The sequence below is a fragment of the Lotus japonicus genome, chromosome 4, assembly GCF_012489685.1.
Source record: "Lotus japonicus ecotype B-129 chromosome 4, LjGifu_v1.2".
Lineage (NCBI taxonomy): Eukaryota > Viridiplantae > Streptophyta > Magnoliopsida > Fabales > Fabaceae > Lotus > Lotus japonicus.
In genome coordinates, this window is record NC_080044.1 from 34,980,582 (window position 1) to 35,031,404 (window position 50,823).

At 41.2% G+C, this 50,823-nt stretch overlaps 1 protein-coding gene and 1 long non-coding RNA gene across 4 annotated transcripts; one reads left to right on the forward strand and one right to left on the reverse strand.

Annotated features, from left to right (window-relative positions):
- Window positions 1–19,550: 19,550 nt before the first annotated feature.
- LOC130715107 (peptidyl-prolyl cis-trans isomerase FKBP62-like) lies at window positions 19,551–27,594 on the forward strand. 3 transcript variants are annotated; one of them, XM_057565154.1, is made up of 6 exons: window positions 19,551–19,751; window positions 19,974–20,048; window positions 20,359–20,416; window positions 20,511–20,597; window positions 20,949–21,055; window positions 21,323–21,712. In XM_057565154.1, exons 3-5 carry the CDS (start codon window positions 20,371–20,373, stop codon window positions 21,053–21,055), a joined length of 240 nt encoding a protein of 79 aa, XP_057421137.1. In that variant the 5' UTR covers window positions 19,551–19,751; window positions 19,974–20,048; window positions 20,359–20,370; the 3' UTR covers window positions 21,323–21,712. The 3 variants fall into 3 exon arrangements, with proteins under 3 accessions (XP_057421137.1, XP_057421136.1, XP_057421133.1); XM_057565153.1 differs by lacking the exons at window positions 19,551–19,751; window positions 19,974–20,048; window positions 20,359–20,416; window positions 20,511–20,597; window positions 20,949–21,055 and adding exons at window positions 21,062–21,205; window positions 25,024–25,095; window positions 26,419–27,594 and having other exon boundaries at window positions 21,323–21,593; XM_057565150.1 differs by lacking the exons at window positions 19,551–19,751; window positions 19,974–20,048; window positions 20,359–20,416; window positions 20,511–20,597; window positions 20,949–21,055 and adding exons at window positions 21,062–21,205; window positions 26,419–27,594 and having other exon boundaries at window positions 21,323–21,593.
- Window positions 27,595–27,727: 133 nt separating this feature from the next.
- On the reverse strand, window positions 27,728–28,914 carry LOC130715108 (uncharacterized). Its single transcript, XR_009011553.1, has 2 exons — window positions 28,745–28,914; window positions 27,728–28,191 (listed from the first exon to the last, which is right to left on the reverse strand). It is a non-coding gene; the product is annotated as an uncharacterized LOC130715108 (long non-coding RNA).
- Window positions 28,915–50,823: the final 21,909 nt, after the last annotated feature.

A 50,823-nucleotide genomic window follows, 5' to 3' on the forward strand; every position in this document is an offset into this window, starting at 1 on the left:
CGTGGACTTGGACACCGAGATGATTACGGTGGATTCCGACTCTGACTGCGAGAGCAGTGGGGACAGCTACTCGCCGAACAGCGATGAGGAGGAGGAGCTATGAGCTGGACTGGGAGGGTAGGTTAGGCTAGCGTCATTTTTTTGTGTAGAGCTCTGATCGTCTTACTTTTTGGGACAGGGTAGGTTCCCGATGTGTGGCTTTTTGTGTGGTTCTTTTGAGGAGGATCACAGAGAGTCTGTCGGAGTATAGGGGTCTTTTGTTCAGGCCATTTTTGGGTGCCGACTTTCTCTTGGATGACTGTATATTTGATACTTTTACTTACAGTTCTGGTTCTGTATATATTTGCCTGCGGGCACACTACTTTGGAGTCACTGCGAGTGCGCGTGACGGGAGAGTGCAGCTGAGGCTGCACATGTGTATATATTTGTATATTGGTTAGTTAGTATTGGGTTATGTCTTTATTTCTATCGTTTTATATAAAGGAATTAAACGGAAAAAAAAATTACCTGTTTTCCGCGTAAAGTTTATTTTTGGTTACTAAAGTGACACCCGGAAATCGGGGTGTTACATTCACCAAATGATGCAATGGTGAACCATTCCCGTTATTCACCATATGATGCATGATGCAATATGGTTAGCCAAACATCGAATCGTCCTCACAACACAAGTGTTTAGCTCAAAACCCAATATCAAAAACCCAAGAGTTAGTGTCGGACAATACAACACAACTCGAACAACAAAACCCAAGAGTTAGTGTCGGTCAATACAACACAACTCGAACAACAAAACCCAAGAGTTAGTGTCGGTCAATACAACACAACTCGAATAACAAGAGTACTAGAGTACTCGGTGACTTTCTATCATCACCGTAGCTCACCTTAGTGGCTTTCCCCAATTCCAAAACCCACAACAAAAGTCGACTTTTCCCCGTCTTTCGCAATTATTTTCCCCTTTAGGTTCCCTATATTTATTCGTTTAGTAAAAACGTTTTGAGTTGGATTAGTCAAGTTATGAGTTTATTTCCCAAAGTCTAAGTCTCCCAAAATCTCTAGTTTTCGAAATTCTAATCATTCTAATTTTCCAAAAACCCTCCAAAAGAAGTTTCCCGGGGAAAGTCTAAGTATTCAAACGAATACCAACGAATGGCTAAGTCTCAAACCCCACGCATAAGTCGAATTTATCGACGCCTATCATGCAGTCATAGCTAATAGTAAGTTGCCCTAACCTCAAGCTGCTCCAGTCTCGTGGTTAAAACTTCCTTCACACGAATGCTCTGCAAAACCCAAAGTTCCTTCAACTGAACCTCGGAGAAAAACAAAGCAGAATCCAAACAAAATCGATTAGCTCGATCACAATACAACACATTAACGATATACAAAGCATTAAAGCTTCAGAATACAACAATCGGATACGAAAAAGACAAGTTTTCGAAAACGAAAAACTCCCCCCCCATTGATATAGCTCTCGGCCATAAGGGAAAAAGGGCTCCGGCTCTTTTTCTTCGATCAAACCTGTTTACAAGGTAGTTTTAGGGTAAAACTAAGGCAAAGAAATTGTCGGAAAAATTTTCGGACGATCGGATCGAAATACGGCTATTCTGGGGCGTTTTGGTCCAAAATAAAAGCTCAAAACCTCAAAGTTAACAGTTCGGAAAACAAATTTGACAGCAATGATCCTAACGACATCCGTGACAACTAATCCTAAAGGCACGAAGTCAGATTACGAATTTTCGACAGTAAAGTTTCGAAATGTGCGACAAAAAGGGTTTTGAAACAGTTTTTCAGATCCTTGACAACTCGATCCATATCAGCGAATACCGACGAAGGTTTTAGGCTCTTGGGCACGTAGAGAACATACCCCAACAGAGAAATCAAGAAAAACGGACAGTTTTACAAAAAGCTCGAAACTTTGAGCACAGAAACGGCTAAAGAAAAGCAGTAGAAACGATGATCAGAGGTAAGAATCAAGCTAGTTACCTCGGTACCTTGAAGTAAGAACGAACTGCGCGAAGATCGGTCGAGTTTCGGCGAAAAAATCTTCTCCCTCTCTCCCCTTGAAACTCGCGGCCTTGGATGGAAAGAAAATGAGATATTTTTGAATTTTTGAGCTATTTATAGGCAGGTGAAATCGCGGGAAAATGAAAATTTCGCGATTCCGATTTTTGCAGCACGTTCACCGATGAATTCTAAGAGAGATTCTGGCGACAGAATTCCAGAACTCAAAACAAATCTCTGACATTTGGGAAAAAACGATATCTAAAATCCCAAAAGCGGTGTAAGTTAATCTGTCCCGAAAAACTACTTTTTGCTGTGATGGTCAGACGACAAAACTTTGTTCTGGAGATAGATTGGAAACGTCAAAACAAATCTGGCATCGCGGACGGAAACTTCGTTAGAAGTCCCGAATAGAAAAAGTCTTCATCCAGCGCTTGAATCTAGGGTTTCGAAGCAAAGAAATTAGCGTCGTCGGACTTCCGAAAAGTGAATACTATCGTGCGTACAGTCCAGGGTTCCGAAATGAAATGCTGGTCGAAGGAAAAATAAAGAGAACATTTAAATTTTCCAAGGATTCGAAATCTCACTTAAACGTTGCTCTAAAAGCGAAATTAGCCTATTCTGGACACGCTCGCCATAAGGCAGGTGTGTAGACGACTCGTACTAATTCCTAAAACGACTACGCAACATTCCTCAAGCAATTCCTGAACTTTCTTCTTCATTAATCTTTCTCAAACATTAAACTCCTGTCACGCTTACACTGATTCTACGCGTGAGTCGGAAATTAACTTGTTCTGTAAATCCAGGTCTTACAATACTCCCCTCCAAAAAGAAAGTTTCGTCCTCGAAACTCAGAGTTCTGTGAGAAGTCCGGGGTACAGTTCCTTGATCTTATCTTCCAATTCCCATGTAGCGTCTCCCGTATCGTTGTTCCATATCACCTTTACCAACGCAATCTGCTTCCCCCTCAGCTGTTTCAATCTTCTATCCCCAATACTCACTGGCGGTGCCTCAAAGGTCAAATCATCCTTCAGCTCAACGTTGTTTGGCTCGATTACATGAGTCGGGTCTGGAATGTACTTCCTTAACTGCGACACATGAAATACATCATGAATGTTGGAAAGAAACGGTGGTAGTGCAATCTGATACGCAACTGGTCCAACACGTCGAGTGATTTGATAAGGCCCAATAAACTTTGGCGTGAGCTTCCTTGACTTAATAGCTCGTCCAACCCCCGTAGTCTGAGTTACTCGTAGAAACACATGGTCACCCTCTTCAAACTCTAGGGTCCTACGTCTCTGATCAGCATAACTCTTCTGTCTGCTCTGTGAAGCTCTCATCTTTTCTATGATCTGCTTAACCTTCTCAGTCGTCTGTTGCAGCAATTCTGGCCCAATCAACAAACTCTCCCCATCTTGATACCAACACAACGGTGTCCTACACTTTCGGCCATACAAAGCTTCATACGGTGCCATCCCAATGCTCGCATGAAAACTATTGTTGTATGTAAACTCGATCAATGGCAGAAGATCATCCCAGCTTCCTTTGTTGTCCAACACACAAGCACGTAGTAGATCCTCTAGCGACTGAATAGTTCTCTCTGTTTGCCCATCAGTTTGTGGATGATACGCCGAACTCAATCTCAGCTTGGTTCCTAACGCATCATGAAGAGCTCCCCAAAAGTGCGAAGTAAACTTTGGATCCCGATCAGACACAATACTTGTCGGAACTCCGTGTAGCCTCACAATCTCAGACACATAAATCTCAGCTAACTTTTCCACATTGTAGGTAGTTCTCACTGGTAGAAAATGCACTGATTTGGTCAAACGATCCACAATCACCCAAATCGAATCGTGTCGCTTCTGTGTTCTTGGCAAAGCTACCACGAAATCCATGGATATACTATCCCATTTCCATTCTGGCACGTCTAAACGCTGTAGCATACCAGCAGGTCTTTGATGTTCTACCTTCGCCTTCTAACAAGTCAAACATGCAGCTACATACTCGGCCACTTGTTTCTTCATTCCCGGCCACCAGAAATTCAGTTTCAAATCTTGATACATCTTTGTCATTCCCGGATGAATACTCCATTTGCTCTTGTGTCCTTCATCCATGATTAGCTTTCTCAATTCTGGATTATTGGGTACACAAACTCTGTCCTTGCATCGTAGGATATCGTCAGTTCCTATCTTGAATTCCGGGTCTTTCCCTTGAATTACTAAGTTCCTCTTCTCCAACAGAAACGCATCTTGCAATTGTTGCTCTCTAATCTCTTCCATCAGTCCACTGGCAATTCTGATCATACCGAACTTCAACTTTCCCTCCGACGGTGTCACACCTAAACTCATATCTCGAAATTGTTCCAGTAACTCCAGCTCTTTAACCATCATCGACGAGACATGCATCTTCCTACTCAAAACATCAGCAACTACATTCGCCTTCCCAGGGTGATATTGCAGTGTAAACTCGTAGTCCTTAATAAACTCCATCCATCTTCGTTGCCTCATGTTCAGCTCCTTCTGATCAAACAAGAATTTAAGACTCTTGTGATCGCTAAATATCGTGAAAGTACAACCATAGAGATAATGCCTCCAGATTTTCAGCGAAAACACAATGGCAGCTAACTCCAAATCGTGAGTCGGGTAATTCCTCTCGTGAGTCTTCAACTGTCTCGAAGCATAAGCCACCACTTTCCGATGTTGCATCAGCACACATCCCAAGCCTTGATACGAAGCATCACAATAAACTTCATAAGGTTCCTCCGGTTGTGGCAAAATAAGCACAGGTGACGTCGTCAACCGTTCCTTCAGTGTCTGAAAACTTGATTCACACGCCTCAGTCCATGCAAAGGGTTGATCCTTCCTTGTCAATTGAGTCAAAGGTCCAACAATCTTGGCAAATCCCTCAATGAAGCGTCTATAATATCCAGCCAAACCCACAAAACTTCTGATTTCTGTCATTGTCTTCGGTTGCTCCCAAGCCAAAACAGTCTCCACTTTCGCTGGATCCACATCTATGCCTTCCTTTGAGATAACATGGCCTAAGAAATTGACTTCCTCCAGCCAGAATTCACACTTTGAAGGGTTCGCATACAACTTCTTCTCTCTCAACACTTGTAAAACTTGGCGCAAATGTCCTTCATGTTCCTTCGCGTCCTTCGAATAGATCAGTATGTCATCAATAAACACCACCACAAACTGATCTAAGAATTCGTGAAAGATACGGTTCATGTAATCCATGAAAACAGCAGGTGCATTTGTCACTCCAAACGGCATCACTAGGTACTCGTAGTGTCCGTAACGGGTTCTGAATGCAGTCTTTGGTATATCCTCAGTCTTCACTCTGATCTGATGATAGCCTGACTTCAAGTCTATCTTGGAAAATACGGCAGCCCCTCGTAATTGATCCATCAAATCATCTATCCTCGGCAATGGGTATCGGTTCTTGATCGTCGCCTTGTTCAGTTGTCGATAATCCACACACAATCTCGACCTTCCGTCTTTCTTCTTAACTAAAAGCACTGGCGCTCCCCACGGTGAAACACTTGGTCGAATGAATCATTTTGCCGAAAGATCCTCCAACTGAGATTTCAACTCTACTAACTCCGCAGGTGCCATACGGTACGGTGCAATCGAAATCGGTCCGGTTCCGGGTACAATGTCGATCACAAACTCTACATCGCGTACAGGCGGTAGTCCAGGTACATCTCCAGGAAAAACATCCACAAAGTCTCAAACCACCGGAATACCATGAATATCCGATTCCTTCCTCCCCTCCAGACTTAGCAATGAAAAGTACTTCTGAGTGCCCTCGCTCAATGATGCACTAATGTGGTTAATAGAAAGATACTCGAAAAGATCCGAGTCTGGGAACACCACTTTCTTTCGACTACAGTCCAAAAGACAATGGTAGTGGGATAACCAATCCATCCCTAGGATTACATCTAGGTTTTTAAGGGGTAGACATACTAGATTGGCATGAAAAGTTCTATCTCTATATACTACTGAACAGTGCATGCATGCGGCATTAGCAATTAGGGTCCTAGCAGGTGTAGTTACCATTAGATCAAAACTCAAAGTAGTAATAGGCAGATGCAGTCTTGATACGCAATCCTTAGAGACAAATGAATGAGTTGCACCAGAATCAAAGAGTACAGTTAGAAGATTACCGTCGATTTCACATTCTCCTCTGATCAATCCATCCGCTCCTTCAGCCTCTTCACCATCCATTGTATACACTCTTCCCTTCGCCACTAGGCGCTTCCCACTAACAGCATTCACAGACGGTTCAGCCTTTGGTGCCTTGCAATCCATAGCCAGATGCCCAGATTTATTGCAGTTGTAGCATCTTGGTGGCATCGTGCAATTGTTTGCATAGTGTCCGACCCCTCCACATCGGAAACAAGTCACCTCACGGTTTTGGGTACGGTTTCTCGACCCTCCAGAAGTAGCAGCAGCAGCCATCGGCTTGTAAGATCCCGGGGTAAATCCTCTCCCCGCAGGACGCTGATACGGCTTCCTCGCCTGAAACCTTCCCCTTCCCTGGAAATTCTGTGGTGTTGACCTCACTGGTCCTCCTGTTCCAACCCTGTTCAGTCTTCGATTTTTCATCAATTCCACCTCTGTGGCTTTCTCAACCAATGCCTGGAATCTCATGATCCCCAACGGTCTCACTGAGTCCTCTATGTCAGCTCTCAATCCCCTCACCAAACGCTTGCACATGTAGGGCTCATCAACCTGGTCACGGAAAAATCGAAAGTGTTTTGCCAAAGACTCCAACTTAGCAGCATATTCCGGAATGGTCATGCTCCCTTGTTTAAGAGTCAGAAACTGTGATTCACGCTCGTCACGAGCACTGTCAGGAAAATACTTCTCGAGAAAAGCAGTTCGAAAAGAATTCCAGTTCACCTCAACATGATTGGCTTCCATTATCCCTCTGGCTCGCCTCCACCAGTACTCAGCATCACCCAACAGTAGAAAGGTTGCCATTCCCACCTTGGCTCCCTCAGCAGTCTGTAACACACCTAACATCTTCTCGATTTCCTCAATCCAGAGATCCGCTTTATCCGGGTCAGTACCTCCCGAAAACTTAGGTGGATCCTGTCTCCTGAAATCATTCAACCCTTTGTTCTGATCCAGAGTCGCCTCCCTCTGACGCTGGTGTTGATAACGCGCTTCCTCCGCAGCACGCCTCAGAGCATTGTCATTCGCTTGGTTAGTCATCGCCTGAGCCATAGTGGCCATCATCTCTGCTAGTTGATTCGTGTTCACCATCGTCTGTTACCCCAAGGAAACTGTTAGTCCTAATCATATGATAGCACCAAAACTACTCCATATGATTAAGTAACAATGCAATCAATTAGAACAAAAAATCGTTCTGCAGACAATCAATTTTCACTCTTTGCAGAGTCACACAACCTAGCACAGAAGACCTATTCCCCAAAGACTCCCAAAAGACTCGATTAAGCTCTGATACCACAATGTAACACCCCGATTTCCAGGTGTCACTTTAGTAACTAAAAACAAACTTTACGCGGAAAACAGGTAATTTTTTTTTTTTTTCGTTTGATTCCTTTTAAATAAGCGATAGAAAATAAAGACATAACCCAACACTAACTAACCAATGTACAAATATATACACATGTACAGCCTCAGCTGCACTCTCCCGTCACGCGCACTCGCAGTGACTCCATAGTAGTGTGCCCGCAAGCAATTATATACAGAACCAGAACTGTAAGTAAAAGTATCAAATATACAGTCATCCAAGAGAAAGTCGGCACCCAAAAATGGCCTGAACAAAAGATCCCTATACTCCGACAGACTCTCTGTGATCCTCCTCAAAAGAACCACACAAAAAGCCACACATCGGGAACCTACCCTGTCCCAAAAAGTAAGACGATCAGAGCTCTACACAAAAAATGACGCTGCCTAACCTACCCTCCCAGTCCAGCTCATAGCTCCTCCTCCTCATCGCTGCTCGGCGAGTAGCTGTCCCCACTGCTCTCGGAGTCAGAGTCGGAATCCACCGTAATCATCTCGGTGTCCAAGTCCACGACCTCCCTCCTAACTGTCCTGCGCACCGTCCTAGTCGAGCCGGTCTCAACATCCACCTCTCCTGTAAGAACATCCTCCTCCACCACCCTAACCAAGGGGTCCACCCGGTAGCCGTGCGGTGAAGAGAAAGAAAAGAGACGTGAGGCAGATGGGACAACAGACTTCCTCTTCGGCTGCACGAGCCTAGAGGACGACGCCACGTCGGTAGGATCAATGGCAGTAGTAGGAGGTGGCGCAACAGGTGCAGCCACAACAGGCTCGATCTCCGCTGGGTCCTCGTCATCAGAAGATGAAGTAGGAGGTGGTGCAGGTGGTCCTCGACCAGTACCTGGTCCACAGTGAACTGAGGGCGGCAAGTCAAAACTCAGCTCCATACGTCGTAGCACTCCTCTCGTCAAACGTCCTCGCTCGTCGGTCCGGTCCTCCATGACCCTTCCCCGGTACGTCGCTCGGTGACCCGCAACCTCGATCACCCAAGCGGTGGGGGCATCACGATCCACCAACTCATACCTGATCCCCCCCGAGGGAGAGACCATCGAAAACCAGTCGGCCATCGACATCTGGCAGCAGGCCGACCGCCCAAACACAAACATGAAACCAAAGCCAAAGCGCTAGGGTCAACTCACAGAAATAAGTAGATATACACTCAACATGTGATATGGGGTATAGATATATATGTTGATATATATATATAAGCAATCCTAGCATGTTATTGGCTCTAACAATGCTTCAGTAAATCAAACATTACACAATTCCAGTCAGAGTGAATGTATGTGTGAAATGCAATCAATATGATCCGGATATATGTGACGCGTTCCCGTTCGCCACTAGTGAAGCATTCCTGTTCTTCACTCTTGGTGAACCATTCCCGTTATTCACCGCATGATGAAGCTTTCCCGTTCCTCATCGAATAATGCATCGGTGAACCATTCCCGTTATTCACCAAATGATGCATTGGTGAACCATTCCCGTTATTCACCAAATGATGCAATGGTGAACCATTCTCGTTATTCACCATATGATGCATGATGCAATATGGTTAGCCAAACATCGAATCATCCTCACAACACAAGTGTTTAGCTCAAAACCCAATATCAAAAACCCAAGAGTTAGTGTCGGTCAATACAACACAACTCGAACAACAAAACCCAAGAGTTAGTGTCGGTCAATACAACACAACTCGAACAACAAAACCCAAGAGTTAGTGTCGGTCAATACAACACAACTCGAATAACAAGAGTACTAGAGTACTCGGTGACTTTCAATCATCACCGTAGCTCACCTTAGTGGCTTTCCCCAATTCCAAAACCCACAACAAAAGTCGACTTTTCCCCGTCTTTCGCAATTATTTTCCCCTTTAGGTTCCCTATATTTATTCGTTTAGTAAAAACGTTTCGAGTTGGATTAGTCAAGTTATGAGTTTATTTCCCAAAGTCTAAGTCTCCCAAAATCTCTAGTTTTCAAAATTCTAATCATTCTAATTTTCCAAAAACCCTCCAAAAGAAGTTTCCCGGGGAAAGTCTAAGTATTCAAACGAATACCAACGAATGGCTAAGTCTCAAACCCCACGTTTGGACTTGCCTAGGGTTGTTCATCCAACCCAAAATATCAAATAACACCAGATCAATGAATCCCCACTCCGAAGTCGCGTGAAAACGCACAATCCAATAACATCCCAACATCATCAGTTATAGGAAACATCATAACATCAGTTCATCAACATAATCAACATCAAAGTAAAGCATAAGTCGAATTTATCGACGCCTATCATGCAGTCATAGCTAATAGTAAGTTGCCCTAACCTCGAGCTGCTCCAGTCTCGTGGTTAAAACTTCCTTCACACGAATGCTCTGCAAAACCCAAAGTTCCTTCAACTGAACCTCGGAGAAAAACAAAGCAGAATCCAAACAAAATCGATTAGCTCGATCACAATACAACACATTAACGATAGACAAAGCATTAAAGCTTCAGAATACAACAATCGGATACGAAAAGACAAGTTTTCGAAAACGAAAAACTCCCCCCCATTGATATAGCTCTCGGCCATAAGGGAAAAAGGGCTCCGGCTCTTTTTCTTCGATCAAACCTGTTTACAAGGTAGTTTTAGGCTAAAACTAAGGCAAAGAAACTGTCGGAAAAATTTTCGGACGATCGGATGAAATACGGCTATTCTGGGGCGTTTTGGTCCAAAATAAAAGCTCAAAACCTCAAAGTTAACAGTTCGGAAAACAAATTTGACAGCAATGATCCTAACGACATCCGTGACAACTAATCCTAAAGGCACGAAGTCAGATTACTACTTTTCGACAGTAAAGTTTCGAAATGTGCGACAAAAAGGGTTTTGAAACAGTTTTTCAGATCCTTGACAACTCGATCCATATCAGCGAATACCGACGAAGGTTTTAGGCTCTTGGGCACGTAGAGAACATACCCCAACAGAGAAATCAGGAAAAACGGACAGTTTTACAAAAAACTCGAAACTTTGAGCACAGAAACGGCTAAAGAAAAGCAGTAGAAACGATGATCAGAGGTAAGAATCAAGCTAGTTACCTCGGTACCTTGAAGTAGGAACGAACTGCGCGAAGATCGGTCGAGTTTCGGTGAAAAAATCTTCTCCCTCTCTCCCCTTGAAACTCGCGGCCTTGGATGGAAAGAAAATGAGATATTTTTGAATTTTTGAGCTATTTATAGGCAGGTGAAATCGCGGGAAAATGAAAATTTCGCGATTCCGATTTTTGCAGCACGTTCACCGATGAATTCTAAGAGAGATTCTGGCGACAGAATTCCAAAACTCAAAACAAATCTCTGACATTTGGGAAAAACGATATCTAAAATCCCAAAAGCGGTGTAAGTTAATCTGTCCCGAAAAACTACTTTTTGCTGTGATGGTCAGACGACAAAACTTTGTTCTGGTGAAAGATTGGAAACGTCGAAACAAATCTGGCTACGCAAACGGAAACTTTGTTAGAAGTCCCGAATAGAAAAAGTTTTCATCCAGCGCTTGAATCTAGGGTTTCGAAGCAAAGAAATTAGCGTCGTCGGACTTCCGAAAAGTGAATACTATCGTGCGTACAGTCCAGGGTTCCGAAATGAAACGCTGGTCGAAGGAAAAATAAAGAGAACCTTTAAATTTTCCAAGGATTCGAAATCTCACTTAAACGTTGGTCTAAAAGCGAAATTAGCCTATTCTGGACACGCTCGCCATAAGGCAGGTGTGCAGACGACTCGCACTAATTCCTAAAACGACTACGCAACATTCCTCAAGCAATTCCTGAACTATCTTCTGCATTAATCTTTCTCAAACATCAAACTCCTTTCACGCTTACACTGATTCTACGCGTGAGTCGGAAATTAACTTGTTCTGTAAATCCAGGTCTTACATTGCGCATGTGGAAGGCGGCGCGATGAATCGGGAGATGAACTGCTGACATTCGAGACGCCGGATGCTCACAGAGATTTGAGATGGTTAATCCGCAATCTTAATAACCGCCTGGAGCTGCCGGATGGGGAAGAATGGTGCGCTTACCACCGAACAACAGGCCACGTTACAGAGGAATGTCGTGATTTGCAGCGCGCGGTGGAGCAGCTGATAGCGGTAGGGGAACCAATCAGACCTATGAGGGATCGGGCCTTAACGACTAAGGAAGTGAACACGATTGCTGGAGGATTTGGTGGAGGTGGAGTCACTAGTGCAGCAAGGAAGCGATACGCCAGGGCGGTGAACGCGGTCACCGAGACTCCTTTTGGTTTTTCACACCCGGACATAAGATTTTCGTCCGCGGACTTCTGCGGAATAAAGCCACACCTGGACGACCCGATTGTGGTCCTACTGCGTGTCAACCAACTCAATGTACAACGAGTGATTCTGGATCAAGGATGTTCGGCGGACATCATTTACGGTGATGCGTTTGATCGGTTTGACAGAAGGAGACCTCACTCCTTAATCTGGGACTCTTGTGGGGTTCGCGGGCGAACAAGTATGGGTAAGGGGCGTCCTCGACCTTGATACTACATTTGGTGAGTTTGAGAACGCCAAGACACTGAAGGTGAGATACCTAATCCTAAGAGCGGTGGGATCCTACAACATGATAATCGGGCGGAATACCTTGAATCGTCTGTGCGCCGTGATCTCAACAGCGCATCTGGCGGTCAAGTATCCGTTACCAAATGGGCGAATTGGGAGAGTTGTTGTGGACCAAAAGAGTGCAAGGGAATGCTATTGCAATGCGGTGGAACGATATGGGAAAAAGAGTGCTTCGACAGGACACCGATGCAATGAGGTCGACGTGCCAGAGGAAGACTTAGATCCGAGAGGCGAGAGGTGCGTCAACAGGCCCACACCGATCGAAGAAACTAAGGAATTGAAATTTGGCGAGAAAAATCAAGAACAGAGGTTATCGAAGCTATTAGGTGAAAATCTCGATCTTTTTGCTTGGAGTCACAAAGACATGCCTGGAATAGACCCAAACTTCATTTGCCACAGGCTGGCACTAAATCCCGGTGTTAAGCCAATAACCCAGACACGCCGGCGAATGGGCGATGAAAAGGAAAAAGCTTGGGATACAAGGTGGGAAGTTCTTAGGCTTTATGATAACGTCAAGGGGAATTGAAATCAATCCGGATAAGTGCAAAGCAATTCAGGAAATGAAGAGCCCAAGCAGTTTGAAAGAGGTAGAGCGCCTGACGGGGCGGATCGCGGCCCTTTCCAGGTTTCTCCCTCATTCGGGCGACAAGTCAGCCCCGTTCTTCAAGTGCCTCAAGAAAAACACAGGTTTTGAGTGGAGTCCAGAATGCGAGGAAGCCTTCAATCGCCTTAAGGAGATGTTGTCTGCACCGCCTGTTCTATCGAAACCCATTCAAGGTTTCCCTTTACATTTGTATTTCTCCGTCAGCGACCATGCAATCAGCTCAATAATTCTTTAGGAAATAGATGGTGAACAAAAAATAGTTTACTTTGTAAGCCATACGCTCCAGGGGCGGAAGTCAGATACCAAAAGATAGAGAAAGCGGCGCTCGCCGTACTCGTTGCCGCCAGGCGCCTAAGGCCTTACTTCCAAAGCTTTCAGGTAAAAGTAAGAACTGACCTACCTTTGAGACAAGTGTTACAGAAATCGGACTTATCAGGAAGGCTCGTCGCGTGGTCGGTGGAACTATCAGGGTATAGTTTGCAGTACGACAAGAGGGGAAAGGTTGGGGCGCAGGCTTTAGCTGATTTTGTGGTAGAATTAACAGCAGAAGTCAGCGAAAAGGTAAACACGTAGTGGACGCTGTTCGTCGATGGGTCATCAAATGAGAGCGGAAGTGGAGCAGGGGTCATGCTGCAAGGGCTTGGGGAGTTAGTATTAGAACAGTCTCTAAGGTTTCAGTTTAAGGCTTGTAATAATCAGGCAGAATATGAAGCTTTAATCGCAGGTTTGAAGTTGACTATCGAGGTTCAGATCAATAGTTTGCTGGTGAGGACAGATTCGCTATTGGTGGCAAACCAAGTGAATGAAGTATCCCAGGTGAAATAGCCGGCCTTGATAAAGTATCTGGAGCGCGTTAGGCTCCTGATGAGTCGATTGAAGGAGGTAGTGGTCGAGTTCGTGCCGAGAACACATAATCAAAGGGCGTACGCCCTGGAAAAACTGGCAAGCACTCGGAAGCCCGGAAATAATCGGAGTGTGATTCAGGAGACACTCAACAATCCGAGCATAGAGGGAGAGCTGGTAGCCTCTGTTGGCCGCCACGAGATTTGGATGGACCCCATCGTGGATATTTTGGCGGGAGAGCCAAGCGGGGTAATGAAGTACACAAAAGAGAAAAGGCGAGAAGCGGGGCATTACACACTGCTTGATGGAACGCTTTTCCGAAGGGGATTTAGCTCGCCCCTCTTAAGGTGTCTCCCATTTGGTAAGTATGAGAGCGTTATGGCGGAGGTTCACGAAAGGGTTTACGCCAGTCACATAGGAGGGAGATCCCTAGCAAGCAAGGTCCTTAGGGCGGGATTTTACTGGCCCATGATAAGGAAAGATTGTGCGGAATTTGTAAAGAAATGTGAAGAGTGTCAGATGTTCGTAGAATTACCCAAGGCCCCGCCAGAGCAACTGGCCACGATCAGCTCGCCATGGCCTTTCGCCATGTGGGGAGTTGACCTCGTCGGACCTTTCCCAACCGCCAGGTCACAGATGAAGTTCATCCTCGTGGCGGTGGACTATTTCACCAAGTGGGTAGGAGCCGAGCCCCTAGCAAGCATTACCGCAAGCCAGATCGTAAACTTTTACTGGAAGAGAATCGTGTGCTGGTTTGGGGTCCCGACGGCGATTGTCTCAGACAATGGAAAGTAGTTTGCAAGTAATCAGGCGAGGGAATTCTGTGAAGAGATGGGTATCCAGAGAAGATTCTCTTCAGTGGAGCACCCCCAGACCAATGGGCAGGCGGAATCAGCTAATAAGGTGATCTTGCGGGGTTTAAAGCGTCGACTTTTCGAAGCAAAAGGGAGCTTGGTTGGACGAGCTTCTGGTGGTGATCTGGTCCTATAACACGACGCAGCATTCGACAACAGGGAAGAACCCTTTCAGGATGACCTATGGCGCGGATGCCATGCTGCCCGTGGAGATAGACAACAGCTCTTGGAGGACGGCACCGCAGTTTGAAGGCGAGAACCCTTCCAACATGGCAGTGGAACTAGACTTGTTATCTGAAACGGGAGACGAGGCTCGTATCAGAGAGGCTGCAATGAAGCAGCGAGCTGCAGCGAAATATGACACGAAGGTTCGCCCAAGGGCGATGTGGGAGGGGGATTTGGTGCTTAAGAAACGAACCGGGAACACAGGAAACAAGTTAAACTCGATCTGGGAGGGCCCTTACAGGATTTTAAAGGTATTGGGGAAGGGGGCCTATCACCTTGAAATCTTAGAGGCCGGTGCCACGGTCTTGGAATGCGGCGAGTTTGATGTACTATTACAGTTGAAGCTTAAGGAAGAGCCCAGCTTGGCACGAGGGCGAGCAGCCGAGTGCGACTCACGAGGATTGACGGATTAAAAACAAAGACGCGCGTTCTTGTTCTCCATCTCGGGAGTTTGTTGGCAAAAAACGCCTAAATAGTAAAAACAAAGACACGTTCTTGTTCTCCATCTCGGGAGTTTGCTGACTATAACGTCTGATTGAAAATACAAAAATTGTATCCAGCCATTTCAATTACACTGAATTGCGGCAAGAGCTAGGTGGGAAAAATTCCCTGAAGGTGGCGATCCCAACACGACCTTGATGTCTGGGGATTGCTCCGGAAAAGCCGACGCAACTTGCCGTCACTCGTCGGCGATGTGTGCGGATAAGCTTCTTATCCATACAGCCTCCCCGAAATATGGGCAAGCGAACCTAACTAGGCTATGTCTCGGGCAACCTATATGGCCATTGGGACCCGAGCAACTGTAAGTCCTCGCCAAGCAAAGCTAGCCAGGCCACACCTGATCTTACGGGAAATATGGTGTCAACAAAGCCTCAGTTCAACAACTGAGCAAAAGTCCTAGTTAAACCCAGCACACCACCAATGTCGTTGAACGTGATTCAGAAACAAAAAAACTAAAGGGGGTGCGGAAGAGAGCGAGAAAAAACGTTGGGAAGCGTTAAAACAGACATAGGAAGTAAAACTTAACTAATTAATTAAAAGATGAAAGTACGACGATAACGATCAAACATAGTAAAAAGAAGTAGCATTACAATTATTCAAAACAAATTAACACATTATATCTTCTTCTCTTGTTCCACAGCATCCCCGAGATCAACGTCAGCGACTTCCGGTGGGTCTTCCGGACCCTCTAACCCAGCAGGAGTAACCCTTTTAAAAGCACCCAAGGGGTCAAGGTTGATAGTAGGATGGAGGTGCTTGACTTGAGCTTTGGCGATCAGAAAGCCGCGAACACGCTCCTTGGCGGCCGCATGGACAGCTTCACTCCTTATCTTCTCTTCCAGGGTGGCAGTTTGGGCCTCGTTGTCAGCCAAAAGTTTACACTTGGATGCCAGATCCGACTGGGCCTCAGCAAGCGCCTCATTCTTACCCGCCAGTTCCTCACGCAAAACAGCAATCTCCTTGTCTTTGGCGGCGAGGAGTTCCTCCTAAGAGGCAGCAATGATCTCCTTTGCGTCAAGGTCCCGTCGGAGCTCCTCGACCTGAGCCTCAAGTTTTTCCTCTTTCTCGTTCGCCTTTATCATCGCAAGTTTTGCATCCTTGAGTTTCTGTCGCATCTTCTCTGTCCTACTCTCCTCCGCCACTAACTGGTTGGACAGCTTGGAGTAGGTGTCGTTGGCCCGAAGGTTATCAGAGCGCAGCTTCTCTAGCTCTTAGTGAAGCCCGACAATTCCGGTAAGAGGCCGCGCCTGCCGGAGAAGATTTGACACAGCTTTCTGGGCGACATCTTGTGGGTTCTGGCTGGGAGCCCCCCTTAATTTTTCAAGATAAGGGTGGGAGAGGAGAAAGGAAAAGGATTTGGGGGAGAGCTGTTGGAAGGACCCGTAGGCTGGGCTGTAGAGGTATTCTCCCCCACGCCACCAACCGTGGGAGAACTGGGGCCGATGGACCGAGGGTCACCTTAACAGGCGAAGGAATCGGCAGGCGGATGAAAGAGAGTGATCCTTGACCTTTCGCCAAAGTCACGGGGCGAGGGGCATCCGGCGTCTGGGAAGCATTAACCTCGCCAGGATGGTCGGACGTCAAGGGATCGCAAGTGCTACCCGCGACAACAGGGTCAAGCACGACGGACCCTTCGCCTGTACCGGTCAAAGGAGTGGTTTGGGGGCCTGGCTCGCCCACTTTGCTCCTCTTGGGTGAGCAGGCTCACTGGTGAACTCTGTCTTTTTCCTCCGACTTGGACCGAAGAGGGCGCCTTGACGTTCCCAGAAGTGAAGGCCTTCAGCAGATCGGCGGTAGAAAACTTCATGTTTCCTGAAAAGTAAAGGGAAAAGTCGTTAGCAACAAAAAGACTAAAAGGAAAGCTTGAAGGTGGCGTTTAGAGGGGAAACCTAATCGAGGGAATAGTTTGGAGCTTGGAGAAGCGCCGAGTAATTCAGCGCAACTAAGGCGGGGAAGCTGAGACAGGACCCCAAAGGCAAAATTTTCTCCGGAAGATGGAAATGCCTTAGGGGGATCAGCCATGGACTTAGGACATTGGGTCCAGTAAAGCGGAAATAGGGCTTTCCCTCCTTTCTGCGTGAATGACGAGGGGTAGGAGGGGTGAACAATGACCCGGAAGTACCGACGGGCCAAGTAGGATTCAGAATCAACTTGGAATGGAACAAACCGTTCTAGACCCGGCCGGGGCGCCAGAGCAACCCAGCCGTGGGACCCCAGGGATCGAGAATCTACTTCAAAGGAAAAGGAAAAAAGGGGAAGGGAAGGCACTACATCGACACTACTGCAGAGGATTTCAAAACACCTCAGATAGGTCCAGGCGTGGGGGTGAAGTTGGCAAGGAGAAACGTTGACATCGCGCAGAACTTGGGTGAGAAACGGGGAGAAAGGGAGTTTAACGCCAAGATCAAGGAACAAATATTCGTATACAAAGAAGAAGTGGGAGAACTTGGGGTTATTAGGCGCGCGGTGTTGCCAGGGGCGGTCTCGATCCCGGCACCCGGTGGTGCGAAGGAGGTTCTCCAACAGTGGGGTGCTACAGAGACCGCCAGACCTGCGAGCAAGGTCGGAAATAGAATCGCTAGTGGAAAGCTTTAATGGCTGGTCAAGGATTCCTTGGTTGGGAGCATCCTGGACAAGGGGGGAAGACTGGCGAAGGTTTCCAAGCGATGAGCTTTGATTTCCTCTACAGAGGGGAGGGTCCCTGTCAGGGGCATGATAAAAATGAAGAGAGAAGGGACGAAGAACTAACCGGAAGAAGGTTGTGTGAGGGGGAGCAAGAAGGGCCGGGGTCTGCAGAGTCGTCGAAGGAAGCCGGTGCGAAAGCCAGGAGCAAGGATGAGAGCAGTTGACAATAAGTGGTGAATGATGGAGCAAGAGGGATTTAAAAGTTAAGGTAAGTAGCAGTTGGGAAATCGTGTCCCATCGTGGTAAGGTGGAATGATTACACTGGGAGAACGTGACGCGGTTTTTGGGGGAATGGGAACAGCAGTAAGTGAAAAGTTGCAACCGCTGAAGTTCATTGGTTTAAATTCAAATTGACAGGCCTTATTATGATTTGAAGGGACACATCAGAGATAGCGATTGAGATTTTGTAGATTCGTTGAACTTTGTGTTATCCTAATGCATTACATGTGGCTTACACGCGTCAATTCATTGTGGTCCATGACGGTCATTGCTGGAACGGGGCGAGGGATCCAAGTGCTGTCGCCACGAGCCAACTTGTGGACTCTTGGGATCGAAGGAATTCGCTAGGAAAATCATAGAATTAGTCTTAGGCTCTAGTTATGAAGCCATGTTGGCAATTGTTTTACGTCATTAGACTCCGGCTTTAGGTAGCTTACTCATGATTGTTGCCTTGTGTTTTTTCTTAAAAGACACACTCAGCTCTCATGCTTCGAGCTCGGTGTCTTGTGGACTTGTGGACTGGGCGAGACCCTAGGGTCCCTCGCCCAGGCGCGCCAGCCTAGGGCGACATGCGAGCTCGGGAGTTGGGCCTTCTCCCGGGAGGCCCAACTGGCCCATTAGGAGAAGTTAGGGGCGACAAGCCCAACCCCTGAATCTATAAATAGGGAGCGGTTACCAATTGTAAGAGACTCTTAGCTCATTTGAGAAATACAAACTTGAAATTCAATTACTTTTTCTCTATAAGCGGTTACGCTCTTACCCTCTCTAGATTCTCACATCACGATCCTCTCACTATGGGTACCGTACCTCATCTCTATGTTCTTGGATAGAACAGAAAGGTAGGGATTAACCCAACGCAAATGACTCTTTCACAAGTGGTGAATGTGCATTTCCTTAAGGGATTTCGCCTAGGCTTCTGGCCCAGGTTCGATTCCTTCTTATGTCAAAATAATAACTTTGTGGTTAAAGACATTACTAGCGTGTCCTGAGTCAGATTAATCAAGTGAGACCCATTTTCCCAATGAGATTGTTGGCCAAAAAATAAAAAAAACCGATTAAAGGTTTGACATATTTTGGAATATTCCATTCCTGTGGTTAATATGCCTTTCATGCAGCGGTGCCAGAAACTCACGCAATTTTAAGTGTCTCACTGCGCATTTGCACTAAAAATCGTATATCTGGATTTTTTTCATGAAACTCGTGCCAATTTTAGTGTATCAAGGCGCAATTGCGCGAGCCACTACAAGAAAAATAACATTTAGAGGCGTTTGCGGTGGCTTCAGGAAAACCGCCGCAAAGTTTAACACTGTGGCGGTCCTACAGGCGGTTTAGTCAAGCGCTGCAGTTTGAGTCAATTAGCGGCGGTCTCTTTCAATTTCTGGCGGTTTATAAGTATTTTGTGGCGGTTTAACCAAGGGGCAATTGGGGAAGGCGCCACAAGTTAATTAATTTAAAAAAATAAAATCAAAAGGCGCCGCGTTTCATTCCCGTTCTCAGTTCACACATCTTCTCTTGCTCTGAAACTCATCTTCTTTTTGCGATCTCGAAACTCATCTTCTGAACCCTAACTCATCTTCGTTTTGGATGATGGATTGAAGCCATGGATTGAAGACTCTCACTGAATGATGGATTGAAGACTCTCATCTTGCGATTATTCTTCGGTTTTTTCCGATTCTACTTTGGTTCAGGTTCGTTTTGATTTACATTGTTTCGATTCATGATTCAACCTTGTATATCTTCACTCCGATGGCTTCCCTCTCTCCTGTTCATCGCTGCGACTGTTATGATGCGATTCAAACCACTTTTTGTCAACATTCATGCTGACAACCATTTTCCCCTTTTTGTCTCATTTTTTCGATTTCCATGCTATGATGCGATTCATGCTTTCAACTTACTGTTACTTGTTGCAGGTTATGACACTGATTGATTCTATTGGACGATTTGGTACTCTCTAGAGACGGAGGAAGATCGTATTGCAAAAAAGGGTTAGGTTCCTAAACTTGTTTCATGTGGTTTCCGACATGTATTGTTGATATACAATTTGAGGTTCTATTGGCTTTGAATTTGATGAGGAATGCCTTTGTTGTTATCATTCTATTGTGTTTAGATCTTACTAGTAGGGTTTATCATTTAGATAAGAACAATGCTAACTATTGAGATTGGGTCAACGGGGTTGGATTGGTGTCATTTACATATATGATAGTTTATTGGCATCCTATGTGTTAGTAAATTTTACTTTTGGTGAATTTTACTTATCAATTGTGTTACTTTCTGAATGACCTCAAATTTACTTAGAACTTGCTAACTATGAGATGCCAAAGGCCTTTTTCTGAAGCTGGTGATGAAGTCAATGGTACCCTTCCTCTTCCTCTCTCTGTTTGTTCCATTCGCTGCTTCGATTAGATTTTGCTGTGAATGTGCTTAATCTTGGTTTTTCCGATTTGCAGTTCATTATACTGGAACATTGCTTGATGGCACCAAATTTGATTCCAGCAGACATAGGGGAATCCCTTTCGATTTCACTCTTGGACAAGGTGAGTGCACTCAATGCTCTTTTATTTTGCTTTTGCTTTTGAATTGTGGGCGTTGTAATTGAATGTGTTAGATCCATTTCTAAGAATATGTTACTCTTATCATGTTAGTTTCATTTGTGTACTCTTTCTACTTGCATTTATTCAATGGCTTATTTGACTCTTTTTCTGAATTCACTTGTTACTATTTTTTAATTGCATTTACGATTTTACATGTACGTTATATGTTTACTACTATTGCTTCTTTATGCTTTATTTTGGTGGGATAAGTTATTATGGTTGGATTGAATGTTTGCTAATTAGGTGTTACTCTTACAATTTATCAACACGTTAATTGTCACTTTGGCAATGCAGGGCAAGTTATTAAGGGATGGGATGAAGGGATTAAAACCATGAAGAAAAGTGAAAATGCCCTTTTCACAATCCGAGCTGAACTAGCAAGGATCCTGATGAAGTTTTAGGTATGCATGTTCTGATGTCTTTCCATATGATGGTGAAGGAAAAGTCCCTTGAGCTCTTACAGTTGGAAACTTGAACTATCTGTGGTCATTTTGCTCTTAAATGTCTTTGGTGGATTTATCTAAATCAATTTTAGGTCACGTAACTTGCAGGTTGCTCTTTTAATTTGGTGTCATTTTGTTGTTTTATAACCTGTGATTTTGTGCTTTTGAATTTAGCATAATAATTCTTGGTATGTTTTATTTCATTCACCTCCTCTGATCTTGCAGGTGTCTTGTCAAAAAGCATCTGCAAGTTACTTAAAAAGAAGTGAAGAGACCACCCCATCTTGTTCTTTCACTTGATGTGCATGAAAGTATTTAAGAAACATAATCATAGTATAGGATGTGATATGATGTGTTTATCATTGTTGTCACTTTAAACTTTTTACAGATGATATTGTCTTATAGCCCCGTTGCTCAATTTTCCCTTTTTCTGGTTCAGTAGACTGATTTTCATCTTGCCGAAGCCTTGGGATTGCTTAGAATTCTCATAGACAAGGTATGTTTTATTTTGATATTCTTTCTGCTAAAGTTCTTACCATTTACCTCATTGAGTGATATACATAATTCTATTGGTTCATGTGAATTTAAGTCCATAGAAGGAGTTCATTTTAATATTTAAAAAGTTCATTTGCTTTTTTTTTCGTTATTTATTACTCATGAAACAATTTTTGTGTTTGATTCTGAACTGGGTGATTGCTTCTGTAGCTATACTGATCTTTATTGAATGTAAGTTAAATTGATTGCAGAGGTGGTGAAATTCTATTTGAAATTAACACTCATGGAGTCATGGCATATTGGACTTCATATATATGCTTATCTTTTTATGAACGAGACTTTATATACTAATCAAATATCTAATGAATTACAGACTTTGCGGCGGTTTCTAACCGCCGCAAAACAGAGGCGGAATGAATTACAGACTGAACATAGCGGCGGTTATTCCAACGCTTGGATATAGGCGCCGCAGAACGGCCCCCGACGCTCGCAACTGCGGCGGTCAAAGAAACGCCTCATCAAAATGCTTCCAGAAGCGCCGGCAAATGCCTTTTTTTTGTAGTGGCTTCTTAAAAAAGATTAAGAATAAAATAACTTTATATCTATTTAATAACCCTTAATGTTTTAAACAAGAAAATCTTTAAGTTTAAAGTTTATCTTATTGTTTTTCTTTTTAACCTAACCATGCGATTATGCTTATTATTTTGTTTTAACAAAAATAATATAATAAAAACTTTTGTGTAAAAACAAAATAGATCTACCTTTTTTTAATGAATAAGATAAGAATAAAATAACTTTATATTTATATAATAATCCTTGTCTCTCCCCCACTTGACTCATGTCACATTTTGTCCTGCATCGTACTCACGCGATAATTCTCCTCTTCTCTTTTCCCAAATTTTTCTCCTCAAGCCATACATTAATTAAGCTTGTGTTCAGTTTCTGCTTTATTAACATCAACCATTCACAAATGTGTGTTCTTTCATCTGTTCTCCCTTCGTCCACAATTTTATGTCTATATAGAGCAATTCAGCTTCCCCAATTTACTGAATGTTTGGGTATGAGTTGTTCATGAATAAATTATGCATGTCAAGTGTTTGATGAAAGTTCTCTTTGAATTTCTAAATTACTTTTACTTGCAAAGTAACAGAAACACTTAGGTTGGGTGGTATAGGGTGTTAGAGTTCTATATATTTGATAAATTATTTGCTCAACGTAGGTGCTTACCAAGTGTTTGTATGACCCAAGTGTTTGAGTTGAGTATTTTCAAGGAAAGTTGACTGTTTTTCTACATGCATTAGATAAGCTTAAATATTTGTTCTTTAATATGCATTTGTGGAGATCACAATTAGTTCACAAACTAAATTGGTAGAGTTGATACCTCGGATTATTTTGAACTAGATGTGATTGTTTTGCTTATGCTGAAGATGTATTGCAAAAGTAAACAGAGTGTGAGCTCAAGTGGAAAGTGTTTTCATTCGAATCAAAAGATAGAGTTTTATGCCTCTTTAGTCGACAAAGAAGTTATTCCTGAGAGGTATTTTGTTTTTCCGTTAAGAGGATCTCCCCAATTTGCAAGACCGATCCAAGAGAGGGGTTGGCAGAAAGTTGCTGCAAAACTTCACTTAGGTTGCGAGGATGTGGTAAAGGAATTTTATGTAAATGCTCGGGTTGATGATGCTCTTGGTGGGTTTGAAGAACCTATCTACACATCGTGGTACAGGCGAGGCAAAATAGATTATAATCCCCAAGTCATCCATGAATTCCTAGAGCTTTCTACCACAGATCCTTACCAAGGAAAAAAACTTTCCTATCATAAATTATTGGTAGGACCTCCACATGCTTTAATTCTTGAGAACATAGCTATACATGACGTTATTTGGGAATCGGAGTTGGGAGAACGTCAAATGATATATTTTGAGTGTAAGACCTGGATTTTCAGAACAAGTTAGTTTCTGACTCACGCGTAGAATCAGTGTAAGCGTGACAGGAGTTTGATATTTGAGAAAGATTAATGAAGAAGAAAGTTCAGGAATTGCTTGAGGAATGTTGCGTAGTCGTTTTCGGTGTTAGTGAGAGTCGTCTGCACACCTGCCTTATGGCGAGCGTGTCCAGAATAGACTAATTTCGCTTTAGAGCAACGTTTTAAGTGAGATTTCGAACTCTTGGAAAATTTAAAGATTCTCTTTATTTTTCCATCGACCAGCGTTTCATTTTGGAACTCTGGACTGTACGCACGATAGGTTTCACTTTTCGGATGTCCGCCGACGCTAATTTCTTTGCTTCGAAACCCTAGTTTTGAGCGATGGATGAAGACTTTTTCTATTCGGGACTTCTAACGAAGATTCCGTCCGTGTTGCCAGATTTGTTTCGACGTTTCCAATCTTTCTTCAGTAGGAAGTTTTGTCGTTTGAGCATCACGGCAAAAAGTAGTTTTTCGGGACAGACTAACTTACACCGCTTTTGGGATTTTGGATATCGTTTTTCCCAAATCTTAGGTATTTGATTTGAGTTCTGGAATTCTGACGCCAGAATCTCTCTTAGAATTCCTCGGTGAACGTGCTGCAAAAATCGAAATCGCGAAATTTTCATTTTTCCCGCGATTTCACCCGCCTATAAATAGCTCGAAAAAGCAAAATCTCACCATTCCACACCCATTAGAGCCGCGAGTTTGGGGAGCTTGGGGGAGAAGGAGATTTTCGCGAAAACTTGACCAATCTTCGTGCAGTTCGTCCCTACTTCTAGGTATCGAGGTAACTAGCATGAATCCTACCTCTGATTACTGTTTCTGCTGAGTTTCTGAAGTCGTTTCTGTGCTCACAGTTTTGAGCTTTTTCTAAAATGGTCTGATTTCTTCGATTTCTTGGTTGGGTTATGTTCTCTAGGTTCCCATGAGCCTAAAACCTCTGTCAGTAAACGCTGATTGTGATCCAATTGATAAGGATCTGAAAAACTGATTCAAAATCCTTTTTGTCTCACATTTCGAAACTTTATTGTCGAAAAGCTATAATCTGACTTCGTGCCTTTAGGATTTGTTGTCACGGATGTCATGAGGATCATTGCTGTCAAATTTGTTTTCAGAACTGATAACTTTGAAGTTTTGAGCCTTTATTTTGGACCAAAATGCCCCTGGATAGTCGTATTTCGACCCGATTGTCCGAAAATTGTTCTGACAGTTTCTTTGCCTTAGTTTTACCCTAAAACTACCTTGTAAACTGATTTGATCGAAGAAAAAGAGCCGAAGCTCTTTTCTCCTTATGCCCGTGGGTTATTTCCTTTAGGGGGGGAGTTTTTCGTTTTCGAAAACTTGTCTTTGCGTACCCGGATGTCGTATTCTGAAGCTTTAATGCTTTGTCTATCGTTTATGTATTGTATTGCGATCGAACTAATCGATTTTGTTTGGTTTCTGCTTTGTTTTCTCCGAGGTTCAGTTGAAGGAACTTTGGAATACTCAGAGCAATTGTTTGAGGAGAACTTTGTTTGCGAAGCTGGAACAGCTCGAGGTTAGGGCAACTTACCACATTAGCTATGATTGCATGATAGGCGTCGATAAATTCGACTTATGCTTTACTATGATATTGATTATGATGATGGTTTATTGTTATGAATGTTTCCAAAACTTATGATGTTGATGTTGTGATGAATTGGGCGTTTTGACGCAATTTCGGAGTGGAGATTCATTGATCTGGTGATCTTTGATATTTCGGGTTGGATGAACAACCCCAGGCAAGTCCAAATGTGGGGTTTGAGACTTAGCCATATGTTGGAATTCTTAGACTTTCCCCGGGAAAATGTATTTTGGGTGGTTGATCTTTGAAAACTTAGATTTGAAAACTAAAGACTTGGGAAACTTAGACTTTGAGAAATAAACTCATAACCTGACTAATGTGAATTGAAATTATTTTTGTTAACGAATAATCATAGGAGAAACTAAAAGGGAAAATAATTGCGAAAGACGGGGAAAAGTCGACTTAGTTGTGGGTTTGGAGAGTTTTGGAATTGGGGAAAGCCACTAAGGTGAGCTATGGTGATGATTGAAAGTCACCGAGTACCCTACGTACTCTTGTTGTGGGGTTGTGTTGTATTGACCGACACTAATCCCTTGGGTTCTCTTGTTGTTGGAGCGGTGTTGTATTGACCGACACTTAGCGCTCTTGTTGTTTGGGCTGTGTTGTATTGACCGACACTAGACCCTTGTGTATTCTGTGGGTGGAGTGGTGTTGTATTGACCGACACTTACTCCGAGTTGTGTTGTACTGACCGACACTAACTCATGGGTTTGTTTTGAGTTTGAGTTGTGAGCTAAACACTTTCGTGGTAAGGACGATTCGTTGTTTGGCTAACCATATTGCATCAATCGGGTGAATAACGGGAATGGTTCACCTGTGCATATCATGGTGAATAACGGGAATGGTTCACCTTGCATAAATGATGAATAACGGGAATGGTTCATCATATGGTGAATAACGGGAATGGTTCACCAAGGATGAATAACGGGAATGGTTCATCCAGGATGAATAACGGGAATGGTTCATCCATAGTGAAGAACGGGAATGCTTCACTTGTGGCGAACGGGAACGCGTCACAAATCCGGATCATATTGTGCATTTCACGCATACATTCATTCTGACTTGAATTGTGTGCTGTTTGTTTAATGAAGCAATGTTAGAGCCATAACATGCTAGGATTGTTTATATATGTATATATCAACATATATCTATACCCCATATCACATGTTGAGTGTATATCTACGTATTTCTGTGAGTTGACCCTAGCGCCTTGGCTTTGTTTGTATGTTTGTGTTTGGGCGGTCGGCCTGCTGCCAGATGTCGATGGCCGACTGGTTCTCGATGGTCTCTCCCTCGGGGGGGATCAGATATGAGTTGCTGGATCGGGATGCCCCCACCGCTTGGGTGATCGATGTCCCTGGTCACCGGGCGACGTACAGGGGAAGGGTCATGGAGGACCGGACGGATGAGCGAGGACGCCTGACGAGAGGAGTGCTACGGCGTATGGAGCTGAGTTTTGACTTGTCGCCCTCAGTTCACTGTGGACCAGGCACTGGACATGGACCACCTGCACCACCTCCGACTTCACCTTCTGTTGAGGAGGACCCGGCGGAGACCGAGCCTGCTGTTGCTGCTGCACCTGTTGCGCCACCTCCTGCTACTGCCATTGCCCCTACCGACGTGACGTCGTCCTCTAGGCTCGTACAGCCGAGGAGGGAGTCTGTTGTCCCATCTGCCTCACGTCTCTTATCTTTCTCTTCACCGCACGGCTACCGTGTGGACCCCTTGATGAGGGTGGTGGAGGAGGATGTTCTTACAGGAGAGGTGGATGTGGAGACCGGCTCGACTAGGGCGGTGCGCAGGACAGTGAGGAGGGAGGTTATGGATTTGGACACTGAGATGATTACGGTGGATTCCGACTCTGGCTCCGAGAGCAGTGGGGAGAGCTACTCGCCGAGCAGCGATGAGGAGGAGGAGGATTGGTGAGCTGAGCTGGGAGGGTAGGTTAGGATTAGCGACATTTTTTGTGTAGAGCTCTGATCGTCAGTTTCTTTTTGGGACAGGGTAGGTTCCGATGTGTGGCTTTTTGTGTGGTTCTTTTGAGGAGGATCACAGAGAGTCTGTCGGAGTGTAGGGGTCTTTCTTTCAGGCCATTTTTGGGTGCCGACTTTCTCTGGATAACTGTATTTTGATACTTTTACTCACAGTTCTGGTTTGTATATATTTGCCTGCGGGCGTACTACTTTGGAGTCACTGCGAGTGCGCGTGACATGGAGTGCAGCTGAGGCTTTACATGTGTATATATTGTATATCGGTTAGTTTAGTTGTTGGGTTTTGTCTTTACTTCCTTATCGCTTTGATTTAAAGGAAAGAAAACGAAAAAAAAATTACCTGTTTTCCGCGTAAAGTTTATTTTTGGTTACTAAAGTGACACCTGGAAATCGGGGTGTTACATTGAGAAACCACTTGAAACATAAGTAGAAACCACTTACAAATTGACATATCAAGGTAGGTTTCTCAAAATATATATGTTCGGTCCCGCTGACTCCGGTTCCCAAATAACTCTAGTTTCTACTCATGCTACAAGTGGTTTCTCAAAATATATATGTTCGGTCCCGCCATTTCCGATTCGCAAATAACTCCATGTATAAGCTATGTTTTCAAGAATTAAAGCATGTGGAGGTCATACCAATAATTCATAATAGGAATTTTTTTTTTTCCTTGGTAAGGATATATGGTAGGAAGCTCTAGAAGTTCTTGGATGACTTAAGGATTATAATCTATTTTGGTTTCTCTATACCACGATGTGTAGATAGGTTCTTCAAACTCAACAAGAGTATCATCAGCCCATGCATATTCATAAAATTCCTTTACCACATCCTCGCAACCCAAGTCTTGTTTTCCAGCAAGTTTCTGTCAAACCCTCTCTTGGATCGCTCTTGCAAATTGGGGAGGTTATCTTAACGGAAAAACAAAATACCTCTCAAGAATAACTCCTTTGTCGACCAAGGTGGCATAAAAATCCTTCTTTTCATATGAGCGGAAACACTTTCCACTTGAGCTCGCTCCCTGCTTCATTTTGCCATACATCTTCAGCGTAAACAAAGCAATCCACATATAGTCCAAAAGTTAGTTCAAAATAATCGGAGGTATCAGCTCTATCAATTTAGTTTGTGAACTAATCGTGATCTCCACAAATGCATATATAAGAACAAATATTTAAGCTTATCTAATGCCTTTTTTTTTTATAGAAAAACAATCCACTTTTCTTTGAAAATACTCAACTCAAACACTGGGGTCATAACAAACACTTGGTAAGAACCTACTTTGAGAATATAATTTAACAAATATATAGAACTCTTACACCCTATACCACTCAACCTAAATGTTTTCGTTACTTTTAAAGTCACAATAGTTTAGAAAATCAAAGAGAACTTTCATCAAACACTTGACATGCATAATTTATTCATTAATAATTCATACCCAAACATTCACTACATAACCCCAACAGACATCAACAAATTCAATTTTGCACTCTAATTCGTGTTCCAACAAGAAATTAAGCATAGTAAATTAGGAAAGTTGAATTGCTCTAAATAGATATAAAATTGCGGACGAAGGGAGAACAAATGGAAGAACACACCTTTGTGAATGGTTGATGTTAATAACAAAGAGGATGATGATAAAGCAAAATTGAACACAAGCTTAATTTTCGTATGGTTTGAGAAGAAAAATTTCGGTGAAGAGGAGAGGAGAATTGCGGCATGACTGCGCAAGTATGGCGCAAGATAGAAATAATAGAATGTGCCTTGGGTCAAGTGGGGAGAGACAACGGTTGTTAAATACATATAAATTTATTTTATTCTTATCTTCTTCCTTAAAAAAATACATCTGTTTTGTTTTTAAACAAAAGTTTTTTTTAAAGAAATAAACCAGCATATTCGCATGGTTAGGTTAAAAAGAAAAACAATAAGATAAAATTTTGAACTTATAGATTTTCTTGTTAATTTTTTTTATTTTTTTAGAATGTCACGCAATTGCGCCATGAAACACTGAAATTGGCGCGAGTTTCTCATAAATAATCCAGAGATAAGATTTTTGGTGCAAACGCGCCCCATAACAAAGGAAATTGCGTGAGTTCCGCGCAAAAAATGACAGTTGTTTTTAAAGAAGCTAATAACACTAAAGATAAAATCATTTAAAAACTGCAAATGCAAATAAGAAAACTTACTATACTAAGCTAAATTTTACTTGGGTTTTCTCCCAAGAAGCATTATGTTATAGTCCTTGTTAGACTCCTACTCCGCATCTATGTGGGAGAAGCTAAGTCCAGGGTGGTCTTTCCTCTAACAATTTCACAACCATGATATAACTTCAGTCACTGACCATTCACAGTAAAAGTTCTCATAGAACTTGACTTCTATTTCAACAGCTTCCTGAGGAAACACTTCCTTTATCTAACATCCCTAAATCTCGGGGGTCACTTTATTAGTCTTTTTCGAAAATGTGGGTAAATTTTAGCCGAAATAAAAACCTTTTTAAAACATTGCTTAAGAATAAAGAATTAGTAACTGGAGAAATAAACTAAATTATTCATTTTATTAATAAAAGCTTTGGAAGCGTACAATGATTCTTTCAAATTAAAACATAATGATTAAACTAGTGTTCGACCGCGCTCGAGCCAACACAACAAGAAGGTCTCTAGGTTAGGTTCGAACCCTAAAAACAAACTCGGCTCACCCCCAAGTACAGACTCAATTATCACCCTCAGTACCCGACTCATAGGCCGCGTGCCCTCCAAGGCCTCCTCCGACGCTCGCATCACATCGTTTCGCATCCTCTGCTCTCGCCAATCCCATAGCTGAACCATCAGTCGCGCGATCGATGTCTCGAGCCTTGTCGTCGTCCACATCAAGCAAGTATAGGGCCGCATCTCGACTGATCACACACATGCTTGTTGTCTAGGCGTTAAGCGCCCCAAACAACAAACAACAAACAAGCAAGGGTCAACTTCTAACCCACACTTATCATAAGTAGGGTGTACTACCCTATCAATCACAAGTTCTTCCCTAAGCTAACATTCACAAATAGGGGAACTATATTAAGTTCTAAGTTGCACAAGTATGGGAAACTATCTCGTAGCTCTAAGTTATTGTTAGTCAATGCTCGTGCACATGCATGCAGACACTTTGGATATCCATAAGCCGATCCCTCTTGGAAAGGCTGGACGAACTCGACTCCACGATCGAGGCTGGACCTCTCCAACGCACCGCTGCCCAACAGCTTGATGATCGGGGTTGGACCTCTCCAACGCACTGTCGTTTCACGTTCGTCCTTATTCAGGGCCTCCCATAAATGTCACCATCGACTATCCCAGTCCAGGTCACTAGCCGTGGCCAACCAAGCCCAGTCCAGGTCACTTGGTCCACAATGCATGCCATGCAAGTCAGTCATCATCACTAGGCCCTAAGCATATCCCGTTCATCTCATATGAACAAAATATCATAGCGTAATAACTTGCATGCATATCAATAAATGTAGCTAACACCCTAGGCGTATAGGCATGTTCATAATAACACTAGCTAACATTTATTGCATTATTATCACATAGCATATCTGGCACATATATCATCGATAGTCCTAGCATCATGCTTCCTAACATTCACAACCACAAGCAATTCATCTAGGCCGAGGCCGAAGTGCCCTTACTAGCATATTCATCTAGCATAAGGTCCTTAACATTCTAGGTCGTAGCCGAAGTTCCCTTACCTCAAAGGTATGCTTTCCTAAAAGTCTCGAGTTGCTCCTTGAAGCTAGGTCTACACATGGAAATTTCCTACCAACGAACGGACATAGTAACGTTACTAATCGGACAATCGGATCGATCATAAGCCCATCCCCTTATTGATCACGAAATTCCACCCAAAAACCTTGAAAACCTGAAACCACTTCTTTTATAAGATCAAACATTCTTTTCTAAAACATTTTGCTTGAAGATCATAAGAACACTTGAAGAACTTTCAAAGCAAAACATAATTTTCTCATAGATTCAATCCTCCCAAGATCAAAACCTCCTTTATAAAATCCTTTGTTTGAAGGTCATAAGAACAAAATAAGAACATCAAGAACTTCTTTAAGAAAAACCCTCAAATTGATAAACATCTCTAAGCAACTTGATTAAAATCATTCTCTTCTGGATTTGGCATATCAGCTTAAGCTGCAATCACAGAGCATATTGAGAATGACCTTGCTCAAGGCTTAAAAACTAAACTAACCTAAGAACAAGAAAAATAAAAAGAAGAACAAGAGAGGGAGAAGAGAGAACTCACGGCTACAATAGGGAGAGCTTGGTGAGTTGTTATGAAGAAATGAGAGGGGGAGAGGGTCTATTTATACTAGAGGTTTGAGGACAAAGCATTGAAGAGGTAATTGAATGCATTTTTCCCTCCAAAACACTTGAAAAATTCGGTCAAAGCTTGGTCAAACCAAGGGCCTCTTTGCAAATTATTTTCTAGTCTAAAACTCTCTTTAAAGCCATGCTTTAATCCTCCATTTAATTGAAATTAAAGCTTCAACTTTTAAGCATTCAAAAACAAGTCCTTGCTGACTTTAAATGAAGGAATCTTTATTTTTAAAATAGTCCTTTTAAAATCAAAACATTCAAAGACAAGTCCCCTCCATGAAAGCCTCCATTCCTTGATTTTATCCTCCTCCATAAACACCATAAATCACCTTAAAGACATGAAAAAGACCTCACATTTCTTCCTCACTCCTCTTGGCCGCCCATTCCCTTCTTCCCTTCAGATTTTTCTCTCAAAAACTCATTCAACACAAAACCAAGTCTAGGACATGTGATTAAGTGCATTAACCACCATGTTTTCCCTCTTAATGCACTATAAAACCTCAAATTTGAATTTCAAAACCTCTTCATCTTTTACATTTCCAAAAATTCGACCAAGCCTTCATTAAGGCTCCAAAAATATTTACAAAATTATTTATTTAATAAACCATAAGTTTAAAATAATTAAATACATTTTATTTAAATAAAAACCCATTTTATTTAAATAAAACCCTCAAAGAATAGAAGAAAGGAATATTCCCTCATGGAATATTTTTAGAAATATGCCCAGCACCTCCCCTTGAGGTGTGTCCCACGAAATTGTCTTCGCCGACTCGTTTCGCCAACTTATCGCCTTTGTCGGGCCGATTTTGACCTAAAAGTCACCGTCGCAGAACCCTAGCAATATTACAGTCAAAACGCTCGTAATGCCGCGTACATCGACGTCCAGACATTACTAAGACCTAATATTTCCTCTAATAAGAAATAACCTTTTATTAAGGCATTATATCACATATAGCACAAGTAATTCATAGAATATTATTTAAATAATATGCCCTAAAACGGGATCTTACACTTTACATTGAAAGGTCACGACCAATGAGACTTTAATTTTCCTGAAAATAACCTCAGCCTTGAGTTGTAAAGCAAAATTTGTTGACTCGGAAAGAACTCTCTTCACAATCTTACTTTCATGCCATTTCTTAGTAATTTCCTTATAAATGCGAGAAGTCTTATAGGCTTGAAGGCAAAATTCATACAACTCATTCAATTGCTAGAGTCACTTGCCACGAGCATCCTTTAGATGAAAATTTAGAAATTTTGTCGCCCAATAGGCCTTGTGTTCACGTTCCACTAGCAAGTGCCATGACTTCCCATAAACTAGTTGAAACGGAGAAGTTCCAATAGGAGTTTTGGACGTAGTTTGGTACGCCTATAAACTGTCGTCTAATTTCTTAGACCAATGTTTATGGGACGAACTAATCACCTTTTCTAAAATCCTTTTGAGCTCGCTATTTAAAACTTCAACTTGACCACTGGTTTGTGGGTGATTGGGGGTGGCAACCTTGTGCATGAAACCACATTTTTCTAAAACAGATTCAAATGCTTTGTTACAAAAATGTGTCCCCCCCCATCAGTAATGATGACCTTTGAAACTCTGAATCTAGTGAAAATATTTTTCTTCAGAAAAGCCACTACAACCTTGGCATCATTTGTTGAGAGGGCGGAAGCTTCAATCCACCTAAAAACATAGTCTACAGCCACAAGAATTTACTCCATCCATAAGAAGCTGGGAAAAGTTCCATGAACTCGGTACCCCACACGTCAAAAAGCTCAACTTCTAAAACATTTTTCAAGGGCATCTCATTCTTCCTAGAAAGGTTTCCAGTTCTTTGGCACCTATCACACCTCTCGAAAAATTGCCTACTATCCTTAAATAGTGAAGGCCAATAAAACCCACTTTGGAAGACCTTAGTAGATGTCCTCTATTCACTTAATTGTCTCCCATACTCAGAGAGCTATAGCAATGCCACAAAATACTTTAAAGTCGTCTACAGGGACACACTTCTTTATCACTCCATCAGCACACCACCTATACAGAACAGAAAAGGTTTCTCCCACACGTAAAATTTAATATCATGCAAAACCTTCTTCTTTTGTTTCCAAATAAAATAAGATGGAAACACACTAACAACTTTATAATTAGCAAAATAAGTGTACCAAAGTAAAGAAGAGTTAAGGGAAAATAGTTTCTCATTTGGAAATTCCTCAGAAATAGGAATTAAGATGAAATTGTTAACTTCAAACGCTGCATACACCGTCTATCATGTTTTGAATGATAAAAAATTTCAGAGAGTCTAAATAATATACTCAAATCCTTCAATGTGATTTTCTTTTTCAGGAAATATATTTTATGAGTCACATCCCCATCGTCTGATGACAAAGTACAAGACTACTCACAGATCAATCTAGTCAATGTACACCAAAGGTAATAGCAACATGACAGACTATCAGAATGAAGAAAAGACAAATATGAGGATCGTCTGATAAAGAAAGAGAAAGATTAAAGCTTCAAAGAAGACTAACCAAGTAAAGGGAAGTCCAATCTACTACATCATCTCATCAGGAACAAAGTGGAAGATCATGGAGACAAGAAGATCTAAAGTGTCAGGATAAGCTATGAAAGAAAAGACCAATGCTAGTGGATCGTCTGAGAAGACTGAAGCTAGTAAAGATCATCATCATCGTCTGTCACAAGTGATATTAAAGGAAGTGCAATGTCTAGATAAAAAGCGGCACATTCAATTTTGAATCCTCTGACTTTCGAGAAAAGAAAGCAAGTGCAAGCAATCACGTGATATCTCACAATGCACTTTGTCCAAGGAAACAAGTACAACGTTGTCACAATCAATTTCCTATTTCTCTCATACAAGGAATGGAAAAAGCCTCAAGACGCTACCAACCGCGGACACAGATACACATTGTAGCAACAAGTCTCCATCGAAGAAGTACAAGGCATTAAATGCACCTGACAAGAAGTTTGTTTGATCCAAAAGCTAGTTCTCAAGATGCTCAACACGCCCCACAACTCTCAACCTATCCAAGCAGCACTTGAAGTATAAAATGACAACTTGAATACGTTCAGACTTGAGAAAATAAGCTAAAACTTTTCATCTGAATTATTTTCTTCAACAAGTTCAAGTGTCAAATCCTTATTGTCTGAGAGAAATACCAAAGAGTCAAATCCTCTATCCAATCTTTCTAGATCTAGAACCCAAAGTATACTCAAGAGTCAAATACTTCTCAAACACTTTGTAGTTCTTCAGCACTGTAAAAGTCTACAATCACTCTTGTAAGAAGAGAAAATTGTAGAACCAAACGATCTTGAAAAAGATCTTAGGAGAAGTCCTGCATAATACTTGTTGTTGGGAGAAGTCTTCTAGAATACTTTTTACGAGAAGTCCTCATAATACGTGTTAGGAGAAGTCCTCAGAATACTTGTTGGGAGAAGTCCTGTAGATTACTTGTTGGGAAAAGTCTTGTAGAACACTTGTTATAGGAGAAGTCATTGATACTTGTTAGTGAAAATCTTGGTACTGCCAAGGACTGGACGTAGCCCGAACGTTTGTGGATGAACCATGATATATTGTTGTGTGCTTACTGTCATTTAATTTTACTATCTTTATATTCATCTGCTGCATCAAACGATTTCGAAAACTTTTTCTAAAATTATAATCGTTTGAAAACTCGAGTTTTTAGGGACACAATTTAAACCCCTTTTCATGTGTTACTTTTTTTGATATCAATTGGTATCAGAGCTTTGGCTCTGAGAAACTAACATCTTAACAAGTTAAGAGAAAAGATCCATGGCGGCTGAAGATCAATGCATTCCCACTGGGACAGATACAAACAAGTCTCCCTTCTTTAATGGGACCAACTATCCATACTGGAAGAACCACATGGAAACATTCAACAGATCGAATAACTATAAGATGTAGGCATCATCATAAGTGGAAATATCAGGAATGCTGCAAACGAAGTCATCAAGGAAGAAGACTGGACGGACGCATAGAAGAAGGAGGATCAGCACAACTACAAGACTAGACTATGCTTGCAGTGTGCTCTAAGTAAAGCTCAACTTGACAAAGTTGACGGATTGGAAACTGCAAAGGAGATATAGAAGCTCTGGCGATTGCTTTTGAAGGTACAGAAAATGTACGACTAGCCAAGCTCAGTCTACTGGTTGAGGAATTTAAAACATTTAAAATGAAACAAAATGAAAGTATAGACGATCTATTTGGAAGATTCCAAACTATCGTAAATGCTCTTAGGAAACTTGATCGAAAATACAACAATATCGATAAGCTCACCGCGATCCAGAGAAGTCTACCTGTGAAGTGGAGACTAAGGTCACAACAATCCAAGAAGCAAAAGATCTCCGAACGTTGAAGATAGAAGATCTTCTACGATCCCTAAAGGTCCATGAAATAGAACTCAGAAAGGACGAGGAGGGACTCAAGAAGCAAAAGATAGTGGCACTCAAAGCCCAAGGCATGAAGACTTCTAGAGCTGAATCATCGATTGAGGGATGGAGATTGTCAGATGACGATTCAGATGAGTAGCAAGCTCTATTCAATCGAAAATTTAAGAGGATGTGGCTCAACCGACAGAGAGGAAAAGGAAAAGAAATTTCCAGGACGGAGCATGATTTAAAGAAAATGATTCCACCGTCTGACAAAGAACCTCTTACCTGCTTTGAATGTGGAAAACCTGGACACTTCATACCAGAATGCCCAACGCTAACCAAGAAACCATCAAGGAATATTACTCACAGGAAGAAGAAAGCACTCATAGTGGGTTGAGAAGATTCTGAAGATGGCTCAGATGAGGAAGACAACAATGAATAATTCTTCCTTGCACTCATGGCATTAACAAACGAGTCAAACAAAGGGAATGGTAAGGTAAGCACTGAAATTCCTGAATATGATGAATCTCTTGCTTACTCATTTGCTTTAGTTACAGACTTTATAACTCTAAGGAACAAGTTAATCTTGCTACAAGAAGAAGAGTTCTCACTTAAGTTGAAAAACATGTTTTCAAAACCAGAAATTGACTTCTCAAGAGACATAGAGATTTCAGTGGAAAAAGCCTTCTTAACAAAAACACTCAGACCGCTATTTGTTGAAATAGGTCAAACCATTTTGAATGTTGTTGATCATCCTGCCAAGTCTTTGCTAAAACAACAGAAAATGCTACCTTAATGTTTTTGATCTAACAAGAGTACTCCAAAGGTTCATCTGTTTTCATTATTTGTGTTGTTAAGAAGGCTCCCCCAAATGCATGATCATCCAAAAAAAAAATCTTTTCGCTAACCCATTAGGACCCAAGAATTCCTGGGGACCAAAAAAGTTCAACTGAGTTTATTGCAGATGTGCTCAAAGAAACCGGCGAAACAACATAAGATTAAAACTAAGTTGTAGACGTTTCGATCAAATAATTCTATCAGAACTATTTGTTTAAAAATAAGTGATGACAGTCAAACAGGTAAAGTAAATTAAAGGATCCAAAACAAAATTTACTCAACATAAAATAATTGTGTCGAAGTAAACTCACTGTTTCCTTTAATAAAATGAAAATGTGATGGTCTTTTTCATCTGCTCAAGCTGCCCTGAGATCTCAAAGTTAAGTCAGTCTTCTTTAGACAAACTTGGTATGGACTAAAAAGTTTGAAGAGACATGTCCATATGTCATTAATGATACATAGTCTTGACAAAAGGAGCTGGACTTGCTCGACAACTTCTCTCAAAGTCCTATCATGTCTTTTAGTGCAGTATGTCAAAATTATTTATCATCATTGATCTCACATGTGTTGCATTTTACACAGTCTTTTCTTTCGTCTAGAGACTTTGTTAAATGTGTGAACCTCTAGGATTGTCTCATACAGTTTGTATGTTCTGAAGGTATGAAAAACACTAGAAAGGGGAGGGGGGTTTGAATATGGTTTTGCAAAGAAAACGTTCCCCTTTAAGATTTCAAGTAAATCTTTCGGTTTCAAAGGATAAAGAAGAGAATGACACAATGATTTTATCCTGGTTCACTTGAAAATCCACAAGCTACGTCGAGTCCATCCGCCAAGGTGATTTCTTCCTTCATTGAATGAAGGTAATCCACTAATCAAAGGTTGTTACAATCTGCACTAGCACAACTTGCTAAGTGACTAACACACCTATGAACTAGCAACCACTAAGACACACAAGTCTTAATCTTCTCAAGGCTTCTGACCGAATCTGGTCCTTTAAGGAATTACAAACAACTTTGAAAACAGTTTGGGTTTACAATGAAGTGCTTCTAAACAAGCAAGTGTAAACAAATTTAGAACAATGAAGAAATAGATTGCTAAGGTATTCGCTTGAGTGTATTGCAATGTTATATCTTGGTTTCTTAGCCATTTCTTCCTTTCTTCAACCTTTATATACTCCAAGCTTCACGCGATGTATCCGTTGAAGGATTCTATCCGTTGGAGGGCAATTCTGAAATTTCCAGAACCTGTTGTGGCTGATCTTCGTTAGGTAGGCGGTCAGAATAGTACACTACGCTTGTACTTTTGATAGTGACCCATGCCTTTTGCTTTTGACTACTGATCTTTAGAGGCGCTTCTCATTGGAACTAGTGAAGCTTCTAATCAGAGTCATGAGGTTGCTTGAATCTTTAGAACTTCAAATCTTCAGCATCTGGACCGTTCACTAAGAACTTCTGGTCTTCAGAGTAGAAGCACTTGGTCTTCAGAACTAGCTTTCTTTGGGTCTTCAGAATCTTCAAGTCTTCATAGTCTTTGACCGTTCACTCAGAACTTCTGGTCTTCAGCAATTGATCTTCAGAACCCGTTATCAGAGCTTCGTCTTCAGAACTTCTGAAGAAATATTCTACCGTTCATCAGAACGTAGTGAGTGCAGAAGCGGATTATTGGTCAATGTTTGGTCTTTGACTTCTGATGAATTCATCTTTGAATCAGAATCAGAACCTGTTTGTCAAACACTTAAAAGACAAACGTTAGAGTACCAAAATTTTTCATCCACAAATATATACTTGTTATCATCAAAACCTAGAGTTGTACAACAGACCCAAATCATGGTCTTTCATGTTCCTCATTATGAGAGTAGTTTTTCTGGATAAAGGGTTCGTAGCTTTGGACAACATAAACCCACACAAAATCTTTCCTTTGGAATATTTCCCTGCCACAAGATCAGTACAACTTACATAGTTGGAAGCCCAACTTCAAGAAGCCTTGCATGAAAAGTATCTATTCAGCAACATGTAGTACAACCTGAAGGAAGCATTGTCTTCCAGAGCTATGATTAGAAGTGAAGAATCTACATGCAACGTCTACCTACAATCATCCAGCTGAAGTTCAAACGCAACTGATGTCATCAAACTTATTCTACTCCCATGTGCTGTTCTAAAGCTATCATAATCTCTGTGCATCTTGTAACACCCCCTTTTTCCCATTGTTTTATTTAAAAACGCTTATCAGAGTTTAAAAACATATCAAGGGAGTATTACACTTCTTCACGAAAACTCATTAAAATTAACACTGGTTGTGTGTGAAAATTTATAAGTTCATATGCTTTTCAAAGAATGAATTATTTCTGCCAATGAAATTTCTAAACCAGTCAGATAATCCTAAGATGCATAAAATCACTTATTTAAATAGGTTTATCTTCCATGATATTCCAATAAAATTCATCATACTCAGAACTGAATTTCATAAGCACTTCGGTAGTCAACAGTACGACATCGCCATAATTTAGAAAATTATTCAACAACTTCCATAAGGAGAGGTTATAAAATTCTCTCAACCGAAATGTAAAAGTAACGTAAAATATCTACCCAGTGTTACATTACAGAGCAAGACACTTATTTTATAATAATAATAATAATAATAATAATAATAATAATAACATAAACTAAGACTCTCCGAAGTTACTCCTCATGAGCCACATCTCTACCTCCAGTACCTGAGCGATGTTGCATAGAACATCATTCCAACAGAAGGGTAAGAACTTACATTGTATAAAATATAGCATAACAAAGAGCAAGTAAACAATTCAGATCCTGCTTTATAAACTCTTCACATTGTCTTTAAAATCTGAGTGATTATAATATTTTCTCTCAAGACAGTTTCACAATTCTTATTAATGTTTCGAAAAATTATAAGCTTAAAGAAGAATAATAATTCGACTTTACCACAACAGCAAAACAATTCACCAACAAATCACCAAACACATAAAACCACTGAAAACGTGAAACTTAGTGTGTGAGACTCTAATGTATGCATGTGGTACCAATTGTTAACCTTAGCGGTATCACCGCGTCCACTCCAGACAGTTAACCACCAATGAAGTCCACGCCAGACTTCCAGAACCACTCCAGTTCTGGGACAAACCTCAGTTTTCCGATGAAAACCGACACGTTGCCTCTTGACTAAATGAAGTGTATTTCGTGCAAAAACTCATAAATTAAAACATGCAATTTGAGACCACTCCAGCCCCAAATATATAACATATTTTCTCACCAAATTCCATAATGGAAATCACACCAAAATTGCACAAAATAACACTTCAATATAAATATCAAATCATTCATTATTCCACCAACATACTAGCAACACAAAATCATCAAATGTTTCACATCAATTACCAGAATCAGTTTCAGAATCAATCCCAGAATTAAGCAGAAACATAGCAAACTTGCATATAATCCTGGTACTAAATGAGCAGTCCAAAAATTATGAAAATTTTACCAAACATAGCCTTATACGTTAGCTTTCATATAAAAACTAATTTCACCCAATTTGGAATTCTGTAGAGAGAGTTATGCTCTCTAAAGCACATGTTGTTAGGGTGTCTGCGAGCAGAAATAGAGTTAACTTGCAGATAATTCTGGTATTGAACCAGCAACCCAAAAATTACGAAAATATTACCCAATATAACCCTATGAGTTAGCTTTCATACAAAATTGGTTTCACTCAATTCGGAATTCTTTAGAGAGAGTTATGCTCTCTACAACACAGACTGCTAGGGTATCTGCGGACAGAACAGAACAGAACCCAATTTTCCCCAGAACCTCAATTTCGCTCAAAATCAATTTTGCTCACCACTCGTTAACACTCAACACAGTCTCTCAGTTCTGAATTTTCAAAGAAGATGGGGGTTCCTTCATGTTAAACTCAACCTCTGTTATTCTACAATTATACAAGGTAAATTCAAACCCTTACCTTCTATGACACCGGTACAAAGCCTCCTTGACCCTTTTCTTCTTGAAGATCAAATTCTAGGTTTTCTCCACCTTTTCTCCTCTCCTTCACCTTTCACGTGTTCCTCTGTTCTGCTGCTTCTCTAATCCTAATCTTCTGATTTCTCTCTTTCTAATTCTCTCATAACCCTTAAATAATCTTACAATGGGCCCCACTCCCAACTACTCACTTAAAACCTAAAACCTTATTTATCTATATCACATAATTATTTAATAAAATAAATTAATGACCTTATCATCTAATTAAATCACATAATCACATAATCATCAAATTAAATCACATAAATTATCAAATTACCAGATAACATAATAATTAAAATAAAATAATAAATAACCTAATAACGAAAAGTGGGGTGTTACACATCTCAAGTCTCATCACTAAATGGTGGAACAGTTGCCAAAGCGAAAGTAATGACCCATGTTGTTACCGGTTTGAAGTTTGACCCAGTGTTCAACTCTCAAATACATAAAGATCATAATTATCCTTGAGAAACTGAACCAAATTAGCCTTTCCTGTTTCACATCAATCAAAGCTTAAGGTTTCTATACTCAACCATAAAAATATTTGTTAAACCAAAGGCATTCATCACATAATCTTGCTTGAACCTTTTTCCATCATCTCTCTCCAAAAGATTAATTCTTCAGAAAAAGCCTTCAACTACTTGCATAACCTCAAATGTCTGGCAACAAAAAGACCTCCGGAAAGGAAGTTACTTCCTCAAGAACTAAGAAATTTCCAGCCAACATGACAGTCATGAACTCCCAAAGCAGTGTGTTGTTACTTTGTTGTCTTACATTTTGTAAAAAACAACTGGATGTCGAAGCCGATGTCCTGGCATCTGACTTTGTGTAACTAGGACATCAGTCCTCTGCTTGGTATTTTATTGTGGGCCCTTGAAGATCTTATGAAGATATGTTTTAATAAGTCACTTGCAATTCAAGTGGCTTTTCCATAAGGGTTTTAATTGTAGGTTGTTATTTGTTGAAACAATCTTTGATAAAAGATTTGTTTCTATCTTTACTAGGAAAAAACGCAACAATATCTTGGAGATTCAATTTTGATTTGTTTATTGTTGCAATCTGTTACTTCAGCCCAAGGAAACCCTAGTGCGTATGCTGCCGCTGCTGAAGTGTATAAAAGGATGAAGACCTAAAGCATTAAGCCTACCGAAGCTAATAAAGAGATCAAGTGTTTTTAGGATTGTTCATTGTTCTTTGTCCTTGTTACTTGTCATACTTTGCTACCTGATTCTATAAAGCAAAGTAGTGATATGTGCTGTTTGATTCTTCAAACTCTGATTATTGATTGTTAGTTACCAATCACTGAGGCAGTGATTGAGAGAAAGTGAAAGGGGCTCTCATACTTAGGTTGAGATACTAAGTAGAAATACACTGGGTAGATTAGGAAGTAAACTATGAACTGTGGTGTTCATTAGTGTTTGTAATTCCTGAATCTTGAGATAGTGGATTTACTTTCTTTAGGTGCAAACCCTCCAGACGTAGGTGAAGTTTTTCACTGAAATGGGTTAACAATTCTTGTGTCTTGTTTACTTGTGTTTACAGTTATTGCTATTACTGTTAGTCTATTGTCGAACTTGTTGTCCCAGCATCGCGTATGACATTTGTTATAAGGGAACCTGAATTTCAATTGGCATCATAGTAGGCACCCTGTTCTGATTCGGTGAGCTCCAGGGAATCTAATTCAGTTCTCATGGATAACAAGGAGGGAGGAACAGTCAACAGGCCACCCATTCTGGATGGTACTAACTATGACTACTGGAAGGTTCGCATGACAACCTTTCTCAAGTCAATTGACAACAAGACTTGGAAAACTATTGTCAAGGGTTGGAAGCACCCCACCAAGGCACAAGCTGAAGGTACTTCAATCATTGCTGCTGAGAAACCTGAGGAAGAATGGACAAAGGAAGAAGATGAAGCTGCTCTTGGGAATTCTAAAGCTCTAAATGCTATTTTCAATGGTGTTGACAAGAATATGTTCAGGCTCATTAACACTTGCACTATGGCCAAGGATGCTTGGGAGATACTAAAGACAACACATGAAGGAACTACTAGAGTGAGAATGTCAAGACTTCAGATGCTTACTACTCAGTTTGAAAACCTGATGATGACTGAAGAAGAAACTATCTTTGAATTTCACATGCGTGTTCGTGATTTGTCCAATGCTTCATTTTCTCTGGGAGAACCTATGTCAGATTAGAAGCTTGTAAGGAAAATCTTGAGGTCTTTGCCCAAAAAATTTGCTATGAAAGTCACTGCAATTGAGGAGGCTCAAGACATTGAGAGCATGGAGGTTGATGAGCTCATTGGATCTCTGTAGAGTTTTGAGTTGAAACTTGGTGACAAGCCTGAAAAGAAAAACAAGAGTATTGCTTTTGTGTCTAACACAGATGAGGGTGATGATGAAGACTGTGAAGGTGAAAATCTGTCTGAGGCATTGGCCATTCTTGCTAGAAAATTTAATAGAGCTCTGAGGAAGATTGACAGAAGAACCAGGTCAAATGTCCAAGACATGAAGTTTGTCAACCCCAAGTTTGTTAATTCTTAGAGAAAGAAGAAAGAAGAAGACAAATCTAGTCAGAATAAAGGTGTGCAGTGTCATGAATGTGCTACCTATCTGAAAAAGCAGAAGAAAGGTATGGTGGTAACTTGGTCAGATGAAGATACTGAAGATGAGGAGGAGATCTCTGTGAACAAGGTTAATGCCTTCTCTGGAACTGTTTATGATTCAAAAACGAGTGATGAGGATATATCAGATGAAGAATTGGTTGAGACTTATAAGCAGCTGCATAACAAATGGGAGGAATCTTGCAAACTTGTGAAAGAACAGGAAAGTGAGATAGAACAAATCTCTTCTCAGAATGAAAGGTTGAAAGAACTCAGCACTAAGCTAAAAGAAGATTGTGACAAGTGACAATCCAAGCTTGAAAATGTTGACACTGTGGAAAAGGAAAAATTGATGTTGGTCAATGCATAACTTCAAGAGGAAGTGCAACTCTGAAAAGTAAGCTTGAAGCTACTCATAAGTCACTTCATATGTTGAATAATGGATCTGACATGCTAGATGAAATACTAAAAGAAACAAGTAAGCAAGGAAGGAGCTTGAAGAGGATTGGTTTTAACTATAAGGATGTTAATAAGGAAAATCAGAAGGGGTCAAAGGACTTTGTTGCTGCAACAAAACAATCTAAATTCAAGAATCCTGTTAACTAACAGTTGTCTAGCCAGCTGCCTCGACATGTGCCTCGACATGTGACTACACAAGTCAGGAGTATCAAAACAGCACCTTGGAGATGTCATTACTGTAGAAGGAATGGACATATAAAACCTTACTGTTTCAAGCTGTATGGCTATCCTCAACTCAGAATATGCCAAACAACGCAAATGTCTCACATATGAAGAAGCAATGGAAGCCCAAAGGAGAAGTTACTTGTCTTGTTGTCCACACATCTTTCAGAGCCTCTGCAAGGGAAGACTGATATTTTGATAGTGGTTGCTCAAAGCACATGACATGAAATAAGGGATATTTGAAAGATGTCAGGAGTCATTCTAGCAAGTATGTCACATTTGGGGATGGAGCAATAGGAAAAATCAAGGGAGTAGGAAAACTTGTTAGTGCAGGATCTCCAAATTTGAATAATGTTCTTCTGGTTAATGGTCTAACTGCTAATCTAAGTAGCATAAGCCAACTCTTTGATCAAGGGCTTGAAGTGAAGTTCAACAAAGCAGGGTGTATTGTAACTACAGAGGATGACAAAATCTTTATGAGAGGAGTCAGATCAAAAGATAACTGCTATATGTGGACACCTCAGGTGCAAGCTCAAGTCTCTAGATGCTTGCTGACAAAGGAAGATGAGGTAAATGTATGGCACCAAAAGCAAGGACATCTCAATTTGAAGAGCATGCAGAAGATAGTTGTTGAAGAAGCCATAAGAGATCTGCCTAGACTAAGGATAAAAGAAGGAAAGCTATGGGGAGAATGCAAGATTGGAAAGCACACCAAGATGTCCCACACAACGCTCCAGCATCAGACCACAACAAAGGTATTGGAACTGTTACACATGGATCTCATGGGTCCAATGCAGGTTGAAAGCTTGGGAGGTAAAATGTATGTGTTTGTCTGTGTTGATGATTTTTCCAGGTACACATGGATAGATTTCATGAGAGAAAAATCAGAAACCTTTGAGACCTTCATGAATCTTTGTCTGAGGCTTCAGAATGAGAAGAGTTCTGTGATTGTAAGGATCAGGAGTGACCATGGAAGGGAATTTGAGAATTCAAAATTCTCTGAATTTTGTGAATCAGAAGGAATCAATCATGAATTTTCAGAACCCATCACACCACAACAGAATGGATTTGTTGAAATAAAGAATAGAAAGCTTCAAGAGTCAGCTAGGGTCATGTTGCATGCCAAGAATATTACACTTAAGTTCTGGGCTTAGCTATAAATACTGCTTGTTACATTCATAACAGAGTCACCATTAGAGCTGGAACTTCCTCTACCCAGTATGAAATATGGAAAGGAAGGAAGCCCACAGTAAAGCACTTTCACATATTTGGTAGCAAATGTTACATTCTTGCTGATAGTGAACCAAGAAGGAAGCTGGATCCAAAGAGTGATGAAGGAATATTCATGGGATACTCAACAAATAGAAAAGCTTATAGAGTATTTAACTCTACACAAAAATCATGATGGAGTTAGTAAATGTAAGTGTTGAAGAAGAGCCTAGTGCAAGAAAGGAATCCAATCTCAGTGAAGATGAAGATGGTGCAGATGTTCCAGCCGATACTCAAGCAACCATCCTCGACAATGATTTTGAGACAAGTGCAGATGAACAAGAAGACAAGCTGTCTACGCAGAATAAAGCCCCATCCATTAGGATTCAAAAGATCCATCCTCAAGAAAACATTATTGGTGAGCTTTAGGAATGAGTAACAACCAGATCCAGAAGTCTTATTACTCATGGATGCTACATCTCAGAGATAGAACCCAGTAATGTCAAGGAAGCTCTCACTGATGAGTACTGGATAAATGCAATGCAAGAAGAACTTGATCAGTTCACGAGAAATGAGGTTTGGGATTTGGTACCAAGACCTGAAGGAGTAAACATCATTGTCACAAAGTGGATCTTCAAAAACAAGTCTGATGAAAATGGAATTGTCACGAGAAACAAAGCAAGAATAGTTGCTCAGGGGTATACACAGATAGAGGGAATTGACTTTGATGAAACTTTTGCACCAATAGCTAGACAGGAATATATAAGATTGTTGTTGGGAGTTGCTTGTCTACTGAGGTTCAGACTCTACCAGATGGATGTTAAGAGTGCTTTTCTGAATGGATACTTGAGTGAAGAAGTTGAGATATTTTCTAGGACTGCAAGTCAAGCAAATGGAGGATTCCATGTTCATTTCACAGAGAAAGTATGCTAAAGGCTCAGTCAAGAAGTTTGGTTTAGAGAAGTCGGGTCACAAAAGAACTCCAGCTGCAACTTATGTTAAATTAACCAAGGATGAGCAGGGATCAGATGTTGATCAAAGTCTCTATAGAAGAATGATAGGAAGCTTATTGTATCTTACTGCCAGTAGATCTGATATCACTTTTGCTGTTGGTGTTTGTGCTAGATATCAAGCTGCTCCTAAGAAAAGCCATCTACTGCAAGTAAAGAGGATCATCAAGTACATCAATTCTACAAGTGATTATGGTATTCTCTATACTCATGATACAAATTCTTCTCTAGTTGGCTATTGTGATGTAGATTGGGCAGGTAGTGCAGATGATAGGAAAAGCACATCAGGAGGTTTGTTTCTTCTTAGGAAATAACTTGATCTCATGGTTCAGTAAGAAGCAGAATTGTGTATCATTATCAACTACAGAAGCTGAGTACATTGCTGCTGGAAGTAGTTGCACATAACTCATGTGGGTGAAGAAAATGCTCAAGGAGTACGATGTTGAACACAATGTCATGACACTGTATTGTGATAATCTCAGTGCAATTAATATTTCCAAGAATCCAATACATCATAGCAGAACCAAGCACATTGAAATAAGACACTACTTTATCATGGATTTGGTGGAGGATAAAATTGTCACTTTGGAGCATGTTACCACTGAGAAACAATTGGCTGACATTTTTACAAAACCCCTTGATACAAGTACTTTTGACAAACTAAGAGGAAATCTTGGGATTTGCCTTTTTGAAGAACTATACGTTCAAGAACTGATTCCACTTTATATGAGCTGTGGAAGGGGAAGAAACCTACTGTTAAGTACTTTCATGTCTTTGGAAGTAGATGTTACATTTTAACTGATAGAGAACAGAGAAGGAAACTTGATCCCAAGAGTGATGAAGGGATATTTCTGGGTTACTCAATAAATAGCAAGGCTTACAGGGTTTTCAATTCTCGCACAAAGACTATGATAGAGTTCATAAATGTGGTTGTGGATGATAGTGTAAATAATCTGAATGAAGTCAATATAGATGGAGATGATAATGTGCCTCAGATAGTTGATGGGAGACCAAATGTCACTGACATCCGGTCTGACTTAGAACCAGAAGAAGAAAATGAGCAGGAGTCATCTAAGGAGGTTGTTCCTTCAATCAGAATTCAGAAGATTCATCCTAGAGAAAACATAATTGGGAATCTAAATGAAGAAGTTATAACTAGATCTAGAGACATTATTGCAAATGCTTGTTTTATCTCCAAGATTGAGCCAAAGAACACCAAGGAGGCCATTGGAGGTGGTTATATAGCAGTTGGGCAATGTAGCAAACCTCTCTTTGTTGATGCCACAACGGCAGTAAATGATGATTAAGATAAAACTAGTCGTTAACACCTTTAGGAGCGTTAATTGCTATGCTCCTTCAAAGAGGCAAATCCCAAGATTTCCTCTTAGTTTGTCAAAAGTACTTGTATCAAGGGGTTTTGTAAAAATGTCAGCCAATTGTTTCTCAGTGGTAACATGCTCCAAAGTGACAATTTTATCCTCCACCAAATCCTTGATAAAGTGGTGTCTTATGTCAATGTGTTTGGTTCTACTATGCTGTATTGGATTCTTGGAAATATTAATTGCACTGAGATTATCGCAATACAACGTCATGACATCCTGTTCAACATCATACTCCTTGAGTATTTGCTTCATCCACATGAGTTGTATGCAACTTCCAGCAGCAATGTACTCAACTTCTGCAATTGATAATGATGCACAATTCTGCTTCTTACTGAACCATGAGATCAAGTTATTTCCTAAGAAGAAACAACCTCCTGAAGTGTTTTTCCTATCATCTGCACTACCTGCCCAATCTGCATCATAATAGCTAACTAGAGAAGAGTTTGTATCATGAGTATAGAGAATACCATAATCACTTGTAGCATTGATGTACTTGATGATCCTCTTTACTTGCAGTAGATGGCTTGTCTTAGGAGCAGCTTGATATCGAGCACAAACACCAACAGCAAAAGTGATATCAGGTATGCTGGCAGTAAGATACAATAAGCTTCCTATCATTCTTCTGTAGAGACTTTGATCAACATCTTCTCCCTGCTCATCCTTGGTTAATTTAACATAAGTTGCAGCTGGAGTACTTTTGTGACCTGACTTCTCTAAACCAAACTTCTTGACTGAGCCTTTAGCATACTTTCTCTGTGAAATGAACATGGAATCCTCCATTTGCTTGACTTGCAGTCCTAGAAAATAGCTCAACTCACCAACTAGGCTCATCTAAAACTCAGATTTCATTTGTTGGACGAAATGCTCCACCATCGTGTTTGACATTCCTCCAAAGACTATATCCACATAGATTTGTGCTATCATGAGCTTCCCTTTATCATTCTTCACAAATAGAGTCTTATCAATACCCCATTTCCTGTAGCCATTGTTAACAAGAAACTCAGTAAGCCTCTCATACCAAGCTCTAGGATCTTGCTTTAAGCCATACAATGCTTTCCTTAGTTTGTACACATGATCTGGATGATGAGGATCTATGAACCCTTTAGGTTGCTCTACATAAACTTCTTCACTCAAGTAACCATTCAGAAAAGCACTCTTAACATCCATCTGGTAGAGTCTGAACCTCAGTAGACAAGCAACTCCCAACAACAATCATATAGATTCCAGTCTAGCTACTGGTGCAAAAGTCTCATCGAAGTTAATTCCCTTTATTTGTGTATACCCCTAAGCAACTAGTCTAGCTTTGTTTCTGGTGACAATTCCATTTTCATCAGACTTGTTTTTGAAGATCCTTTTGTGTCAATGATGTTTACTCCTTCAGGTCTTGGTACCAAATCCCAAACCTCATTTCTTGTGAACTGATCAAGCTCTCCTTGCATTACATTTATCCAGTACTCATCAGTAAGAGCTTCCTTGATATTGCTGGGTTCTATCTTTGAGATGTAGCATCCATGAGCAATAAGACTTATGGATCTGGTTGTTACTCCTTTATGAAGCTCACCAATAATGTTTTCTTGAGGGTGGATCTTTTGAATCCTGATGGATGGGGCTTTATTCTGTGTGGACAACTTGTCCTCTAGTTCATCTGCACTTGTCTCAGAATCATTGTCGAGGACGGTTGTTGGAGCATAGGCCGGAACATCTGCACCATCATCATCTTCACTTAGATTGGATTCCTTTCTGGCACTAGGCTCATCTTCAACACTTACATTTACTGATTCCATCATGGTTTTTGTGCGAGAGTTAAATACTCTATAAGCTTCCTTCTTGGTTCACGACCAGCAAGAATATAACATTTGCTTCCAAATATGTGAAAATGCTTTACTGTGGGCTTCCTTCCTTTCCATAATTCATACTGAGTAGAGGAAGTTCCAACTCTAATGGTGACTCTGTTATGAATGTAGCAAGCAGTATTCATAGCCTCAGCCCAGAACTTAAGTGGAATCTTCTTGGCATGCAACATGACCCTAGCTGACTCTTGAAGAGTTCTATTCTTTCTTTCAACAACTTGATTCTGTTGTGGTGTGATGGGGGCTGAAAATTCAAGATTGATTCCTTCTGATTCACAAAACTCAGAGAATTTTGAATTCGTAAACTCCCTTCCATGGTCACTCCTAATCCTTACAATCACATAACTCTTCTCTTTCTGAAGCCTCAGACAAAGATTCATGAAGGTCTCAAAGGTTTCTGGTTTTTCTCTCATGAATTCTATCCATGTGTACCTAGAAAAATCATCAACACAGACAAACACATACATTTTACCTCCCAAGCTTTCAACCTGCATTGGACCCATGAGATCCATGTGTAACAGTTCCAGTACCTTTATTGTGGTATGATGCTGGAGCGTCGTGTGAGACATCTTGATTTGCTTTCCAATCTTGCATTCTTCACATAGCTTTCCTTCTCTTATCCTTAGTGAAGGAAGATCTCTTATGGCTTCTTCAACAACTATCCTTTGCATGCTCTTCAAATTTAGATGCCTAGTTTTTGGTGCCATACATTTAACTCATCTTCCTTTGTCAGCTAGCATCTAGAGACTTGAGCTTTCTCCTGAGGTGTCTACATGTAGCAGTTGTCTTTTGATCTGACTCCTCTCATAAAATTTTTGTCATCATTTGTAGTTACCACACACCCTGCTTTGCTGAACTTCACTTCAAGCCCTTGGTCACAGAGTTGGCTTATGCTAATTAGATTAGCAGTTAGACCATTAACCAGAGGTACATTATTCAAATCTAGAGATCTTGCACTAACAAGTTTATCTACTCCCTTGATTTTGCCTTTTGCTCCATCCCCAAACGTAACATGGTTGCTAGAATGACTCCTGACAGCTTTCAAATATCCTTTATTTCCTGTCATGTGCTTTGAGCAACCACTATCAAAATACCAGTCTTCCCTTGCAGAGGCTATGAAACAAGTGTAGGCAACAAGACACGTAACTTCTCCTTTGGGCTTCCATTGCTTCTTCATATGTGTGACCTTTGCTTTGTTTGGCATATTCTGAGTCTGAGGATAGCCATACAGCTTGAAATAGTAAGGTTTTTTATGTCCATTCCTTCCACAGTAATGACATCTCCAAGGTGCTGTTTTGATACTTCTGACTTGT

Coding starts and splice junctions, on each gene's coding strand:
- LOC130715107 (XM_057565153.1), top strand. CDS start 26,419: ATGTCGATGGCCGACTGGTTCTCGATGGTCTCTCCCTCGGGGGGGATC.